The 72,089-nt window shown below is 37.2% G+C and overlaps 4 protein-coding genes across 5 annotated transcripts in view; 1 reads left to right on the top strand and 3 right to left on the bottom strand.

Annotated features, from left to right (window-relative positions):
- Positions 1–501: 501 nt before the first annotated feature.
- LOC121316586 lies at positions 502–7,938 on the top strand. The gene is made up of 19 exons (XM_041251632.1): positions 502–637; positions 1,386–1,463; positions 1,593–1,757; positions 1,943–2,039; positions 2,388–2,611; positions 3,129–3,282; positions 3,398–3,603; positions 4,058–4,175; positions 4,598–4,803; positions 4,885–5,002; positions 5,111–5,277; positions 5,371–5,468; positions 5,777–5,883; positions 5,974–6,021; positions 6,218–6,404; positions 6,725–6,839; positions 7,154–7,253; positions 7,363–7,470; positions 7,675–7,938. The coding sequence occupies exons 1-19, from the start codon at positions 575–577 to the stop codon at positions 7,749–7,751; spliced, it is 2,436 nt and encodes an 811-aa protein (XP_041107566.1). The 5' UTR covers positions 502–574; the 3' UTR covers positions 7,752–7,938.
- A 19,081-nt stretch (positions 7,939–27,019) lies between these two features.
- LOC121317450 (matrilin-3-like) lies at positions 27,020–42,976 on the bottom strand. 2 transcript variants are annotated; one of them, XM_041253402.1, is made up of 6 exons: positions 42,617–42,974; positions 37,336–37,905; positions 36,052–36,174; positions 31,526–31,648; positions 27,935–28,036; positions 27,020–27,604 (listed from the first exon to the last, which is right to left on the bottom strand). In XM_041253402.1, exons 1-6 carry the CDS (start codon positions 42,777–42,779, stop codon positions 27,549–27,551), a joined length of 1,137 nt encoding a protein of 378 aa, XP_041109336.1. In that variant the 5' UTR covers positions 42,780–42,974; the 3' UTR covers positions 27,020–27,548. The 2 variants fall into 2 exon arrangements, with proteins under 2 accessions (XP_041109336.1, XP_041109337.1); XM_041253403.1 differs by lacking the exon at positions 31,526–31,648 and having other exon boundaries at positions 42,617–42,976.
- Positions 42,977–45,112: 2,136 nt separating this feature from the next.
- Positions 45,113–65,994, bottom strand: LOC121317448 (lysosomal-associated transmembrane protein 4A). Its single transcript, XM_041253401.1, has 7 exons — positions 65,807–65,994; positions 53,898–54,030; positions 49,235–49,311; positions 48,038–48,160; positions 47,471–47,566; positions 46,299–46,397; positions 45,113–45,929 (listed from the first exon to the last, which is right to left on the bottom strand). The coding sequence occupies exons 1-7, from the start codon at positions 65,930–65,932 to the stop codon at positions 45,855–45,857; spliced, it is 729 nt and encodes a 242-aa protein (XP_041109335.1). The 5' UTR covers positions 65,933–65,994; the 3' UTR covers positions 45,113–45,854.
- Positions 65,995–69,745: 3,751 nt separating this feature from the next.
- The window catches only part of LOC121317447 (protein LYRIC-like), a 16,321-nt gene continuing 13,977 nt past the window's right edge, over positions 69,746–72,089 (bottom strand). Inside the window, exon 10 of the mRNA XM_041253400.1 lies at positions 69,746–71,505. Coding sequence (XP_041109334.1) covers positions 71,450–71,505 — 56 coding nt within the window. The 3' untranslated portion in view covers positions 69,746–71,449. The remainder of the gene's footprint in view (positions 71,506–72,089) is intronic.

Here is a 72,089-nt window from a genome sequence, read left to right as displayed (position 1 = left end):
AATTCATAGATTAGGGCCTAATGAGTTTATTTCAATTGACAGATTTCCTTATATTAACTAACTCAGTAAAATCTTTGACATTGTTGCGTTTTGTTTTGGTTCAGTGTAATTGTGCCTTGAGTGCCCCACAATGCATTGCGCACCAACCAAGGCAGGCTAGCCTCTTCACTGGGTCCTAGTGCCACCAACTGTACGGGATATATGAATAAATTGCTGAGAAATAATCAGTGGCATGTTTTCTCAAATTTAAATCAATACAAGGGTCGTAAAATGGACCCAGATCATGTTGCATAATTTAAACCTGATGGGTACCAGTGCTGACCTAATGTTCCATTGATATGGTCTTGCTGCATGACCTATTTGGAAACCCACTGCATGTCACTGAGGCCTACCATGCTGTTTACAGTGCTGAAGCCTAATCTGATTTTGAGCTGGAAGTGCCTTTTGAAAGGTTATAGCATAACTTTTGGGTGTTGTAAATTTTATTTGACTGTAGAGTGATGAGAAGTTTTCCTTGACTCTGGAAATAATCATCTCTGAAGTAACAACTGCATCCACAAGCTATATCCACAATATGTCTTGCCAATATCACCCCTGGCAACAAAGAGAAATCTTCTGTTCAACAAACTACATGGAGGTAATAACAGTAAAAGTATATGTACATGTCACACATTGGATTATCAGGTTTTAAGGACCATTTACTAATTGATTTAAATTGGTTTCAGACAATACATATCTATCTATATCTACATTTTATTTATGTATTTATTTATATATACATAAACAAATAGACTGGAGAGGAGGGATGTAATAGAAAATTATTGCCCTGAGGGAAGATTATTGTTACCAACAAGGCTGTAATGCCTGAAGCCACAGTCTGAGCATTAAGTCATTTTCTTGCTTTGAGGAATGGAAATGAAGGGCCTTGCTTTGAAAGGGTGGGTTTGACAGTGATGTGAACCAATCGCATGTTTGTGTGGAGACTATTGGCTGGTGGTGTAAGGATGTTAGGGCAATTGTTCAACCTATTTTTTTTTTCTTTCATATGATGAGGTTTTAGCCAATCATAAGCCATAATCTCCAACTAGTGATTTTTTTTTTTATAATATATATGTAATATACACACACAATTGCAAGTGTGACAGGCAGGTATGCAGTGCTTTCAGAGTTTATTTATATCTATTTCTCAAAGTATTGCCTATTGGAATTTGTGCGTTTAATGATGTACCTGCCTATGTCACACTTGCAGTAGGAGTAGTCCATGCAAATGATAATATATTTATTATGTTTTAATAAAGGTTAAATATAAAAATGTAACCTCAATTTAACAACACCAGAATGTGCATAATTGGCTTAAGTTGGTTTCATCTTGATTTGTCTGCCAGGTGTCTGTGGAAAGAGGAGCACCCGACATTGATGCCCAAGGAGATCAGTCTCATGACTGGTTTGATGCCTTTCCAGATGTAAGTTGCTGTATTTAAGATGTAGTGAGTTTTTGGAAAACTAAATACGTTACAGGTGCAGTAGTTTAGATTTGTTGCACGTCTGCTTTGTAATGTGTACTAATCCTGGATTTTTGCCTCTTCCACCAGACTATTACTGCTGCATCGGACATCTGGCAAGTGGTCTTTCACTCTCCTGTCAAGAAGAACATGACTGTTACTGAAGCTTTCCAGCTTGGCTATGGGCTTAATACAACTGAATCTCGGTTGTTGCTTAGAGCACCTTTTGAAACTGCTGAATCTGAGACATCTGTGGTAACTTTTTATATTTATGGTTTTGCTTGTTCACTGATATATAGTGGTGACTTGTTAAATCCTACAAGTAAATTGACCGATTTTAGTTCTCACTGCAAAACTTTTTTGCAATTTGTGGGAGCCATTTTTATTTTTCTGGCTTATGACTGGTGCTTGCAACTTTTAGTTCTTAATCCTTTTAACAGGTTGCAGGAATCCCAACAACTTATGTCAGATCAACTACCTTCTACAGGCAAAGTTGGATGCTCCTTATGGTAGATACTGCAGTAGCTTGTCCAACTGGTAGGATTTTTGTTTTGTTCCCTCAGTAATGTAAATCTACTGCATGCCCCCTTGGCTTCAATGCACCAGAAACCAAAAGCTCAACCTATGTTATGGTTGCTTGTTGAGTAAGCAAAGTGCTGCTTAGAAGGTCATGATAAACCAACATTTTTCCACTTTGCAGTATTTCTCATGAATTTACTTGCAGCCAAGGTGACAAACTAGTTGTGCTGTGGTTAGTTTTTGCATGGTGAAATGTTTCTTTCTAGAACACAACCATTGCAGTTGTAGAATGCAACTCCTATAAGAGTAAATACAACTGGGTCTTGCTAAAATGGTCAACCTAATTTTTTTTATTTCTGTTTTCAGGTGGCACAAGGGTTGCAGACCAATCCCTTTTATGGAGTGTTCCACTGCAGTATCCTGCTCTGGTTGCCTATCCAGATTCGTTTAAAACTGTATCTGTTACTATGGGAGCTAATGGAGTTTTGCTCGACCCAGAGACGTTATCAAGGAGTCCCTACAAATTGATCACTAATGAAACGCATATCACAATTCAAGTTCCTGTGGGAGCTGAAGGGGGCTACATAGAGGTAGGTTTTTGTCAAACCAAGGTGGTGTACAAATTAACCTTTGTGGCTGACAGGCTTCACGGACCCTGAAACACGTATATTGTTACTTTAGGTAAAGTAGGCCAAGATTGGTGCTTCTCTGACAACTAAAACAAGGTCTAAGTTGTCTGTTCATCCTTTTTAATTTGCTTTCCAGCAGGTCAGTCCCTGTTGGTTAACAAACTTCCTCTGTGGCCCTGATATGCCCAATTCATATTGGTTTAAATGAGTTTGGTACATATCAGAAGGTTAGGATGTACTGTGAAAAGCCATATGTAGGGGTATGTCATTTCTCAGTGAAACAAATGCTTTATTCACATGGATTAAATTTGTCTGATGCAGAAGTAGCTGTTTTGTGGCTAATTTATTTTAGTCAGAGTTGAGCTTTTGTAATTGGATCTAAACTGTTGACCGTATCTAAATAAGCCTTGCATTAATAAATTCAGAAGTACAAAAGACTGCTCTCCACTAATCTTTCAATTTGAAATTAACCTGTTAGAGTGAAGTTGAAGATGGAGAGTATGGCATAGTGTACACCATTGATCTTATGTTGGAACATGTGTGGAAAGATGATGCCTGGGACTTATCCAAGCACACAGTAATCCATCCTGTCTCTACACTGTTCTTTCCCTTGCCACTTATTGTAAAAATTGGTAAGTGAAGTGGGGGTGCTGTTTTGGGAGTGTGGTTGGTTGTGTTTGTATTGTGTGGTTATTCCCAGGGGGATATTTTTTGCCTTGTCTTTTGTGACGTTATTTTGAGTTTTAGAAACTGACGTGGAGACGGAGGCCTTTGTGGTAACAATTGGAAACATTTTTCCTGATGCATATTTGGAGTCTGTCTGCATTGGTACTTCAGAGTACCAAGTGGAGGATTTAATAAAACATGGAATGATTGGGAAGACAACCTATCCCAACAGAACAATAAGTTACACACTGACTATACCGTTTCATATCCCTGATGTCGCTAAAGAGGTGAGCTTCCAGTTTTTTGTTAAATGGGGGGGGGGGGGGGGGCTTTAGTTTTGTATAAAATGTCAGTGGTAGGCAGACAAATTCACTTGTACCTCCTTGGGCTCCTGTCACTAAATGATGTGTCAGTTGTGTTACATGTCCCTTTTTGAATGCAGTCAAATATCATCATATATCAACTTTCTGTAACACAATGCAGTAAATGGTTAATTACTTACATAAATGAACATTCTGTGTAGGTATGAACTCTGCAGGTAAGACAAACATCTGGTGTATTGTGAGGTATGGTCCCATCGTTGCCTTACTATTATAAAATGGCTTGCTTTTTAAAAAATATATATATAATATATTAGTTGGTTTTGTGGTGCCTTTTTGGAAGTTCTCCAATTCGTTCATTTTCTTAATGAAACCAGTATGCTCCAGTAATCACAAGCTGACCCATTCTCTTCATTTTTAGTCTTTGCGCACCCTTTCGACCACATACGTACTGGATGCTGTCTTCAACTTCTGTGTTGGACCAAAAAACAACCTATACAGTAAAGCTGTTGCAGTACGGTTTGATCTTAAAGATGTAGGTAAGTGTAGGTCTCAATTCATGTACATTTTATCCGGTACCTGCCTTCCCACTTTCCATTAGCAGAGGATCGATGAATTAGTTGCAAGTGTGTTTGTAGCTAGGGCTGCTTAATGGGTAAGAAACTACCACCCCCAGTTAAAGTGTATGCCCCATTTTCATAATGTGATTGTTCCCATCAGTCATGTGTGGTCCATTAGGCAATGGGTTTCCAACATGATCAACATCACTAATTGTGTGACATTTGATCTAGGTATGGCTTCAATTAACTAACTACTTTACAGGATGTAGCAACATAAACCAATTCATAAACTTCATACCAACAAGCAGATTTAACGTGATGGTCCATAGCTGATGTATTGAGGTGAGAAAAGTCTATTGATCTTGTTTAATTTTTTTTAGCTCTCTTTTTTATTCCCCCAGAACTACTACCTTCGGTTGGTTACTGTGATGAAAATAACTTAAATCTTGTAATCCCTAATGAGAAGATTGGCCAGTTATGGGTTCCTTTTGTGAATAACCTGCCATTAAATGATGACCTTGCATCTCAGCTTGGTATTCAAGAGATGAATAATGAAACACACTTCTGGGTTAAAGTGCCTTTGTCCAGCGCTGGTGCTATTTATGAGGTATTTGTCCAGTCTTGATCTATTGTGTGTCGTTCCCAGTATATAGTGCAGGCCACCAAAATAACCTTTTGTCTTGTCTAGGTGATCACTCTTGAAGGCATAACTGCGAAGTTCAGCATTACCGCAAAGAACCGCAAGACATTGGCAACCATGGGAAGTTTCTCTGTCTCCTGCAACTTCACCCTCCGAGATTTGATAGGTAACTTTTTTTTTTTTTTTTTTTTTTTTTTTTTTTTTTTTAAATGTATACCTTGACATTTTTGTGCAGTGCTAGAAGTTTAAGCATTTGATATTCATTTTTTTAAAGTTTGTATTCCAAATGGCAGCATCATTGTCACTGCCTCAGAGAATACCCTTCCAACAATAGATCTGGGAATGACTACCCTCAAGGATGAGGGTTGCACACCTATTGCGTACAATGAGAAATTTGCAATCTTCAACTTCCAGCTCGATAGCTGTGGTACAACAGGAAGGGTAGGTGACATACTTGTATTGCATGCTTTGTGGATACATTGTAATGTGTAAGTCTATTCTCCCCTATTTCCATAACCTTGTACCTTTCCTCAGTTTCAAGACCACTACATAATCTATGAAAATGAAATTCACAACAAGAAGAAAATACTAAGATCTGATGTTGCAGTTATAACCAGTGACCCACGTTATCGGTATGTGTTCACCATTATGGTGGCAATGGGAACGTTTTGTTGGTTGGGGGGGGGGGGGAAGACATCGTGGTAGAACTTGGTTGTGGTTGAGATCATATTTGGTAAAAATAACCACATGGTGTCAATTGGGAAGACTTGTCTGCCTTTTGAGCTGTACACTTGATTAGAGCCATTTGCAATAACCAAGCTAAAGTCTGGGCAATTTTTTCTGATGGTCATCTGTTCTGGCACAAGGGAGACCTCTTCTCATGGTGGTGGACTGAGCGAAGCAGTAGCTGGCCTGTCCTGCTTTAACAACTTTTGTTTAGGTTAACAGTGTTGTGCAAGTACCGCAGGAATTCAACAATTCAGCAGTACATGCCTGCATATGGCTCCATTGTGGCACCACATCTACCTTCCAACAGCGGCCCAAGAGGTAACAACCTATTTTGAGAAGGGGTGCCATTTTATTTCTCATATTAAAAACCTCTATGTAATGGAACATATCCAACACTTTTATTTTAAGCAAAACGATCCCGACAGATTTTGGATCTTCATGTCAGACTGTCGAGAGGTAAGTTTGTTTCCAGTAACCACTTTTAGTTCACCAAAAAAGATGGTTTTTGCTATGGTTTGAAATTGCCTCCTTGCAGGATTTATCTGTGTTGCCTGCTTGGAATATAGTCTAAAAACTAACCCATTCATGTGTGACTGCTGCACTAGGTTATGAATGCAATACGTGCAAGTTGAGACTTATTTTCCAATCCTAGATATGAAATACACAGACTTCTACAGAGATGAAGAGTATCCATTTGAAAAGAACCCGAAAGATCCTTTGTTTTTTGAGGTGGCGCTCAAACAGGAGAATACCAGTGTTGAATTGTCATTGGAGACCTGTTGGTTGTCTAATTCAACTGGGTTTGATAGCAAACATAAATGGAGCATTTATGAAAAAGGGTAAGTCTGAATATTTGCTAACAATTTCTCTAGTGGTGTTACTTCTCCACCGGTGTGACCTGAAGCTCAAAGGGAATGGAGAAAATACATATTAAACCAATAATGGAATACTTTTCTTTGCCTGGGGAAACTTGATCTGTTTTCCATTTTGAAGTTTGGCATGGCTGGCTAATGCAAGAGATGGTGTAAAGGCCACTCAGGAAGAGAGATTTTGGCCTCCTGCATGGTGGTTGCATGAAAAATCTAGCTCCTTGATTTCTTTCCCTTGTCTATCTTTTTAATGGCTTTTTTTTATTTGTTTTGTCTTTTTCCAAGAACAGATGTGAAGTCCAGAGTGCAGAGTATCTTACGATAGCTCATCCAGTGTCAACTGCTCAAGTGAAACGGTTTGAGGTCTTGCTATTCCCATCTGTAGACAGCACATTGAAAGGTCCTGTAAGTGTTCCTGTAGCTTGGAAGAACGTAGAATTGAACACTGCTTAACATCTGTTAATTGCTTTGTTTTAATTTTGCAAACCAGAAGTCTAATGTAAACTCTTTCCAATAGCAAGCAATTCTGAAGGTTAATTTAAGCACCTGAAAAGTTGTCATTTTGTTGTACAACCTGGTTCCATAAATGGCTTTTCCTTTTAAAGGCATGGCAGTTCCTTATGGCTACTATAGGAATGGTCATTGCAGTTGGTTTAAACTAATCTTGCAGAAGATATGGGTTGCTGTTGTGTACTCAGTATGACTTTGTGGTATTTTAGGTGTATCTTCACTGTATGGTTATGGTCTGTGATGCCAGTATATATAAAGATTCAAGTGACCTTTGCATGAAGCAGTGTGAGATGGGACATGAATTGGCAAGTGAGTATGTTTTAAAGATGGTTTAACTTGTATAGTGCTTCTATTACTATTTAAACAGTAACAACTGTCCTACTACAGTTGATGCTAATGGTTCTATTTTCTTTTGCAGGTTATGAATCCAAACAGTATTTTAACCTTCAGGGATATGTGTCATTAGGACCAGTATTGTTGGCCCAATCAACTGCATCGGCTCCTGAAAGAAGTGTAACAGAGCAAGGTAAAGACAAGCAGTGACTCTTGTTTTCATGATTTGGTCTGGTAGGACATATATACCTATCCTGCTCCATCTTGCCCCTTTTCACTCTATCCCTGCTATTGTTGACTAAGTAAAATAAACTGCTGCAGCTGGTAACCCTATTTTGCTCAAACCCCAATCCTTTTTTTTTCTCTTGCATTCAGATTTATTCTTTTTTTTTTTCAGGCAACGACTCCTATAGAATCTGGATGTGGTTGATAATGGGATCTGCTGTTGTACTCTTTGCAATTGCTGCTCGTTAAAGTGTACATCTGAATAAAACAAATTCACAATCAGTCTGTCTCAAATGCTTAAACTGGTTGGTAAACCTTTTCTATAAATTAGACTTCATGCTTCTACATATAGATGGATTTCCATTTGCAGGAGTCCAAAGGTTTTATTGGTCCCTGCTCTGTTTAGGCCAATGTGTAGCCATTTGGATCACCTTCCTCCCACCCCCACCCCCCCCTTAAACCCCCAAGGGGTTTAAGAACATTCTACTATTCCAGTTTGCAGAAGTAATAACTAGGGATAAAAAGGCTTGTTTTGAGTGGGTGAGACTACCATAGCTACTTTCCTTGAATAGTTTACACATTCAATTCTGGTAGATGGCAGTGTTGTAGAACACTTGTATTTAAGAAGGCACATGTGAAGCACTGTACCTTGCTATCTAGTGACTGATTGAAGTGTAAAGTTAGATGGAGGCATTTTTTTTTAATGTACAGTATTTTTTATGTTAAAGCTATATATCAATGGTCAAAGTGGCTTTAAACTACTTTAAAATCTCATGACCTCAAACCATCTATTATAAAAGGTAGAGCTATTAGATTTAGCTGTCTTCTGACATTTTTTGTTCTTTATGTGGTTTATAAAATTATGCACGGAACTGACAGCATAAACACAAGAGCATTGTGCATTTCAATGCTAAAACCACATTTACTTGATTAGAACTATAATGCTTAATCTACAAGTTTAAAAAATAAATAATAAACAATTTGCAACTAGTATGAAAATGAGCTGGTCAAAAATAAAACCTATTCTCTCCCCTCCTTGCAGGAAATTTAGTTACAATACCTGGTAAAACATGGTTTAAAGCGTGACGTTCCAACACAACAATGATTCAAAGCACACATTAAAATCTACCTCCATTCTTAACGAAGAATAAAATTAAGGGTCTGGAATGGCCTAGTCAAAGTCCTGATCTAAATCCGATTTGAGAAGCTGTGGTATGAGTTGAAGGCTGTGCACAAGAGAAGTCCTTGGAATTTGAATGAACTGGAACAATTTTGCATTGAAGAATGTTTGTTCAGAAATCACTAAAGAATCATGCCAAAAGCTGATTGACAAATAACCTAATCGTTTTAAGAGTTTTTATTGCTAAAGCCTCAACTAGCTATTCATTTCATTTTCCTTGTCAGGGTATGAATAATTCTGAATAAGCATTTTTGGAGTTTTGCAAAACATGCTGAAATAAATAATTGTAGACCTCTTTCTTGTAACTTTTTTCCCACAAAAGCAAAACTTTTGCTACAAAAGATTTTTCCTGTAATTATTTGTTTTCTAGAAATTATACATTTCCATTGTAGTATGTAAACTTTTGACCTTCAACTGTCCTGTATGTGTGTCTATTACGCTATTGTTAGGGATGTGACAAATACAGCGGTTCCTTGAATAATTTACCTTTAATGTCTCGCTGAACCAACACTTTTCAATTGAAAGCTGGTTAAACTTTTAAATCACACAATTAGGTTGTGCTTTTTGTATAATCTCCAAAGTGCTTTCAGTTAAAAAAAAAAAAAAATGGTGGCTTTTCAGCTGTAGACAGGTGAGTTTTGAGTGTCTGATGCAGATCCACATTATAAACACATAAGTATAACAATAGTGTGTAACATCTTCCTGTCTGCCCAGAGACTGTCAATGGAAATTAGCCTACTGGCTAAATTGAAAATGCAATCTTGTGTCATGTAAGTGACACTTATAATTATAATTATTTATCCCTGATAAATAAATAAAATCAATGTTGTGTTGTGTGTATGCCGTGGGCCCTGGAAATTCCCTTAAAATATTAAGTTCACCCCTTCTATCTGCAGCTTCAACCCCAGGATTTATGTTCCAAACAGTGCCATCATTACACCGTGTAACAAATTTGTTTTTTTTTGTTCCTGGGTAGTAAGTGTTATTTCCTAATTGCTTATGCCTCAAAAGTATAGAAAATGGCTATTATTCCCCACAAACTTTGCTTTTATGACCAGGACAGTGATATTTCAAAATATCACTATTTCCAATGGGAAAACGGGCAAATGTGTGTCTTTTCGTTCACATTAAGTCAGAAAAAAACAACATATGAATCCAAATTAACATGTATTTATACTAAAGTAATACAAAAATGACTACAAAAGATTTAGAAGTGAGTAGTTTTTCAAGATTTACAATTATACTGTAAATACTCTTCTATCCTGACAAGTGCCCCAGTCCCTGCAGATGAGAAACATGATGCAGCCCCCACTTTGCTTCACAGTAGGGGTGGTGTTCTTTGGGTGATGCGCTGTGTTGGGTTTACGCCAAACAATGCTTTGCATTTAGGCCAAAAAGTTCCATTTTAGTTTCATCAGACCACATAACTTTTTGCCACATGGCTACAGAAACTTCAAATGGGATTTGAGGTGGGCTTACTTGAGTAATTGCTTCCTTCTTGCCACCCTACCATACAGGCCACAATTGTGAAGTGCTTGAGATATTGTTGTCACATGCACACATTGACCGCTCTTTGCCATAAAAGCCTGTAGCTCTTGCAAAGTTGCCATTGGCCTCTTGGTAGCCTCTCTGATCAGTCTCCTTCTTGTTCGATCATCCAGTTTGGAGGGATGGCCTGATCTAGGCAGGGTCTTGGTGGTGCCATACTTCCTAATAATCATCTTGACCATGCAAGGGATATTCAAGGCCTTTGTTTTTTTTTTTTTTATACCCATCCCCTGATCTGTGCATTTCAACAACTTTGTCTTAGTTCTTTTGAAAGCACCTTGGTGTTCATGGTTGAGTCTTTGCTTTGAAATGCATTACCCAGCAGAGGGAACCTACAGGAACTCCTGAAATTATGTGAATCACTACAATTTAACACAGGTGGAGACCACTTAACTTGGTGTGTTATTTTGAAGGCGATTGGTTACACCTGAGCTAATTTAGGATTGCTATTACAAGGGGGGTGGACACTTATCCAACCAACTTATACAAATTTGTAGAATATTTTTTTTCACTTGGAAGTTGTAGGGTAGGACGTCTAGATAAATGAAAAAAAAAAACTATTTTAATGCATTTTAATTCCAGGCTATAAGGCAACACAAGGTGAACATTTTAAAAGGGGATGCATGCTTTCTGTAGGCACATTAATCTACCTCCTAAACTGTGTGGGACATTTTGGAATCCTCCAGTGGCACTGAACTATACGTTTTACTTATCTGAATACTTACTGTGTGGACCTTAAATTATAGTATCTCTGTGGAAAGCCATTGTTAATTTAGGGGGTCTAAGTGTTCTCGTTGACATTTTGGTGTAGAAATGTCTGGTGTAGACATTTTGGTTCTGTTAAATTTGTTGTTTGACATAATAAAGAACAACCATTTTATTTACCTGCCTGTGTGGTTCCTGTGCATTCCTGGGGTGGTCAGTCTGAGATCCAAACAACCTGTGGGGTATAGAAGAGAAGGCTATTAAAAAAATTCTTACCTGTAAAATCACACAAACATATCACTGACATAAACAGTTTTACTTCAGACACACCCTTAAAACAGTGGAGTACATAACTAACCTAAATATAGACCCATTATAAATTAGCCTTGCATGGAATCATTCCTGACTGGAACCAGCTAGTTATAAACAAAGTAGGACCATCCAAATGTTTGTTAGCCTCCCTGAAAAGATTTTTATCATAAATAATGTTTACATGTTTAATCATATATATATATATATATATATATATATATATATATATATATAGGTAATAGATTTTTTAAAAAAAATTAAAAATGGTGCTGTACAAAACTGTGTTAGACACAATCTGTCCATCAATTATAATACTTATAAATATTTATGTGGACCACCCTATGCTTATATACAGATTATAAGTTCATTACGGCACTCTACCTAGATCTATAGTTAATTAAGTGAACTCAGTGATTCATACATGATTAATTCATTATATATAATTAACAGTTATACATACATTATATATATATATATATATATATATATATATATATATATATATATATATATATATACAGACACACACACACATACACCAATAGTATAATGATCACATTTAAGATCAATGTTTAAGATCTAATTAATTAATTCTTAGTCAATTGAAAGGGTATAAATTAAATATCTTAATGACATACATCTATTAAGAATAAATCACTAAGCATATAAACAGATCATAATTAATTTTCAATTTATCACATTAGCTTCTCATTTTGATTTATCTTACAGAATAATTAAATCAATAGTGGAAGCAATGTAAGTATATTAATTGACAATTACAATTTCTTAGAATTAATAGTTACACATTATCAATTAAAGATAAGAACTCAAATCCAAACATTCATTGAGCCCATCTGGTTCCATAGTTCAGAGTGTGAATATCCAATAGGCTTCTCTTCTTAATAGTCATTTTACAATATTACCCCCTCTATCTGGCAATACAATTTTTTCAAGTGCTATAAATTTTAAAGAAGAAGCTGGCCCATGTTTCATTGCCTGATAGTGTCTAGTTATTGCATATTCTGCATTATTAATACGGATAGCAGGTTTGTGGTCTGCTGTTCTAATCTGAAGATTTCTTTTGGTTTGTCTGATATATACAAAGCCACATGGACATTTCAACATATAGATGACTTCAGTTGTATTACACTTAATAAACCCCTTGATTGTGTATTTTTGACCTGTATGTTAAATTCAGTTTACTTTCCATTGTAAATGTTAATTTAGGATTGGTATTATTTATATAATCTTTAAACAGGAGCAAATCAATTTCAGAGCCAGTCCAAACCAACAATACATCATCAATGTATCGCTTCCATAACAACACATTTTGTAGGAGAATATTAGAGGCCTTCTCAATAATGAATAAGCTTTCCCAATGGCCCATGTACAAATTAGCATAATTTGGGGAAAATGATGAACCCAGGGTGTCCTCGGCTCACCGCGCACCAGCAAGCCCTGTAGTCTGCCCGTGCGCTTGCAGGCTTGCCTGTAAGCTGCCCAGAGCTGCGTTGTCCTCCGACGCTGTAGCTGGGTTGGCTGCATGGTGGGTCTGCAGAGTGATAAGAAGCAGGACTAGAGGGGGGACTAGAGGTTTTATCATTTTTTTCTCTTAAAAGAAGAAAATATAATAATACAGTAAATATATAGAGTTCTGACAGACGCAGAGAAACACAGAACTTCCTGTCCAAAATTATGATGTCGCTAATGCAGTGTTTCACTTGGTTTTATGAACATGTATGCCTGCTTGTATTGTAATTCACAAAGTATAACTATCTATCACAGTTATACTTGTATTGAAATACTGTATTTGCTCAAAATAGCTCCCAGGTGCTTGTTTTCTCAAACTTCTCTTTACATTTTATGTTTTAATTAGGAAACTGCTGAGTTGAACACATTCAGTACAATATTAGAAAACATCTTCATCATTCCACGTTTATTGCAGGTGTTAGCTGATGACAGTAGTTTATACTGAAGTGAAGGTAGAGCACAGCAGTGTTAAGAAGCATTGGATTTCAAATGCTTAAAACCCTTTTTTCTAGGCTACCATAGTATTAAAGAGAGTCATTTCTTACTCACTAGTGTGGTTGTATAAACAAATTGTTATTGATATTTTTGTCATATACACCCCTGCTTAAGTCAAGTAAAAACACAGGGTTACACTTAAATAAGGAATATGCACAACACATGCATTCTGCTTTAAATTTAGATTTTGTTTCTCTCTTAATGGCTTGTAAAACACAACAGAGCAGTGTACTTTCTACTTTATTGTATGTAGTTACGTTTTATGTATCTGCGATGTGGGACTCTAGCTTAACTCTCTGTTTTGTTATTAATAGTGCTGTATGTGTGTGTACTATAAACACGTCCCTTTGAAATTTGTGTTTATTGCATCATTATGTATTTGTTATAATGCAGCACTGTAACATTTTGACATACCTTCCAGGTTTTTATGAATTTTCAATAAATGAGGTATTACACGGCATGATTAAAATGAAAGCTTGTCTGTGTGCTGCAAATGAAGTGGGGGAATAACAGAATTCATTAGAAAACTATTTTTGTAACAGACTGTCACGAAATAACTAATAGAGTTTGCTTAAACCTGTACATATGAGATCATCACACAATATATAAAGTGGAGATTGCTTAATTCACCAAACACTCTTTCTTTTGAGCCTAAGCTCTCTAGCACCTGTTGTTTTCACCATGAAACATGAAAGCTGAAACATGGACTTTTTTTACATACCATGAAAGACATGGTTACATGTGAGCTCAATTCACCATGGTAAAATACTTTTAAAATGTTATTTTATTAAAAAATAAACACTAAACTAAATATACATCAGTAATGCTGAATTGATTTAATTTTATACAATAAAAAATATAATTTTTACTTAGCTATTGAAAGAAAACGGGGGGATAGGTGCTTTGGAGAGTGCTTTTCAATGTGAATATGGGCAGACAGTCAAGACTGGGCGTTATATCGAGCATATACAGTCATTATTAGTGTCTCGCCTCAAAAGTATTGGATCCTGATTCCCCAGTTAGTGAAAATGTTAAAAAATCTGATTTAGGACTTGACACCAGCTGAAGTCATGAAAAGGCAACTAAATCAAATTGACCAAGTTTTAATCTACCCTGGCTTTTTCTGCCATGGTTTCTACCATCATGTTGCACTCAACACATGCCCTGTAGTACAGCTGTCAGGACATTAAAATAGCTGTAAAAAGTATAGATAGTATTTGTGATTGCAAGCGGATCTATGCTGTACATTTCACAATTCAAAGCTGCACAAATGGAATAGTGTTGCTGTTTGCAATTGGCTGTCTGGTACTATTTGTATGCAATGTTAGTGAATGTTTCACACAGAGAAGCTGAAGTTCATTGACGGATCAGAAGCACTTAACTTTGTGACCTTTGATCCACCTACAACCTATTATAATACATTTTTTGTTCCCAGAAATCCTTTATTTCCTGATGTTTCCACCCATCAAAGTTATGGGAAGTAGTTCAGTGGGAGATTTTTTTTATAAAGGTGTAGAATAGTATGACCTGACAATAATAAACATGAATGTACAACATTAAAACAAAACAATTTGACTAGTCCTGTCAAAGGCAACATGGGGCCTCACCTAATAAGGCTGTTTTTAAATAGAACAATCAAATTTATAACAAAATATACAGCTATGGCCAAATGTTTTATATCACCTTATATAATTAAGACATTTTGCTTCATAAAGGCAAATTAAACCTGTTGAATAATGATATATTAACATACTGAATTACATGCTTTGCAGTTTCCCATACGCTTAATGAAAACTGAAACATTTTAAATGTGGCATTTCGAAATCTAACATGAAATACTGTACTACTATTATGGCTTCCAGTAGACTTTTGCGATATAATTTTGTAGTTTCTTTGATTACATGATGTTAAATAAAATAACTAAATTCCAGTATATTTTTATTTTTACTATGTCCCACAGGTGATGCAAAACTTTGCCCATTGCTGTACAATTATTTAACTTAATATCAACATGTAAAATACTGGAACATAAATAATAACTAGAAAAATAACTTAAAGTCGTTACTTTTTAGTCAGAAAATTAAAAGTCTCTATTAACGGTTCTCTTTTTTTTCAATAATTTTATCTGCTGATCTTCTGAAAATGGCAAGTGTAAATATTTTTAAGTTGGTGTTGCTCATTTATTTTTGCCTCTCAGACAGTCTAGCCTTCTCTTGTGGCTTACATGGCACCAAAGGGATGTCTCAAGCAGAACCTGAAAGAGTCCCAAATTCCCCCTTCTGCTGTGAGAATTGACACAGGGAGTGCAAGTCCACGCAGGGGCTGCTTGCCCCCATCAATCATTTCAGCAGTTCCAAAACAAGGCAATACATTTCCTTGACACCAGCACAGACGGCGCTGAACAGCCCGTCCTGCTGTCAGTCTGGCTTCATTTGATCTTGCCCAAAAGGACTTACATTTTATTAGGTTTCCTTTCTTAAATATAAAATCACAGAGGTTTTGATATCATTCTTTTCTCATGAGTTTACGTATTAAATCACAGATGTAGTAAATTTTACCTGTATGTTTTATTACTGGAGTGGTAAAACAAACTTCCTACAAATTATATGAAATACAATCTCAAATTTACACCGAAATGTCAAGTCTGCCAATTGCAAAGTTCACATTAAAATGTGAAAAATTTGAACGTATAATTTTTTCACAAGCAATCTGCACGATTGTGACAGAAACATATAAGTGGTTAAGAGTGTGCTTCTCCTGAGAGTTACATGCAAATGAGCCAAATGGCTTTCTTAGGAAGTAAACTTACAAAGACCGTAATCAAGCAGATAGTTGTAATTTTTAAGTAAGTCTGTGTTTCACATGTTAAATCTCACCATGTTATGTAACCTTCTTCAATATCACCTTACGCATTTGAACCTGAATATTGTTAACTGTAATTGGCCTTTTAACTGCAAGTTAAAAGTAATTTACTCAATTGACAAAACCAGGTTCAATGAGTAGGCAAGATAATAGTACTCTTCTGCTGACAAACGACAATTTTATTCATGGTTTTCAATCAAGCTCTTGTCTCCTTGCCCTAAACAGACTACAGAGCAGGTCCAGAGGAATTTTTAAAGTATTTGATTTAAAGATGTCAGAGTCATTCAACAGACAAATTAATGGCTGCCTTAGAGAACTTGTATTTCTACTTGTGGATCTTAAATTTGTTTCAAGTAGATTTACTTTTAAATCTAGCCAACAGTATAGGGTTTAGAATTATAATAGCCAAACTCTTGGTTATCTTCAATAAACTGTGATACATCCTCAATTCCAACCTTCTCAATAAGTGCTCGACTTATCCGATCTCAAAATGTACATGTAGAATCTACACAAGCCACTCTACATTGATAAAGTTAAAAAATGCATATAGAATATAAATAAGTAAGATTTACAGAGAAAAACAGATTAATCTCAGTTGCATAAGTATTCAACCCCATTGCTACTGCAGCCCTAAATCAGCTCAGGTTCAAATGATTTGTTTGAAAGGTCACAAAATTAGTGAAATGGTTTCAGCCTGTGTGTAAAGTCAAAGTGGTTTAACTTGTAGATAATTTCCCTCAGGTATATAAAGACTTTCAAACTGCATCTCACATAGTGATCCAACAAAGCAACCACGTAGACCAAGGAGCCTTCGAAACAAGTCAGGGATAAAGTAGTAGAGAGGCACAGAGCAGAAGAAGGGTACAAGAACATTTCAAAGGTGCTGATTATCCCTCTCAGCACAACGAAGTCCATTATTAAGAAGTGGAAGATGCATCATACCACCCAGACATTACCCAGATCAGGTCGTCCTCCCAAACTGAGCAGCCGGGCAAGCAGGAAACTAGTTCGGGATGTCACTCTGAAGCCAACAATGACAGAGATCTGCAAAGTTCTGTTTCTGAGATAGGAATCAGTGTTCACACATCAACAACAAGCCGGTCCCTACACAAAGCTGGTCTCTATGGACAGGTGGCAAGAAAGAAGCCATTACTCAAAAAGCTTCATCCTAAAGCACGTATGGAGTTTGTGAAAAAGCATGTAGATGATACTGCAGACATGTGGAAAAAGGTTTTGTGGTCAGACGAGACAAAAATATAACTTTTTGGTCTAAATTCCAAGTATTACGCCTGGCGCAAGCCCAACACTGCACATCACCCAGTCAACACCATGCCAACTGACAAGCATCATTTTATGGGAAAGGAACTAGGAAGCTTGTCAGAATTGAGAGGAGAATGGATGGTGCAAACTACAGGCAAATCCTTGAGGGAAACCTGTTTAGGTCAGCCAAGAACTGGGGAGGAAATTCACATTTCAGCAGGACAATGACCCAAAGCACAAAGCCAAAGCCACACTGGAGTGGTTGAACAAGAAAATTAATTAATGTTCTTGAGTGGTCCAGTAAAAGTCCTGACTTGAATCCAATTGAAAATGTATGGTGAGACTTGAAGATTGCAGTCCATCGACGATCCCCAACAAACTTATCAGAACTGGAGAAACTTTCCCATGAAAAATGGACAAAAATGTCACCATCCTACTGTGCATAGCTATTAGAGACCTATCCAAAAAGACTCATAGCAGTAATTTCTGCAAAAGCTGCTTCTACCAAGTACTGACTTTACGGGCTGAATACTTACACAACCAGTAAATTTAATTTTGTACATTTTCTTTGCAAGTTTTGCTGACATTGAACCTCCTCCTCATATAACAGTGTTCAGTTTAACCACTACAGCTTTGAATAAAAAAAAAGTTGTTTGAAAAACTGTGTAATTCAACCACAATGTTGACATTATTGGTAGGGGTGAATACTATATATATATATATATATATATATATCATATTTAAGAAGAGAGAGAGAGAGAGAGAGACAACACACACACACACACAATTATTTGTACATTTATGCCATGCCGACTTATGAATGCGTTGTCACTTTTAATTATTAAAACATGTTAAAAGTACACGGTCAAAACCGACTTGTAACTTGAGGATATATATTGGCCCAGTAAATATATAAATTATTGCCTTATGTCGATAACTTACTTTTTTAGTTTTTATATACAATTATACTTTTTGAGCACGTAATATTACCTTAAGTTGTTTTCCACTCTTACTGCTCCATCTCCCAGAGAGAGACACACACACACACACACACACACTTGCAAGTTATTTAAAATATCTTACCTCAGGGTCCAAATTTCTAAAGACAAACATTCTGTTCTTCTCCATCATTGCAAATTGATCTGGATTATCATCTACTTCATATCCCAAACATCTTTGCATTCAAACTTCAGCAGATCACCAACTGACACACACAGCCACACACACACTCTCCTATCACTGTCTTGAAATTTCTTACCTCAGGGTCCAAATTTCTAAAGACAAACATTCTGTTCTTCTCCATCATTGCTCAATTGATCTGGATTATCATTGGCCCACTTCATATCCCAAACATGCTTTGCATTCAAACTTCAGCAGATCACCAAATAATGAATGCACTGAGCCAAGTTAGATACACATATACATACACTACCCACCAACAAGTACTGGACAAACAAATGTTGAATGATTAAGGATGCATGATTTACTGTCATTTGTCAAGCATCCCTGATATGCAGCAATTGTCAACTCTATAAAAATAAAAATGTGCTTTTCTCATATGCAAAACAGCAGACATTCAAGCTAGGTCACCCAAATAATAACATAGCGAAAAGTGAAGACCATGCCATTGAATACAACATCTTACTAAATATGATATTTAGAAGCTGATTCAAAACCTAACTCATGGTGACACATTTTTAACATGACTCACTGGGTTAATAGTTGTGCGACAGCACTCACAGTGAAGGCTTTTGTGAAGTCAAGCATTCCATCAGCAGCTCCATAGGGGTAACATCAATATGATAAACCCTGCAGGGAAATTAGGAGTGTGTCTGTTTAATTTTCACATTGAGAACAGCAAGTTTTTTAATGGGAAAGGGGACAGATATCTTTGGCAGAACAAATGGTTCTGAGCCAATTCAGTACCAGCATGTTCTTTATTTTTTTTTGAATGGTGTTTCAGTATAACACTTCACACAGATGTGACAGATAGAAAATGTCATCTTTCATGTTTATTAGTTTTGAGAAGAGCTGATAGCTCACTAAATAACTTAGTAGAACTGAAATGTTTTGTATTAGTTTTGTTTTAAGATCTAATAAGGTGAACTAAGTTCAGTGATTCCAGGGATTGTATGAATTTAGTCTTACTTCAGTACCTCAACAACTATAACCAGCCCAATACGAAGAATTGAGTCAGTCTAGCAATAAGCAATAGCAGAACTATTTCCTTTTTAAAAGCAAATATGTTAATAACCTTTCTCTGCCTTCTTTTGTTGTCTTTGAAACCTGATTGATCTCCATTGGTGTTAGTTCCTTTGCCACCTGGTACTGCCAAGGCTTCTTTGGAGGCCTCAATCACAAAAGCACACAACAAACTTAATGTTCTTAATGCTTGTGCAAACATAGTGGAGAAAAATATTCTCAGTGCTGTTAAAATACTCATGTCAAAGAATGCGTTTTCAAATTTAATTCACTGTTCTTTTCTATTATCAGACACTTTAGCATGCAAACTATGACATGATTTATACTTTTACTATGTATTTACAATTATTGTTTGTGATGAAGATATTTTAATCCAAATGACAAAGTAAAACAATTCACATCTCTAATCTACCATAGTTATGGCCAGATTAAACACTTTTGGGAAGTGATTTAGGAAGTTATATATTTATCATTCAAACTCATACAAATACACGTCTACAAGAGCACACAGGCTAGTCTTTGAAAAGTTCCATTAGAAGCCTTGAAATATATAGCAGAATTTCACTTCCAGCACTATGTAACGAGACACATCTGTCCTACAGCGTAGACACTGGTGTACCATAGTGAAAAGGAATTTTGCAGAATGTCTACAAAACAGAGTGATGTTCTGTCTTGGCTGTGTTTGCTATAGGGTGATGAAAGGTCTGATTGTTGTAATTTAGGCCAGGCAGACTGCAATGCTCATTTGGAGTCAGAGAATACAAACACTGCTAACCCTGATGGATTGCATTTCTATGATGGCAAAAGTATTCAATGTCTAGCTTTCCAAAGATAAATTATGATCTGCCTGCATTGGTGGGCATTACAGAAGATCACCTGTGCCTACAGGGAACAAAAACTAAATACTGCTTTGAAAAACTAGGAGAAAAAAAAAGCATAAAGCATATTAAAACTATATTAATTACTAAATTCAGTCCGGGGATATGCAATAGCCTCTTCAGTGTATCAAACCAAGTAAATCATGATTAATCACTAGGGCAACCTATATTAATGTTTTAAGTTTCTAAACTATGTATAAAAGAAGCTTTTACAATGTGGATACTAACAGGCTACCATGAGGAAAAGATTCCAAGCAAGTGTTTATATTAAATACTTATTATTATTATTATTATTATTATTATTATTATTATTATTATATTATTATTATTATTATTATTAAGGAATTTATTCTTGTCAGGTCATGAATAATACTTCTAAAATGTATTAACCATGACAGCTAACTTAAATTTCTAAATCACTTGTTAATTAATTATTTTTATAAACTTATTGTAATAAAATAAATGCTCATGGACAGGGGTAACACAAGTGTCAAACACTAAGAATACTATGAACAAAATCAACAACAGCCATTTTACAAAATTACTTACCAATATCAATGTATTTTGAGTCCCAATAGAATTATAGTCATAGTGGTGTTAGGACAATAAACTCACCACAGTATTCCTTTTATCAACCTCTCTAACCATGACCAAACCGGAAAACTAGCATGTTGGTCTTCTTATCTCTGCTCACATAGACCTAAACCATGCATGCATCATACATGTAAATGCTGTCACTTTGATCTGTGATTGCCATAGACTCAAGAGTACATAGGAGCATTTCAAATAAACATGTTAAGCATCCCATTGTGTGAGATTAGCACATGTCTAACTATTGATATAAACATGTTTTATTTTATTTTTACTTGCAGTGCAGTGTGTCAATTTGACTCTAACAATACCAGTACCATTACCAATAACACCGTGTTTTTTTTTAGAAGTTCTAGAAGCCAGTAGTTTTTCGAGATTTATGATTATACTGTAAATTTACATATGTTGTTTTTTTCTGACTTTATGTGAACGAAAAGACACAAAAGCACCCGTTTTCTCATTAGAAATAGTGATATTTTGAAATTTACCTGTCCTGGTCACAAAAGCAAAGTTTGTGGGGAATAATAGCCATTTTCTATACTTTTGAGGCATAAACAATTAGGAAATAACACTTACGACCCATGAACAAAAATTGTGTTACATAGTGTAATTAGAGACTTAGTACAAAAATAAATAAATAAATAAAAATATGGAAAATATCACAATAAACCAACCCCCAAAAAGTACCAGGGCTTTGAAAACAGGGTTTAAATTGATCACATAGCTGAATATGTCATGCAAAACAGATTTACGTTGTCCAGCAATATAAATCCTTGGACTTAATAGATTAATGTACAAGTCTTGAAACTTGTGTCATATATTTAGGTATTGTAAATTGGGGTACAACTAAAGGTTTTCACATGATTTAAGTCATAAAACATTGGGACACTTGAAAGAGGTTGTATGCATGATTCACAACATTTTGAATTTACTGTAACTAGGCAATTTCATAATTAATCCACAAGATGCATCACACATGTTTCCCTGAAATTTATTGTGCAGAAAATCTGCAGTAGACAATTTATTGATTGTATGAATAAAAGAGGTTACAGAAATATACAGAAGACTTTATTAAAAGCTACTGTAATAGGACAAAAAAGTAGACACAAGATGGCTCACCAACATGGATGCCCACTCTGCAGAATTTTTGCCTGTCCCAGATAAAAGAGAAGGCTTGTGTGTTAGCAGCCCTCTCATGTAAAAGCCAACCCTGCTACAAAAATGGTAACTAGAGAAATTGTACCCATTAATATACCAAACAGATCATGAAGGGCAAAGCATTTGAATCACATAACTGTTAAATTTATGATGCTAGCACTTAAAGAGTAAGTAGAGGGGTTCTAAAATAATATAGTGTTACAAGTCCCCACATGTTGTTACAACTGTTTAAATAACATATGTGTAATTTATCTTTTCATTCTTAACATCCTGACAGCTTTTTACACTTATAACTTTAAAGTCTGCTTCAAAGCTCTTTTCAGTACTGAACTTTTTTTTTTAAATAAAGGACAAGGATGACATACATATAAAAAGAAAAAAAAATGTATTTAGTAAATCGAATTTTTTTTATTAACTTGTTAGGGTTTTAAACCCCTATTTATAATCAGGAGATTGCCTGAGGAATGACACAGCAATTACTGAACAGTCTGTGTATGATGGAGTCTGAATTATTATTATTATTATTATTATTATTATTATTATTATTATTATTATTATTATTATTATTATTATTATTATTTATTAGCAGACACTCTTACCCTGACTTACAGTTGTAAACAAAAAATACATTTCAAGAATTACAGTACAATTAAGTGCAAGACACAAAATACAGTGATTCAGTGATTCCTAATAAGAGCAAATACAAAAAAGTATAATTTGATATCAGTGTAGTTCAAGAGCAGATAAGTGTTGATAGATACATCAGGGTTAGATAGGAGTGCAAGTGAAATACAAAGTACATCACGTTGGGTTAAGTGCAGGATTAAATACAGTACAATAGGGAGCATAAGTGCATTAAAGGCAGAGTGCTGTATTGTCCAGAGGGAGAGTTGAGTTTTACAGGTGTTGTTTGAATGGATGTGTCTTGAGGAGGCGCCGGAAGGTTGTTAGGGACTGGGTAGTCCTGACATCCATAGGAAGGTTGTTCCACCAGAGCATACTCTGGAGGCAGTGGAGCGTAGAGGAGGTACAGCCAGTCTTCTAGTACAGGCAGAGCACAGAGTTCGGGTGGGGGTGTAGGGAGAGATGAGGGTCTGGAGGTAACTGAGTGCAGTCTGGTCAAGGCATCGGTAGGTGAGCACAAGAGTCTTGAACTGGATGCAAGCGGCGATCAGGAGCCAGTGGAGTGAGCGGAGCAGAGGAGTAGCATGGGAGAAGCAAGGCATAGAGAACACCAGGTGAGCAGCGGAGTTCTGGATGAGCTGGAGCAGACAGTTGGCGGATGAAGGAGGGAGTTGCAGTAGTCTAGGCGGGAGAGTACCAGTTGCATGGATTAGTTGGTGAGGAAGGGTTGGATTCTTCATATGTTGCTCAGGAAGAAACAGCAGGTGTATGCTAGAGAGGAGATGTGCTGAGAGTAGGAGAATCATGGGTTCAGGGTTACTCTGAGGTTCCTCGCTGAGGAGGAGGGAGAGAGTGTGATAGATTCCAGAGCAATGGAGATAGAGAGATAAGAGGAGGAGGAAGATGAGGAGGGGAAGAAAAGGAGGTCAGATTTAGTGAGGTTGAGTTTGAGGTGATGTGAGTGCATCCAGGAGGAGATAGCAGACAGATAGGTAGAGATACGGAAGGGAATGGTGGGGTCAGAGGGGGGGAGGAGAGGAAGATCTAAACATCATCAGTATGGAAGTGGTATGAGAAACCATAGGATGCGATGATGGGGTCCAGGGAGTGGGTGTAGAAAAAGAACAAGAGAGGACCCAAGACTTATTCCTGGGGGACTCCTGTTGCGAGAAGGTGAGGTGTGGAGGTTGAACCGTGCCAGGTTACCTGGTAGGCTCGATCAGAGAGGTAAGAGGAGAACCAGGTCAGAGTAGTGCCGGAGATTGCCAGGTCAGCAAGAGAGAATAGGAGAATAGAGGGATCGACAATGTCAAAGGCAGCAGAGATTGATGAGAATTAGGCAGCACGGGCAGAGTTTAGCGAGTTAGTGACAGACAGGAGAGTAATTTCAGTGGAGTGAGCAGAGTGGAAACCAAATTGGAGAGGGTCAAGAGTGATTATACAGGAAAGCAGAGAGCTGGCAGCTGCTTGAGGATTTTAGAGAGGAAGGGTAAGAGGGAGACAGGACGGTAGTTCTGGAGGGAGGTGGGGTCGAGGGTAGGTTTTTTGAAGAAGGGGTGATAGAGTCTTGTTTGAAGGCAGAGGGAAAGAAGCCAGAGAGGAGAGAGGTGTTGAGAAGAGAGGAGATGAAGGGGAGTAATCAGATTACACTTTTAATCACAATGAAAAGACACAATTGAATACCTGACCTGTGACAGGCATATCCCAAAAGTATTGTTAGTGGTCGTCTTTGAATTGAAAGTGAACCACAAACTGGATCAGAGGCAATCCTGCTCTTCCTTTCGCTTCCTGTGTCACAGGCTGCATCTTGACAACTGACAGATCCAACGCAGGGTCTGGGAAAGGAATTTATTCTTTTTTTTTTTAATTGTTGTTTGAATATCATACCTAAATACATTAAATGACAGTGATTGCTAGAATAAAATGTATATGGTTTTTTTTTGGTTGTTTTTTTTTTGTATCATGAAGGCTGAAGTTAGACACTTGTGTGGCAAGTGGGGCAAAAGATAAATGACAGTATGTTAATATTATAATAGCCTTGGCAATTTAATTGTCAACACAGCCGTTGATGCATCTCGTCATCATAATTTATGAAAACAAAAATGTCAATAATTTTTCCCGTTATATTAACCATGATTTTGATGCACACAAAAAATGTTAAGGTTGGTTTATATTCCAACGTAATTTCTGGAGTCGAGGGTCTCCAACCCTGTCTGATAATTCGGAAATACGTCATCCACACTTTTGCGATGTGAGTCTTTTTTGGAAAGTCGTACAACCTTTTCTCATGTGTCTGCGACCTGAAATAGAATCAGATAATGTTGAAATTGTCAACATTTGCTGCATGGTCGGAGTGAAGCTGCACAGCGTTTGCAGCTGTTTGCGCCTGACATTTCAGATTCATCACAAGTATCAGATATGTCATAAGTATGAACCAGCCCTTGTAAGGCCATTGCACACTGGATAAAATGGTTAAAAATGACATTGATCAATGAAAAACGACTGGAAACATGGATTCTTACAGTTCCTGTTTATGTGTTCAATATGGCTCTGGAGAAGCTTATTCTCTGTGTAGCTAACCATGAAGAACTGCATAATAAAGCATATAAATAATACAAGGACACCGACACTACTGACTTTCTGAAATAAACTTGGAACCATTCATTGAAGTCAGCAAGAAAGTTGCAGAGGTTTAAGTTTGAGGCTGAGAAAATGTGATTAGTTTACTGTACCATAGAAAACATGTCCAAGAATACGCACCCATCTAATCAAATGATTCTTGGTTAATACATCATAATACATGATAGTAGATAGTACTAAATACAGTGGAAAATGCATAATGCATGAAATAGTAGCAGCAACAGCAGCTAATAGCAGACATCAGGTTTAAAGATCATGGAAAGCAAGAGAGAACAGGTGGGTCTTGAGGGTTGATTTAAAGCGGGCGACAGTGGGAGCATCATGCACCAAAGCTGGGAGAGAGTTTCAAAGAGTCAGAGCCATGAAGCTAAACAAGTGTTTTCCAAGTGTGGTGCACTTTTGCTTGGGGATAACAAGCAGATTAAAGTTAGAGGATCTCAGCTTGAGGGTAGGAACATAGTGGGTCATCAGGTTGAGGAGGTACTTGGGACCTGTGTGATGAAGAGCATTACAGGTGAGCAGGAGAGTGTTGAAATAATCCTGAACTTTACAGGTAGACAGTTTCTGAGGTCCAGGGCAGCTATATTTAGATTCTTAAGTTGAGTTTTAGATCCTACTAGATTTGTTAGTGTTCAGCTGAAGAAAATTAGCAGACACCCAGGCCTCGATGACTTGGATGCAAGCCTAGAGCCGGACCATGGTAGCGTCGAGTTTTAAGTAGAGATGGGTCAGCATAGGAGTGAAACATGAGGCTGTGTTGGCGGATGAGGTGACCCAAGAGAAGCATGTAGATATTGAAGAGAAGGGGCCCAAGAACAGATCCTTGGGGGACATTGCAAGTGACTGGGTTTGCAACGCCACTATGTCCAGCATAGAAAACTGGCTGGCTACAGCACTTTCGAGAGATTTTGAGAGAAAAGGGAGAATGGAGATGGGATGGAAATTACATAAGTCAGCCGGGTCGAGGGAGGGTTTTCTGAGTACTAGCGTAACTCGGGCAAGCTTAAGGGCAGCAGGAACCTAGTCCAGGGACAGGTTGAGAGTGTGCATAATGGAGCGTGCAAGATCAGAAGAACAGAGACGGACAGGGTTAGTCAGCCAGGGGACCAGGGGGCATGTGGCAGTAGTTGATTTCAACAGTAAGCCAGAAACATCAGCAATGGAGAGAGGAGAGGAGGAGAGGAAAGGAGGGGCAACGGCGGAGCGTCAAGGTGTCCAAGTAGTAAACTGGATTTGTCATGCTTGTGTGTTTTCAACTTTCAACCTGTTTATGTGGTACATTTTTTTTTAAAAAGTTGAGTTATTATTAAAATATAGTCAGCTTTCAGTCTGATAACAAGGAGTATACGGAATGAAGAGAGAGAGAGAGAAAGAGAGAGAGAGAGAGAGAGCGAGAAAGAGAGAGATAATGTTGCTGATAATCTTGAAATTTCACTGAAACAACAAGCAGAAAAAAAAACTTCAAATAACTGTTTATTGTCACATACATTTTTTTACAGTTATCCAAAATATTATTTAAATGTATACTGCACTTTAAATGTATATCTATCAACACTCTCATTTTACATTTAAATAAAAACTACTCAAAGCTTACAAATAAAATGCTTACCATATTGATACAAAAATATTACAAATTCATTACTTGTGCCAAATCTAAGAGTAATCCCCAGGTGAGCTTTGCACAGATGTGTGTACAATATATATGTACACAGAATGTCACATAGTGTCCTATGAATCTGATGTAGAATAGCAATAGCCTTTATTAAGCTTTATTCTAGTACGTTTAAACACCACCTGACTTGTTTGTATTGTTTTTGATTTCATATATCTAGTGTAATCAGTGGTACGCTTTTCAAACTTTTAGACAGCATGTTGCAATTGTAATGTTTACAGGTACTGTGAAGAATAAAATGGCATGGGTGTATTTGGATGGTTATAAATGGGTGCATCGCTAGCGACAGTTTCATGGAATCCGACCACAAAAGTATGAGGCAACTAAACTTTGCTCAATGAAACTGATCTTCCCGCTGATGCCTGGGAAAACACTTGGCTCTTCATGCTCTAGACGTGCGGCACCCTTTCTTCGTATTGTTGCACCCTTTTTGTCATTTCTTCTAGTGAAAGGCTGTTAAGGAAAACTATTATTCAAAATGGAAGAATGCTGGAGTAAAAGATTAGCTAAAGCTAAGATCAGAAAAAAATACAAAGGAGTGGTTACCATCCTGCTCCAACTTTCACGACACATTGGCAGACTTATAAACATCCAGGATTTCAACCACCAAACCTAGGGCATCTATAAACCCCTGTGCAGCAAAATTGGGTTGAAATTCCCCCTAATCCACATGGACCAACTAAATACAACTAAAAGGCTTTTCACAGTCTGTTATTGCCTGCTTACAGCATTTCTAGCTGGACTCATATTTATGAATAAATTATTGAAAGGATATGTCTGCTGGCCAGGGATTGTATGGTAGACTGAACCGTCTTCTGGAAATGCAAGAGTGACTCGCACTTGCATGGGTCAACAGTCACGACTGCCTTTACTTCTTCTGAAAAGACAAAAAATCCAATGAATGCCCTGGCATGCCAATATAAGAACATAAGAACATAAGAAAGTTTACAAACAAGAGGAAGATATTTGGCCTATCTTGCTCATTTGGTTGCTAGTAGCTTATTGACTCCAGAATCTCATCAAGCAGCTTTTTGAAGGATCCCAGGGTGTCAGCTTCAACAGCATTACTGGGGAGTTGGTTCCAGATTCCCAAGATTCTCTGTGTAAAAAAGTGCCTCCTATTTTCTATTCGGAATGTCCCTTTATCTAATCTCCACTTGTGACCCCTGGTTCTTTTTCTTTTTTCAGGTCGAAAAAGTCCTCTGGGTTGACATTGTCAGTACCTATTAGAATTTTAAATGCTTGGATCAAATTGCCATAGAGTCTCCTTTGTTCAAGACTGAATAGATTCAATTCTTTTAGCCTGTCTGTCTGTCTGCATATGACATGCCTTTTAAACCCAGAATAATTCTGGTCGCTCTTCTTTGCACTCTTTCTAGAGCAGCAATATCCTTTTTGTATAGAGGTGACCAGAACTGAACACAGGATTCTAGATGAGGTCTTACTAATGCGTTCTAAAGTTTTAACATTCTTCCCTTGATTTAAATTCAACACTTTTCATTATATATCCAAGCATCTTGTTGGCCTTTTTATAGCTTCTTCACATTTTTGAGTCAACATAAACACCTAGGTCTTTTTCATAGATTCCTTCTTCAATTTCAATATCTCCCATATGGTATTTATAATGCACATTTTTATTGCCTGTGTGCAGTACCTTACACTTTTCTTTATTAAATGTAATTTGCCATGTGTCTGCCCAGTTCTGAATGCTGTCTAGATCATTTTGAATGACCTTTGCTGCTGCAATGGTGTTTGCCACTCCTCCTATTTTTGTCCTGTCTACAAATTTACCAGAATCTAAGTCATTAATGTAGATTAGGAATAGCAGAGGACCTAATACTGATCCCTGTGGTACACCACTGGTTACCTTGCTCCATATGAGACAGCATCACAAGTTACTTAAACAGTTTTATACCCAAGCAAAGGTAGATCAGAACAATAAGTCCACTGCAGTCCATTAGTGTAGCACATTCAATCATGACAGAACAATGCCAGAAGTAAATCAATGAAAGTTGTGCGTCAAAAGATTAATTATGTGCAGCCGAATCAAGCTCATGTCAACAATAAATTCCAAATCATTTCATGTTCTTCTTATCTTATCACTATGAGGGTTTGGTCATCACGTCAATGTAAAGTATGTGAAAGAAACCCCATTGCCTGACAGTTAACAACAAGTGTTACCACTTGCTACTCTTATAGCGCCCCCCTTAATCCCACCCCTCCTGACCCAAACATCCTTTTACAGTGTCCCACCCCTGCAGGTCACTTCATGTTCAGTTCCATCACAGTCTTAGTTCAGTGTCCCTTGACTTTCCAGTAACCATACACTGCAGCAGGGAGTATGGTGATGTTAACATTACAGACAACGTTAAATAGCTCCCCCCCTTAAGTTCCCTCGCTGAATACTCGAGACTCAAAGTTACAGCCCTGGTCACTGTGGAGCTCCACTGGGACCCAGAACTGGATGAAGAAGCCCTCCAGCAGTACTTCAGCCATCAACTCTGCTTCCTGTTCAGGCAGGGCATTCATTTCTGGCCACTTGGTGAAATAGTCTACAGCTATCAGAACAATCCAGTTCACCCTGTCAGAGTGAGGGAAGGGCCCCAGAAAAATCTTTGTCATATATGGCGTAGTTTTGGTCACCCTGAAGTGCCCGCTCCATTTTCTTTTTCAGGACTGCCCATTTGTGTTAACAATGCAGTTTTCAAGTGAAATCGGTTTGCAGGCTACAAGTGCAAACCAAGAAAATGTGTAAATTTCCTGAGCATGCTTAATCCTTCCATTGCCTTCTGGGAATGAAGCAAAGAAGATCCCAGAGACTATAAAGTTTTAGAATTCCACAAAGTTGGGAGTTGATATAGAGACCAGATACATGACAGCTGTAAGTTACATCCTTTGAGCTTTTGAATAATTTTTTAATGTAGTCTTGTTGTATATGATTATATTACAAAACTAAAATAAATTTGTGGAATAACAGTGCTGTAATTCTCTGTAATTCTCTACTGATCGACAGAGTGTCGTAAGCTTCTACTACATCTAAAATTAGCAGCTGTGGCTGGTGGACTCCAAGTCCTAGTAGAACTGGAACCACCTGTAATGGGCCAGCCAGTCTTGGTGGAGGGCCACCTGTTATCCTCTGGGAGGTAACTCGGTAGACAACCTCCCTGATCTTCTCCAGGACCTGGCAAGGCCCAAGCCAGTGGCCACTCTTCCGCTGGGGGCTGTAGACCCACATAAGCTCCCCATCTTCAAAATGTCTCCCCTATGCCCGGGTGTCATAATTCCGCGTCTGCCGGGAATCTGCAGCTATCAGTTGGTCCCTGGCAAAAGCGTTATGTAGCTTTCTGGTTAACTCAGGACCTGGGGGCTCAACTGGAGCAGCAAGCAGCCATCAAAATGTTAATTCAGCTGGTGCAGGAGGTTGAATTTTGTACTACTGTCCGGCAATACGGTTAATTTCCCAAGTGGACTTTGTTGTTCAAACTTCATTTCAAATGTACCAGACAGTACCAACTGTGGACCAAACCCTCTAAATGGACCCAGTGTGAACACTAAGATTATCCTTTACAGAACGAAACAAACCAAAACATGTTGGAGCAATGGGTAATCAGTAGTGTGACAGGTTCTGTGGGACATGTTTAAACATTTCTTTTCAACTAGGATTCACAATTTAAATTCACATAAGGACACATGCATCAGTGTGAATGGGGCATTATGTAGAACACATCTATGCATATCCAAAAGTGGGTAAACGCCCTTTTGGTGGAGCTGAACAGATAGATTCAACAGAGATAGATTGAACATGAACGGATACATTGTTATTGTCCCTCAGCCAATCAGAGCTCCCACCACCCCCAAAGAGTCCATTCCCTCTCAGGTGTTGTTCAGACCCGACAGATCCTTTCATGGGCTAGGATGAAGGCTACTAGGAGGTCCACTGTGCCTAACAACATAACATTAACAGAACATAAACAACCAATCACAAAATACTCACACTCACACACACACACACACACACACACACACACACACACACACACAAACAGAACATGCAGTCCAGTGGCCACACCCCGTGCTCGCGCCACATTTCTAATTGAGAGCTCTCAGCTGTCAGTCTTGCACGTACAAAAACAGCACAGATGCTCACTGTTAAACTGTCTTGTCTTTAACCTAGTATGTGCATATCACAGGAGAGTAGAAATGAGTAAACTCTGTATCCCTTATATGAGAAGTGGGTAAATGTTATATTACCAAATTAAAATTGGGTAAATGCTGTTTACCTACGTATACCCTCGACTACACCACTGCCCCCCCCCCCCCCCCCCCCCCAGGTCATAGCAACCCTGTCAGCTGTTGGGTGTCTTACTTAAGCATGTTTTCTTGTCTTCATTCAAGATATACCCATCGTGACACTTGCAGTAATAGGAATCTGTGGTGCTCACGCAAATATGTTCACATCCATGGGTTTCAAGGGAGCAAATATCCAGACCTGTAACAAGCATGTTTAGAGAAATGCTTTTGCAGATTTGTTAAATTAATCCGCTGTAAAAGTAGCATATTAGTGAAATTCTAAATACATCAGTTACACGTCTTTACAGGTTCATGAGATATTTTACTCACCTATAACTGTGCTGCCGAGACTACTGTTGGAGTATTAGTTTAAATCGTTATAAATCTACTAAATATTTCATGCATAATAATTGAGTGTCATACAGTAAACCTGTTGCTGGATTAAATTTGGTTCTATATTTTCCTGGTACTGTGTAGTTATGTGTAAAATGTTAATTTATTTGTGTTGACTAAATAGCAAGCTTTATTAGATGTAAGGGTGCCAATATTAAACTCTATTGACTTGCTTGCCTGTCAGTATATCACTTGTTTCCAAGTGATGCATTTTCTTTTTATTGCAATTACATCAATTGCTTTTTGAATTATGACATACATAATGCTGCACATTCATTTAAGCGTCCTTGTGGAACTGGCAAGCATGCATACAAGATAAATTAATGGATTTGTAGCTGCATTGAAAGCATAATATTCAACAGAATACCAATTGCTAGACTCTTAATAAATGTCAGGCCAGCAGAACCAAAGGCAGTTGAGTGTCCCAGTCGTGCTGGTGACTGGCAGTGCTGATCACGAGTTGAACTGTGAGAGTGCATTTGAACCGCTCCAAGAGACTAACACTCTGGGTGGTGCGAGTCTTGTGACTGTTCAACTGCCAACACCAGGCACTTGAAATTGCTACCTTGGTTGCTGTGAAGCTCCTGGGGGACCTCAAACCAGCTGAAAACCCCTTCTAGCAGGGTATTGACCACAGTCTCAGCTTCTTGGTCAAAAAGGGGGTACACCACTGGTCACTTTGTGAAGTGCTCCATGGCTGCTAGCATGAACCGGTTTCCTCTGTCCAACCATGGGAATGGCCCCAGGATATCGACCTGACCCTCTCCATGGGCCCGCCAACAGGAGAGTGCTGGAAGGGGCGTGCGACCAGTCTGTGGGTCTCTTACGGGCCCCCAGTGGAGCATCTACCACAGGGTCTTGGTACCTGGAGCTTCATGGTATGCCCTCAGCACCGCTTCCTTCAGAGCTTGGGGGACCACCATCTGCCACATTGCTTCGCCAGTAGCTCCTTCCACTGGTGCTGCAGGACTCTGTCTCAAGGCACCACATCCTCCCAAGGCTGGGGGGGGGGGGTTGGACTGCTCAATCCAGCAGGTGACCTGTCCCTCTTGTTCTCTGAAAGTCAGGAGCCACTGGAGGACCACATGGTCTGTTCTCATAGTGAAGAGGAACTCACAGAGGTAGTGGCGGAAGTGATGGACTGCTGTGACCACTGACAGTAGCTCCTGCCCTGCTGAAATAGGTGATCACCTTCAGGCCAATCCCCTCATTGCTGCTGTCGGTGTCTAGGCAGATAGGCAGGCTGGGGTTGGGTGAAGAGAGCACTGGTGACTGGGTCAGTGCCTCCCGGAGGGCGTCAAATGCAGCTTGTTGCTCCTCCTTCCAAGTGAATGGTTAGTGGACTATTTCCAAACTGCAGTCACCTTATTGAGTTCTGTGCTGATCCCCACTCCTCTGACTTGGTGGTCCAGAAAGTTAACTTCTCGCTGCATGAACCAGCACTTTTGGGGTGGAGTTTCAGACCAGCTGCAGCCATGCATTCCAATACTCCCTTGAGTGCATCTAGGGCAGACTGAAAGGAGGCTCTGTGCACCAGAAGGCTATCCAGGTAGACCAGGCACTCTTGGGGTGGAACTTCGACCAAGACTTTCTTCATCAACCTCTCAAAGGTGGCAGGAGTGTTGCAGAGCCCAAACGGTATGACCCAGAACTGCTAGAGCCTCTTGCTGATTGAAAACACATTTTTTGGCTGTGCGTCGGGTGCCAGATCTATCAGCCAGTAGTCTTGTGATCCAGAGATCCGGCTACCAGATACAGTGACCAACATTGTGAGGGAGGGGGTACGAGTTCTTCTATGGTTACCTCGTTCAGCCACCTGTAGTCCACACAGAACCTCCACTCACTATTTTTCTTGGGTACCATCGCCACTGGTGTTGTCCAGAGGCTGTCTGAGGGCTCGATCAGATCGGCTTCTCTCATTTCCCTTCATATCATCTCTGCAGCCTCCTGGCATGCCACTAGCAGGTGGCCGTGACTAAGCTTGATAGGTGTGGCTTCCCAAGTATCGATGCGATGCTGTACCAGATGTGTCTGTCCAACTCCCTCCTCAGTGGCAGCAAAGTTGTCCTTGTACTTTAGCAGCAGTTCCTACAGCTGATCCGGTTGTTGTGGGCCAAACCCCTCACAGCTGCAGCGCCAGACAGCGGTCACTGCTGCATGGGCTAGTGAGGGTTAACTGGTGGTGGGAGGGGGGTATTATTGTTTGACACCAACCTGGAGCAGGGCTGAGTTCTCCAAGACGGCTGGCAGCGGCCTCTGTGGTGGAGGGTGCTGATCCCGGGAGAGAGCTGTATTCTCTGGGAATGGTTGTGTGAGGGGTGGAAACCTCCGGGCTGGAGTTTGCTGGCGCTGAGATAGGGGCATTGGCTGTTGTTCCAGCGTTGTCTGCGGGGTCCCATCACTGGCTGTTTGTGTGCGGTGGCCGAAGGAGTCCCGATCGCGGACCAGCTGTCCCAAGGAGGTAGGCTAAGGCCAGGGCCGGGCTCCCTTGTAAGTGTAATGTCTCACCAGTGTTTCGTTCAGGGCTTGGTAGCTTCCCAGGCAGGTGGGGGAGAGGTTCAGGAGGACAAGCTGCACCTCACCCCTCAGCACAGCTGTCAGCCGGCTGGCCTTATGGCTGTCAGTCCAGCCATGCAGCTATGCCAATATTGTAAGCTGCATAGCAAAGCCCTCCTCCCATCAAACCCCAGAATCGTCACATCACTGGGCTGTGTCAGTCTAGTCCTCTTTACAACCTCTTCACTTCCGCCTAGCTCTTCTACCCTCCCGCAATCGGAGCGGGGCCCATCTCGGGGCTTAACTACTGTAGCTGCCTAGATGCTGCACTGCAGTTAAGCTGCCCATAAAAATCTTGTTTGCATATGGGCGGCGCCATTATTGTTTACATTTCCCAGTCTTTCCACGCCTCATGCTGACGTCACAGCAGTGGTCGCCTTGCCCTGTTGTGCTGATGTTACCTTCTCTGGTTTCATCTGGTCTTGCGAATCACTGTCTCTCCTCCCCCTTGTACCATCTTGGGCCCTGGCTTTTACACATCGCTTGGTTGCCATTTCCAGCTCAGCCACAAGTTATTCCAGTCTCTGCCGCAGACAGTCTACACTCAGCAACTGCGAAATTCCCCCTTCTGCCTTCGCTCTCACTGGTGTGCGCTCCATAATCCCACTTCTGAACATTATATAGTCATTCCTTCAAAACAATAAACTTTACTGGTTAATGATGTCCCCTTTTTTAAATGTACTACTGGATTGAAAAAAATACTTTGGCTCCTCTCTCTCTAATGTACCAAACCCTTCTACGGTTTTTACCAGCCTACGTCCGTCCAGCTTTGTACAGTTACGGGGGAACTGGCGCCCATGAAGGTGAGGGGGACTGTGGCAATTCAAGTGGCGGACCAGACAGTACAGCACCCCATCTGGGTAGCAGCTGTTCAGGACCCCTGCATTCTTGGCCTGGACTTTCTGTCCTACACAAGCTGGATCTTCATACCAGTTGCCAGCTCAAGCACTTTGAATCTGGAGTGTTCATCTTCCCCGTACTGCTCAACACTCTCTCTGCATCCGAAAAGCAAAACAAGTTCTCTTAGAACAGCCTGCCAGGTCGTTACAATATGGTATACACATAATCAGAATGATTTAAACAAATACCCAACATAATTGTTTATTTTATTTTTGAATAACACTAACACAACCTTACTCTGCTATTTACCTGTAGAGCACACTGATGCAGGTTTGTAGTTTATACAAAAAAAAATACAATAGCAAAACCGGACGATTAACAATGTACCAACTGCAGACCAAACCCTCTAAACGGACCCAGTGTGAACACTAACATTATCCTTTACAGAACCAAACAAACTAAAACATGTTGGAGCAATGGGTAACCAATCGTGTGATTGGTTACCCATTACCCATCTGTGGGACATACCATGTACAAGTTTGTAAAGAAAACGTTGGCCTAAAATGTAGATTTCAGTGTGTTCCTGTTTACGTAATCAACACTTACCTCGTATACATCTTGTGTATACACGTATAGATATAACAACAATACCGATGATAATAAGATTATTTTAATTTAGTTGACTATTTGAAAAATTTATTAAGTAAACACTTACAAATAAGTGGGGGGAGGGGGAAAACAGTATAGCAACCATGTCATAGTGACCCCCCCCCCCCAGGTCATAGCAACCCTGACAGCTGTTGGGTGTCTTACTTGAGCACGTTTTCTTGTCTTCATTCAAGATATACCCATCCTTACACTTGCAGTAATAGGAATCTGTGGTGCTCACGCAAATATGTTCACATCCATGGGTTTCAAGGGAGCAAATATCCAGACCTGTAACAAGCATGTTTAGAGAAATGCTTTTGCAGATTTGTTAAATTAATCCGCTGTAAAAGTAGCATATTAGTGAAATTCTAAATACATCAGTTACACGTCTTTACAGGTTCATGAGATATTTTACTCACCTATAACTGTGCTGCCGAGACTACTGTTGGAGTATTAGTTTAAATCGTTATAAATCTACTAAATATTTCATGCATAATAATTGAGTGTCATACAGTAAACCTGTTGCTGGATTAAATTTGGTTCTATATTTTCCTGGTTACTCAGTTCTGTGTAAAATATTATTTGATTTGTGTTGACTAAATAACAAGCTTTATTGGATGTAAGTGTGCCGATATTAAACTCTGTTGACTTGCTTGCAGGTCAGTATATATGCATTTGTGTTGTATCAGTAGATCACTGATACAACACAAATGCATTTACTTTTTATTGCAATTACATCAATTGCTTTTTGAATGAAGACATACAGTGTATTTGGCTCGCCTACAATTTCACATTACACCCTCTATGCTGCACATTCATTTAAGCGTCCTTGTGGAACTGGCAAGCATACATGCAAGATAAATGAATGGATTTGTAGCTGCATTGAAAGCACAGTATTCAGCAGAATACCAATTGCTAGACTCTCTTTAATAGATGTCCAACTATTTATAGTTATGAGATTCCAAATTACAAAAACACATTTGTTTCCCTTGAATTGTGATTTAAACTTATTTAAAGGAATCAAGCAAACAGGAAACTATAGATAAATTAGAAACTTGTTCCCTATAGGATGACGATGCATTCCTTGTTACTACAAAATGCTGCTAATATTAAAAGACATAGATTTTAGAGAATAGAAAAATAGCACTGCATTTAATGTAAGATTTACAAAAGGAATTATCATACATAGGATGTTAATAAAATCCAGTGTAATTTCCCAGAACCATAAAATGCTCCCAAAATCAAACACAGTCTCATCCTATAGGTTGGTTAACGACCCTATAGTTTTACCATTAAAAGATTGCTGTTTGAATACTAGAACATTAATATCAATCAACTCTACTGGATACCTATGACTGGTATAGTGTAGCTGACCAATTGAAAAAGATCAACCAACAGAGGGCAGTAGCACCACAGTATTTTAGTGTCACCTTTCCGCAAGCATCTTACCGCATAGTGTCTCCCTAAATTGGGAGGTGAACCTCTCTATCACACCATAGGTCTCCACATAGAAGACATGCTCATCCAGAGGCGTGCTGGCCATCAGCCTCAGGGACTGCATATCGGCCCGGTCCACACCAATGGCATAGATCTCCATTCCAGAGGCCCTGGCCTGGGCTGACACCTCCTGGACCTTGTCCTGCGGCCGCCCATCTGTCACAATGACGGCCACCTTGGAGATATTCTGGGACCGCGGCCGTGCTCCAGCTTCCTCTGTGTAAGCCTCGTTCATGGCAGTCCGAATGGCCAAGCCACTCATGGTGCCTGTCGAAAGGGGCTTGATCCGGGACACAGCCTGCTTCATATCTACTTTGTTAAAGTAGGTCTTGAGGTGGAACTCAATTTTGACCGTGCTGGCATAGTTTATGACTGCCACTCTTGTGGCATACTGGCCAATGTCCAAGGTGTCGATCATGTCTGAAATGAAGATCTTAACTTTCTCGAACTCCCCTGGACGCACACTGCGGGAGCTGTCGATTATTAAGACCAGGTCCAAGGGGCGGCTCTTGCACTGTATCCCTGATAATGATGCAAAGAAAAGAAAATAATATTAGCAGTTATTAGGCAGCCTTGAATGCTTATTATGCAGCATTGGAAGCTGCTGTTTTCAACTTCATATTTACAGTCCAGGTAGATTTTTTTTTTTTTTTTTTAATGCACAGAAAATCCAATTGTTCGACTTATCAAAGGTAGTTTTTTGAAAACTGCTATTCGTAGTAAGCCCCAATTGTATTTTGTCTTTTTATTTCACATTATGTTACAAAATGTGATATTTTTACTAATTGAGGCACTGCAGAAAGGTATGCAAGCTTGTTTCAACATTCAGAGGAAAAATACAGGTATAAGAAATATTAAAACTCAATGAACCAGATCTACTAACCATTGCCCTTGTTTAGTAAATAGAATAAAACGTCTGTTTTCCTTAAAATATAGCTTTTCCTTTTGAAACATTAACATTTTGTTTTGAAAACAAATTGCACAAAGAAAGTATTCAGTACAATGGTTGTATACTGTAACATCCATTGCAATTACAATTACATAGTTTTAATTAATTCCGCATGAAATCCATACCAGGGGTGAGGGTGCTGGGACACAGGAGATACCAGGGTCAAGTTTTGTCTTCTCCAGACAATGCATTTAATTCTGATCCAAAAACACCCATTCAAACCTCCAGATACTGTACATCTACACAAATCTAATCATAATGCTAATTCACAATTTTAATTACCAAACAACTTTTAACTTAATCCTAACCTTAAACAGTCACAATATGATTGTTAATTGATATTCAGTCCCCTGACTGGACAAATATAATATAATTTTTCCATACATTAGAAATTAGATGATAATTATGGATTAGATGTTCCCAGAGAATTTAGCACCAGACACATTTCCAACCATATATATATATACACACACACACACACACACACACACACACACACACACACACACACACACACACACACACACACACACACACAGCTCTGGAAAAACTTAAGAGACCACTGCAAAATTATCAGTTTCTCTGGTTTTACTATTTATAGGTATGTGTTTGGGTAAAATGAACATTTTTGTTTTATTCTATAAACTACTGATAACATTTCTCCCAAATTCCAAATAAAAATATTGTCATTTAGAGCATTTATTTGCAGAAAATGACAACTGGTCAAAATAACAAAAAAAATGCAGTGTTGTCAGACCTCAAATAATGCAAAGACAATATGTTCATATTCATTTTTAAACAACACAATACTAATGTTTTAACTTAGGAAGAGTTCAGAAATCAATATTTGGTGGAATAACCCTGATTTTCAATCACAGCTTTCATGCATCTTGCCATGCTCCACCAGTCTTTCACATTGATGTTGGGTGACTTTATGCCACTCCTGGCGCAAAAATTCAAGCAGCTCGGCTTTGTTTGATGGCTTGTGACCATCCTTCCTCCTCTTGATCACTTTCCAAAGGTTTTCAATGGGGTTCAGGTCTGGAGATTGGGCTGGCCATGACAGGGACTTGATCTGGTGGTCCTCCATCCACACCTTGATTGACCTGGCTGTGTGGCATGGAGCATTGTCCTGCTGGAAAAACCAATCCTCAGAGTTTGAAAACATTGTCAGAGCAGAAGGAAGCAAGTTTTCTTCCAGGACAATCTTGTACTTGGCTTGATTCATGCGCCCTTCACAAAGGCAAATCTGCCCGATTCCAGCCTTTCTGAAGCACCCCCAGATGAGTCCAATTTTCAGCTTTGCCCAACACCTGGTTGTCTAATGGTTAGACGGAGACCTGGAGAGGCCTACAAGCCACTCTCGCACCCACTGTGAAATGTGGTGGAGGATCGGTGATGATCTGGGGGTGCTTCAGCAAGGCTGGAATCAGGCAGATTTGTCTTTGTGAAGGACGCATGAATCAAGCCAAGTACAAGGTTGTCCTGGAAGAAAACTTGCTTCCTTCTGCTCTGACAATGTTCCCCAACTCTGAGGATTGGTTATATATATATACACGTAATAGGTATAATAGGTTAAATTACATTATTGTCAAAAAATGTTCTAGCCCTGTGAGAATTATTGGCAACACAAATAAAAAATATCTTGTACTAAGAAATTGAAGACCAAAAATGATTCCCATATTCTTGTTGTAATAAACTATTTGCTGTTTAAGTTAAAAGCCAATAACTTGTCAGTGTTATTGTCAGTGTCCTGTAAACAAAGCAAGTTATTATTCCCAATAACACTGGAATGGAACAAAGCAAAACATTTTCAAGCTAGGCAATGGGAAGAAAAAGCAAAAAAAAAAAAAAAAAAAAAAAAAAAAACATGACTCATATTCCCACAATAGTATTTTATCACCTTGAAACAGAGTTAGTTTGACTGTATGTACAAACCTGACCTCAACAACTGTTTGACCAAGGAAAGGGGGGCATCTGAAAGTAGTGAAGACTCTTCAGAACCTGGGAGGATATGTTCTTACCAACAATAGCTGTGCTGCTGCTTAGCAAAGATGCATTGCTACAGAAAGTGAACTTTTGCTTGGGAAGTGATCTAACTGTATTTCTATTGGTGGCGTTGTTGTTGCTTTGGGTACTGAGCGGCTGCTCTGGTCAGATGATGGGTCTGGAGTGCCAGACTGGTGGATAAAGCTTCTATGGCTGCCGACAATGTTGACCATGAAACCTATAATTGTTGCTATGAACTTGAGCCACCAAGAGGGAGACACAGTAGAGCACTGGTTTAAATGCTGACCTTGTGAATGTGAATTATTGTATGCCCTTGTGAATGTGAATTATTGTATGCCATTAGTAGAAGCATTGATGAGGTCAATTTTAAAATGCAGTAATGTATTGTACAACTTTTATTTCACTTACTTTCAGAGATTTAGTATGTAATGCATAGCTAATTTAAACGTTATATTGTATACCAGGTTCTAACGTTCTTCCCCTTTATGCAATTTATATTTGACTGAAAGGAAACATATTGGTTTTACTTGCATTTTTTTTTTAAACTCACCCCCCTCCTATCTCTATAACTAGTAGTTCCACCGAGAAGTCTGTCTCATTATCCTTTTCCGTTTTACTTTTCATACCAAAATTGTATGTTGAGCAGAAGCAGAAATGACCTAGATGTTTATGTTTGATTTGCTGTTTTACAAAATAAAATGCAGCTTTAAACCAACTAAGTTACTGATAATGAAGGTCAGATACTGACAGTCGAGACAAAAGATCCACAGAAGATCAGCTGATTCTTTACATAAAGCTGGGAAGCACATGTAACAAAGTAGCAGAATATATTCACTATCAAATTGACAAAGAAAAAGGAAGCAGTGGCAATAGTACTGATGGTAGAGGTAGCAAAACCAGTTTGAAAAGGTTTAATTCTTGTTGATTTTAACATTGCCACCCCAGTTGGAATAGGATTTTAAACGACCACATGCTATGCATAGTGCTTTCTATATAGGGAGACAGGGGGTGGTTTTAGGGTACATTGGAATACAATTGCTTTTTGTTCTGTAAATTGGCAACACTAAAAATTCAAGTTCAGCACATAGAAATTACAAATAAGTTATTTTCTGCAAATGATCCTAAACTCACCTAATTTTATTGGTGAAACAGTTATCATTTTTAAATAATCAAACAACTAAAAGGCTCACTGTACTGCCAACCTAGCTTTACCTAGTTTAATTGTTGATTTGTTCTTGCAATAATATTCATGGGTGTCAAAAAATACATTGTTATTGGACGTGCAATTTCCAGATAGGGAACAGGTCTGTTGCAGGAAAATGTTTGTTTGGCAGACCCATGTGGTGCAAATCCATCATTGCATTTCATTCATTTAATTTAATGAGAATTAATCCAATAATGACATGTGCAATATATTCACTTAATGCAATACTTTCCATAACCATGGTTAATAATGAAGCGCTTCATCATTTTTTTGAAAGGCACGCTTTTGCCAGAAATTGCATTGCAAATTGCTAGTGCATTAGTTTATTTATGTATGCATTATTATTATTATTATTATTATTATTATTTATTATTATTAATAATAATAATAATAATAATAATAATAATAATAATAATGGTGTTTCTGTTATGTGAACAAAAAAAGATTAAACCTGGTTTAGCATCATTTGCTCTAGCTTATATACTTTTGTTTGGTATAATTTAATGGGGAAAAACAGCACTTGCTTCTAAAAAAATTCAAATAACAAAACAGATTATTGTAATTAATGTTCACAGTAGCAGAAATATATTTAGAACCACATATTTTGTAATATTTCCATAACAGCATGTAAACTTTGTAGTTATTATAAATAAGTTTTAATAAAATATGCATCTGGTATCCAATTCTTCCATTAAGACACAGAGGTGAATATATTATTTTAGCACAATAAGAAAAGCTGATTCATAAGTTACCTGATAAACCTCCTTGTAATTGTACACTACAGTAGAATTTTCTAGAACCAGGCAACACACCATTTAAAAAGAAAACCCAAATAAAAGCTATCCTATATTACAAATAAAAACTTCTAAAAATGTTATATATATATATATATATATATATATATATATATATATATATATATATATATACACACACACATATACACACTATCAATTTGATACTGTACACATTTCCAACAGAATTCTACAGAATACCATTATAGCTTAAATTGTAAACCTATATAACCTAATTTAGTCTAGATGCTTTCTGTAATAATGAAATAATTTTACCTGTTGCACTAATGGCATTCTGAGCTGCTTGGACAGGACTGGTGTACGGGATAGCTGCAGAAATCCTCTGTGGCTCATAGCCATAAAACCTGAAATTAGTTCCATGAACTTGAACCGCCAAGAGGGAGAAGCAGAAGAGGAGACCGCCAAATAAAGACTTCATTGTTGAAATCTTATTTTTCACTCCTTGCTATGTCTTCTTAACAGAGGTGTAAAAGACCAGACTGAGCACCAGCATTATTAGCCCACCAGCTTGGGCAAATTTAAAGACCCGAATACAAGACACGTGTAAGATCCTTAACCAATCCTGAACCAGAAGGAATGGTAAATTATGTATCCTGAATATATATATATGAGGGCTGCAAAGCACAAACTAAAAATCTGAGTTTTTGTGAAAGCAAAGCAAAGCATAATCCAAGGCGTATGTCATATCAGATCGAGTGGTTTGTAAATGCAAAGTAAAATGGAAATGTAAAAAACCCTGCATTGTTGCTCTATCCAGAGGCTAAACACAATGAAAAGTGAAAAGGTTTGTTTCTGCTGAAATCATCTGGAATGGAAATTTACTGAGAAAATAGGGAGTGATTTGCATCCCCAGTGTGGTCAGAGGTCAAAGACTTTCTGGATATTTCTCACAATATTTTTTTTGTTCTTAATTGCACAACCAATAATTAAACAGTTAGTGTATTGGATTTTATCAGAACCAGACAGGCATCTCGATTACTTTAATGCTTGAAGGCACTTACTGCTTTTATGAAGAAACTAAAAGATAAGGATAAGGGGTGCTTTGTAGCAAATTGTAAAGTCTGACCAGACGGCCCCCAGCTGTCTCAATAGGCTTGAGTCCATCAAGATTCCCTTTATAAACTAGCAACCAAAACACCTTTATATACCGACTCTGAACTTGTGATTTTGGAGGAAATGGTAGGATATCTGTTAATGTTTTCAGTGACTTAAAGATTATTGTAAGTTATTCTGTCTCTTATATTGGCAAATAGGGCACAAGAACCTTCAACTCTAATAACTAGTTAGAAACTTAAGGCTTTCCTTTTATTTAAAAAAGGAAGACATTAGAGATAGACAGATATAAAGAAACCCGCTTTCTATCATGATTGCCGTGTAGGCAGAATTCGTGATATAAAGCAGGTCATGATATAAACTGGGTTTCACGTTTTTTCTATGAAAGCACATTACGAGTGCGAGAAAAAAAAGAAATAAAACTAAAGGTGAATTAAAGAACATTTAGTCGTTCTTTACATTTAAAGAAATCCAGTTTACTACAGGACAAATACATTTTGTATCATTAACTGGAACAAAACAGTTTGTCATTGTCTCAAAAAGGCATCAATTGTCGACTGATAAGAGCTATCAATTAAGCGTTGCACTTTTTTTTTTTTTTTTTTTTTTTGTCGTGTGAGCGAATACTACCAGTCTGCTAAATACAAATTTGGTAACGTTGGTGTTTTGTAACTGAACTGTATCCCATTAAGACCACCCACTCAGCATTTGACATTAGTTGCGTTGGCAATTAATTCTATCCCGTGGTTGCTTAGTAAAGCCCAGCCACGCAGCATGTGCCAGGCTGCACAAAACATTACAATAAATGAGTTTGTGAGATAATATTAAGAGAGGTAATTTCTCAAAAAACCTATGGTGCATGATGATGGGTTTTTGAAAAATCATAATGAAACAGGACATGATATTAAGCAAGGCGATACAAAACTTGTTAAAATCTCTCTCAATTATAGGGTGATTAGAAAGTAAGTTTACCACATCAGTGATATGATGCGTTGATGTAGTAAACTTACTTTCTCATCACCCTGTGTGTGTGTGTCTGTATATAAGCATAAGCAAAGGCAGTTTGGCTAAATCATTAAGAACCAACTATTAGCAATTTCAATCAGTTAAGACAATAGCCCAGCTGTGACACTAAGACACCTTATTGATGTTACAAGACCTTGTTGAGTTTACAGTTTGTTTAGTTGCACACATACTTCTTACCTGGCAATAGAAAAAACTGACATCTAAAACCATTCAAGTTTAAATTCTTTATGGTCATACAATGATTTAATTTGGCAGTATTGAGTATACGAATGTTAATTACATTTTCTGCAGCTAAGATCCCACGCCTACCGCTACTGTTACATTGTCAGCAAAACAGCCAAAGTAAACAAAATAGTGCTGGTTCACAAACACCTCCATAACAAGAAATATAGTAATTCAAATACATTTAAAATTCTGAGAAGCAGCACCTCAATTCTGTTGCTGATACAAGGCTGATGGATAAACAGTGCCACCTAGTGGGTATCTTTCATTGTCATTTAGGTAGTTACAAGGGAGTTGTGTTGGTTACCACAGTATTTTACATGAACTGGTAATTAATTTAAGTTTGTTAATTTATTTAATACTTGACACAGACCGTGTAGCAGGTAAATGGGTACCTGTTTAGTTAGCTTTTCTTTGGAACCCAATAAAGACAAAACAAAACAAAAAAACAACAATTTTTTAAACATTTATTGAAGCAAGTTTGTTTCACAGGAAAAAGAACACGAAGAAAGAAGCATGCATCCACTGTTTTCCCAATCCTGGTTCATTTCTCCATGCACTTGTTTTGTAAATGACCTGCTTACTTTTAGTTTTTTTCAATTTATGCATCATTTAAATCAAATTCCATTCCCCCCAAAAAGGCATCAAACATGAAACAAAAGGCAACAAAGAACAAACATGTCATACACACAAAAAGGCTGAATACTTCTGATGAAAGTGCAAAAGATCCCTCACAGTACCATAATCTGAAAATATTAAAATACAAAATGAAAACCACAAAATGTGAAAAAAAGAAAGAAATTAAACAGTATTATTAAAATGTTAAAACACGGATTGTCTTAAGAATATTTTCATTATTAATACAAACGTCACTAGGAGAGGACATTTTCTTAAATACTTAATGATCAGCATTCAGGCAATGTTAATATTATACGATCATTTGCTAAGACATCAAAAATAGATTGAAAGAGGAACAAGGATCTTAGAAATATCTGCGCTTCCATTCTGGCTTTCTTGTTCACACAACTTTCACATTTTATTTCATTTTATAATTTGTATTATTAAGAAAACTCATCTCTATAAATGTTGGATTTCAAAGATTACAGAATATCCCTAGTCTCTAAAAAGATATTGCAAGGTTAAAACAAGAAGCTGGTTCAGACGGAGTATAATCTACAATGAGGCAGGCTCTTCAAGCAGGCATGTAGGGAGGTGGGGGCTCCTTCTCTGGCATCTTAACAGCCATCTCATAGGTGGGAAGAACATACTGTAAATCATAAAACAAAAATCAGGACATGCATTGAACAACGTATTAAGATACCAGCTGAGAGGATGTTTTTTTTTTTTTTCATTTAAGTATCTCACACTAAGCCTGAAGGTAAAGAATTTTTCAGGTTAACTTAAGTAGTATCAGGTCTACAAAGTTGTTAGTTACTTGATCTACAGATCTGGTAAGATTATGGGTATTGTGAGGATTTTAAAAAGGTAAGGGCATTTAACCAGGACATGTCACGTGACCACATTTACATACATTGCAAACTAGTGGATTTTCTAAGGCTATTCGGGGTAAATATCAAAAGTAGGCAATTATACTGTTGTACTGGCAACAAAACATATGATTTTACTATCGGTATACCTGAGGGGGAGCTTCAAACGCAGGGTAAACGGCAATCTCTGGCAAGTTCCTGTTGTTGATGTACTTATAGCAGTTCCAAACACAGTTAATCAGGTAGGCCTGCAAGATATGACATAAACAGGCTTTAATGACTAACCAAACTGGTTACTCAATATGTTGAGATGGGATCACAAACAATACAGAGCAATAATTTCCCATGAATTACAGTGCTGCTTGAAAGTATGTGAACTACTTGGGGTGGTCTTTCTTCTCATATATTTTAGACAAAAAACCTTATAAATCCTTCATCTAAATCTAAATTTCTGATGCGGATAACCTGAACAGACACACACAAAAATTAAGATATGTTTTCATTATCTATTTAACAAACCATGTTTATGTAACAAACTCAAAAGTCCTTGTGTGCAGAAGTAAGTGAACCTTTTAATTCAAATCATTTGTGGCACCTCCTTTAGCAGCGATGACTTCAACCAAATGTTTCCTGTAGTTACTAATCACTCTCTCATATCTTCCATGAGGAATTTTTGCCCATTCCTCATTACAAAACTGCTGCAGCTGCTTCAGATTTGAGGGCTTTCTTGAATGAACAGACCGCTTCAGGTCTTGCCACAACAGTTCTATTTGGTTGAGGTCTGGACTTTGACTTGGCCAATCCAAAACTTTTTTCCCTCTTAATCCATATTTTTTTGATTTGCTGGAATGCTTAGGATCGTTGCCTTGCTGCAATACCCATTTTCGGCACAACTTCAACTGACGGATGGATGGCCTGACGTTCTCCTCCAGAATGTTTTGTTATAACTCTGAATTCATGTTCCCTCAATGATGGTAAGTCGTCCAGGGCCACAGGCAGAAAAGCAGCCCCAAACCATGACACTCCCACCACCATGTTTGACAGTTGGGATAATGTTATTTTGGTGGTGGGCAGGTTTGGTTTTCGCTAATTAGGATTGCTAATCATTGTTGTAAAATGTGAATATTTTTTCTATAAAATCAGCATTACAGGAGAGGCCTTGGACTCAATGGGATCTTATTTGATAAAATATTATGGGGAAAAGCTTGCAAGTAAACATGCCAGGCACATGTTAACGAGAATTGTCTTTTAAAAGCCCTTTACAAAAAAATGTAGCACAACTGCAGTATCTTGAAGCATACATTTCTTTTTAAACCACTACCTTTAGGATGATGAGAAAAGCAAACAACACCAAGACGAAAAGCAGCAGGCAGCTGGAGTCCAGAGAGAGCATGTTATCCTTGTAAGGGAAGTCAGGCTATAATACAAACAAAGACATTCATTAACTAAGGTAGGTGTCAAATGCAATGCCTGTTTTTTATTATTATTATTATTATTATTATTATTATTATTATTATTATTATTATTATTAGGGTCAAACTTTATTTTGCGTCTTATGTAGATTCCCAAGCAGATGCACTAAACATGTGCCCAGTGTAGTCTCAGGGAACAATTGCAAGAGTCATTTGGCCCGTTTTAATGATCTAAATAGCAACTGATATGAATACTGCTGCCTTAAAATGTATAAACTTGGTTTTAATAAGTGGGCCAATAAATTACACATTGGTAACACCTTCAGAATTAAAATAAATTAAGAGTTAAAGGACTGTTTACATGATCAAAGTATACACTATTTATATAACCATGCATATATGAAGTCTGCAGCTTAAATGGTTTCAGAACTTCTACCAACTACTGTTTCACAGAAATGATGAACAGGTTCACATACCAGCTGGTCTAGGTAGTCCTTAATCCTAGGAAGGTAGGTAAGGGAGCTAATGGCCACAAGACAACTGAGGGCAAAATCAAACAACTGGTAGCAGAAGAAAGGAATCAACCATCCGTCATGATGCTGAGGGGAAAAAAAAAACACATTACAATAACTGACTTATGAGGGTATAACAAATTATTAAACCAATTGATCACTGAAAGAGTAGTTTGTTTGGTAACACTTTATTCCAATTGGCTTGTACAAATGACCAAGAACCCTTCTTCTAACTATATTCAACTCAACAAATAAATATGAAGCAATAAAAAGGGAGAAAATGTAAAGTTTAGAAACGACCTCGGTCAGACTTTCTGCTGATCACAGAAAAACAAGAGGAAGAAAAAAATGATATTCCAACACTATGAAGAGACCAGATCCCTATCATAAATCAAAGCAGATGATTAATTTACTGTGTGTGGCTATTTCCACAAGCAATCTTAAAAAAAAAAAAAAAAAAAAAAAAAAGCTAACGCTGCATTTTAAATGTAAGCACAGGCATGAAGTGATTGATGATGCTTGCAACTTGACGTTCATGTGTATAATCCTGTATTTTCACTGTTTTGTACTTCTATGCAGTACTGTATTATTTTCTTAACAAGCATTATCTCATTTCCAATTTTGTTTGATAAAAATAAACAAAATTCCCCAAATGCTCCTTTATTACATGTATTGCTTTTTATTTGCAAATGTATTGCCTCATGTATGTATTGCCTTATTTTTTCAGGTTCCTCAGTCCTAAATAAAATACACAGAAATGATAGTATGGTTCAAGATTAAGACATGTATTCAAATATTAGTTAATTTGCAAAACCTTAACCTGTCATGAATATATGCAACATTGTATAAAGTAGAAAAGCACCCCAGAAGTAAGAATATGTTGTACCTTACTTTACCCCAGTGGATTAATTACAAAACAAAACTGTAATGCAGTAATTACAGTTAAAACAAACAAACAAAACAAAAATCTTGTCATGTCTTAGCAATAAACAAAGTGGCCAGACACATTTTCGTTAAGCAATACTTTAATTAGCACTTCAAAAAAACCTTTTGTGAAAAAGGGGGTGTTGTACAATAAAAAAAAAAAAGAACTTATGTTATTACATGCCACATAATAAAACCTGGATATAGAAAATGTATAAACAAATAGAGATCACTCACAGTAATGGCTCCATACACCATCATGGCACTGATGGTGAACATCAGCAAAGAAATTGCAAACCCAACACAGGCATTTTCTACAAAAAAAAAAAAAAAAAAAAAAAAAAACTAACTAAATTAAATTCAACACAAAAAGACAAAAACAGCAATTAATGTATTTAAAACATTTCTGTGACATCATCCTTTCATTGATTCATTCTACAAATCTAACTAAAAGTGGCTTTTTAAATCGGGCAGATTTATTGTTGATTAACAAAGACAGTCAGTGCTACGAATCCAGAGAAAACTGGATTCGTTAATGTAACCACAGTGAGTCTGAACAATTCAACAGAAAAGCAAATACTATTTTACTATGCAACAATCACTTCAACAATTAGTTCATTAGCAGAACAGATTCAAAAATTAACACTTAGAAAAGGGCTTACGATTTCAGTTTACCACTTAATATTGTTTGTTAACAATAGGGTAATTATACATTAAACAAAGTAAACATTTTTTTCATAATTGTGAAAGCTTTTTTAAATTTACAGTATAACTGATCACATATTCAGGTCTATACACAGTTCTTAAACTTCCCACAGACAGCTATTGTCTTTGAAACCTGTCCCTTTATACCTGCCTGGCTTGATAAATTATGAACAGGTGTATTAGTTTAACTAACTGCCAGTCAATCAGTGTTGTCTTAGATAACTATGGCATTCTGGGAAATGTAGTTTTTCATTCCTCTAAAACAGCAATTTTTTTTTTTTTTTTTTAAAAAGGAACAAAAGCAATTTCAGCATCACTTTGTAAACCTCCACTAGTTACACAGACATTCATTCCTGGCTTTAACCACTGTTCAAGCTTACAGCCCACTTATGTATGTCTTGAAAATCGATTGCTTGCTATGAAATTTAGGTCTGCATCTGTTTAGGTTCAGCAAAACGATCAATAACTTTACTCTCCGTTCCTGGTTCAATTGCCTTAGTTTTTTGCATTTTTATTTCCGCTTTCATGTTCTACATCTAAAACATAGTCTCACTACAGTACTATCTTCACTTAGACACTTGTCAGTGTAAGTGGGATTTCAAACTTAAAAAAACTAAGAGGAACTCATGCAATGTGAGAGACAAACATTAACTGTTTGAACTAAGCGTAACAAAGGAGCGAAAACCAAATCAATTACCAAATTAATAATCAACTGAATCTTGTTATGGAACAAGTACCAATTAGGTAAAATGTTTTAAGTGGGATAGACAACTCAAAGTGTTGAATGGGTTGATTCAACAATTATCATTTATCCCATACTGAATGCATTGAAACACAGAATAAACACTAGATTTTTTTTTTATTATTTTAAAATGAGTGAATATTCTACTGAAGTAGAAACTACAATACAATTATTTAAATGGATGAGGTTCAGATATATTATATAGCTACATTATATTCGAGGGCTAAAGGGTAAGTGATTTGTGAACTGCACCCAGATTGAATTGCACATGGTGTACACAAGACTTAACCTTTTAAGTGCCACTGATGGCTAATTATTATATATATATATATATATATATATATATATATATATATATATATATATATATATATATATATATATATATTATTTATATATTATATAATATATATAGTTATATATATTCAATCATTAAATTAAGTTGTAAAATTCTACTGTACAATGCAAAAATATATACAGAGCAAGACATTTGGGACAAAAGCAATTATCTTGATAAGATTGTTAAAAATCTAACACATCCAACAGGATCTAAAAGCTACCATGATTTACACAACAGGTTTATAAAGTTATGAAAATCCAACAGTGGTGAGTTTGTAATGTACCTTTGTCTGTAAACAAACAAACGACCAATTTTAATATAAAACAGCTGTAGTATTTTACTAATTTACTGTAGAACAACTCAATGACAACCCCACAATTAATTGTTATCAGTCTAGCCTAGTCTATAAAGGTTACTTTTTTTTTTTATTCCAAATAATATTTTGTTTAGTGTAATGCTGAATCAGAAGTACTTGGATTACCTTTCACTGCTAGGGCTTTTGGAACCCTCTGTCTCTAAAGAAAACATACAAAAACTATACTTTTTTTTTTTTTTTTTTCAGTACAATCTGGGTATATCTGGTTAACAAACTAAATTTTCTATGGAAATACCTGGAAAAGTTATTTCTTAACATGGTAAGACAAATTGTATGTGTATCAAATTACCAATAAGTGGACTATATATGAAGAAAAAAAGTTAACAGTTCTGTTTCTGTCACGGCTGCTTAAACTATTATTATTATTATTATTATTATGGGCATTTAAAAATGATATATTTTCTAAAACTAGATAACTAGATAAATACAAAATTCAAACTAAATGACATTATTGTGAGCACAGGCATGTGGTCCCAGACTGTCTCTTTGCTGCTGTAGGAACCGGGCAGCATACCTGTTGGTCATGGTGACCATCTGCTCAAACAGGTTAACAGTGAGGAAAAGCTGGAAATACTGCAGAGAGGTGAAGCCAGCAGTATCCTCCTTCGGACCTGGAGTACCATGTTAGTTTTGATCACATGACGTACCTTTAAACTATTTTGAGCCAATTCTGCTTCCTAATTAAACTCATTAAAAGCTGTATCTTGATTGAGCCAGAATCGACTTATTTTTATTTCATACAGAGGTGACAAACTACGTTAATTGCTCATCCCTGATCATAATTACATTTCATTCTTGCAGTCACCTAGTCTTTCATTGTGCTTTTGTTATTTACCCTCGTTTAACAGAGTTGTCCCGACAGATTTTCGTTTCAGCATGAAATACCCAATACGGAGCACACACCAATAGCATGTCCATCATTTAAAATCTCCTTGATTTGTAGCAAAAAAAAAAAAAATGAAACCCAGTTTGTCATGAATAGTTTTCTCTTTATTAGAATGCAAAGACAGCATAACTACTACTAATTAAAATTAAAAGCGGGGTAAACATCTGGAATTTAAAAAATGAAAAGTTCAAGCCCTAATTAAAAATAACTTTAAAAAAGTAAATGGTATTTAAAAAAAGGAAAATATTTCAAACATTTTTCTTTTGGTGTTTTAAAGTCCCCATCACAATTTAATGGAATATTTATAAGTCTGACAGTTCAACTAAAAGTTAAATTGTGTGCATGTTATCTTTTACTCTGGTGCATTGGGTTGGTTTATGGATGCTGTTTGAACATCAAAACTATAATGCAGCACTCTGCTCTGGCAAAGTAAACCCATTCTCAGCCTCAGAACCTTGAGGACTGGGTGGAGGTTTCACAAGTTGGCACTGATCTTGTTACCCCAACGTATTATATAATATAATTTAAAAAAATCTACTTGCATGTCTAGCTAATAATCTCCATTATAATGACCTTAATGAAATATACTGGAAAAAATGATTATACGAAAGGGCTCTTTAAAATAATACTTGAAACAAAATATTACACAATAGTGTTATATCAGTGCTTGTATTGCTTGTTAAACGGGACGCGTTCTTGCAGAGCTCCACACATCACTATGATCTCGATACAGCACGGTAATCCAATGGACCCTTTTTGATAAACCAAGAAATTATGGCAAAAAACTACAGTTTACTGCAAAGTTTGTTCTGCTTAGTAAAGAAAACTAGGGTGTTTGGATGTAAAGAGATATATAATGACTAATGTTCAAAATGGTAAGCAAGAAACTAAACATTACAGCATATCCGAGTAAAGGTGAAATGTGCACAAAACCAAGGTATGCAAAACAAACATTTTCATACCCCATCAACATTTACTTTATCATGCAATGATTTGCCTGATCTGTGCAATCTTGGCTGTGTATAGTTGTATTCTGATCTCACCGTTGTAGGTATGCGTTAAAATATTTAAATTTGAAAACAGCAGTTTTATGGTGGTTGAGCAATAACTTATGAACTTATCAGCTATTGTGTGTTCTAGTTTCATTTAGAGTTTAAAAGGTAGTAAAGTGTCAAACCTTTTTAAATTTTGCTTAATTGTTTAAACGTTGTCAAAAATGTGCAGTTCAAATATTAACAAGAGGGTGCCTGCAAATAATGGCTGCTCAGAAGTTTTTTTCCTTGTCTATTTCCAACCATTGTTACATGGCATCATTGTCACTGGATATTATGAAAAGATAACACTGTTAATTACTGAGATGATTGCAACTGACATGCAACCAATTTCAATTGTGGAGGATACCAGGATTCAACAAGTTAATGTCTTTTGGGGATCCAGATTACAGAATGGCGTGCTGATCTTTGTTTTTGTTGTTTTTTTTAGTTTGCACCCTATACCAAGGGAGAAGCCAGTTTAGTTTGCAACTGCTATTCTGGGACTGAGACTCAAGTAATATTTAACAGGTTTTTTTTTTGTTGTTTTTTTTAAAAGGAGAGAAGACTGCATCCATTTTATATAATTTTTTTTTGTCTTCTTTTTTTCCCCTAATATGTTTAGCTTTTATTTTTGGAAAATATGTCCACCCTAGCTAAATACGCCGATGTAGGATAAGTTAATTCTGCAAGACAAATAATGTGCCTAGCAAAGCTGTACCCCATTACATATGTTCTGGCCTTTCACTACTGATGGCCATTGGTGGCCAAACACTGCTGTAATATACATTCATTTACACACATTTTAAATGTCACCTACCTGCCATCCTATCTGCCATCCTATCGGAGACAAAGTAATGTTCAATGACTTCATACTGCAGGTCAACAGTAGGTACATTATCGGGATGAGTCACTGCCACTGTCAGGATAATGCCCATCAACAGGTTTACCACCTGTAAAGAAACAGTCACTTGTATTACAATGACAAAAACACACTGTAAACATGTTAAATCGGTATAGATTTTTAGGAATTTTTTTTTTGATTGTCCCATCGACAAATGTAAGGCAGACCACAACAAAAAAACAAAACCAATTGTCTGCAACACAAGATTATGTATGATTGTGAGCTTTTAGTTCTCTTTTAAATGTCCAACTGACCATATAAAAGACTGATGAATACACAGTGAATCAGGTTAGCCAATAGAGGGTGTATTTATTTATTGACACAAAAAAAAATGTTTGAAAACTTGAAAATAAAAGGCTAACACCTCATTCAGAACACACTCAAGGGGAATAGAACTGTATACCATGAACAATCATTCAGTAAGTTCTGTTTATACTACAAGTGTATATTTAAAATAAACAGCAATAAAATGTGTACTTTATATTAAATCAATTAATGCAGGGATTATTTTACTTGGCAGATCTTTACTTTCATTGTCAACAGACTATGCTTCAACGCAGATTCATTTCAAACCCTGTTTATGCCTTCTTCGCAACAGTCTTTAGTAGAACATGAGCGCAGCCTGTCAATTTACATCCTCTCTGCGGTTTCCTACCGTTATCGATATTAATGACAGGGCTACAGACTGTTTGGATTCGTCAGACGCAGGCAGACAGGTAACTGGCATTTCTTGAAATCTGAGTCCAAATCAAAACAATAGAAATTTGAAATGATTTCAGATATTTTTTTGTTTTAAAAACATGTAAAGGTGGCAGTATTGTTTGAACTACCGACACGCAGCTCTGTCCTGAATTTCAGCAGCACACCACTGGATTGGAATGCAATTGGAAAGACACATTCAAAACTAGTCCCGGTAACCATGTTATCACACTCCAGTGAGATAACAAAAATATATCCCATGCTAGATATACCACTCTTGAGGTATAAACACACATACAGTATACACACAACGGTACAGAATATATATGCAAATGTGAAGTAGTACACTACAGACATGTAGCACTTAGGTTTCTTCCTAAAGAACAGCACTGTAAACCACACTGCTTGCATGGCTCAAGGCGACAGGCACTTTTAACAAGGGATGCACAGCTTGTGTTTTTTGAGGTGGATTCCGATTACCAATATTCCATATCAGTAAATGGCAGATAATAATACAATTGTAAACTATCACTTAAATTTGTAAATTGACCATTTACTTAAGCTTTAAAATCAGAAAACATCACAAACTCTACATTTTGACAGATGTGAACTTTGCAAAACACTGCTCAATCAATGCATAATACACATGCACTAATAGGTGGTATGATAGTGGTATTTGGGGTTGCACTAGACTAAAACCTGCATTTTATAAATCTGCAAATGGTATTCCACTATTCATGGCAGACACTTTTATCCAGTCAGCTTACAACAACGTCTCACCCTGAGCACAAGGAGCTTAAACAACTTGCTCAAGGTCACACAGTGAGCGAGCTGGGATTTGAACCGGGAATTAAAGAAAGTTTTCTTTAACCACTGGACCACACAGCCTCTGGCATTAAAAAGCTTGTTTAATACTGATAATAAAAAAAAGACAAGCACTCATATGTTTATTTTGAAATATTTTGGCACAATGTGCATTAAACATATTCATGTCCAACACCCAAAGATCCTTGTGTAGATTTTTTTTTAAAACTGCAGTTAAAAATGTAAAATCTTGTAGAGTATTACTACATTGCATGTATGAAGGCCTATTTATTATTTACAAAAATCCAAGAAACACAGATGAAGAACTAGGGCCTATATGAAAAAAAAACTGGAAAGTCCCAATCATACAAACTGTGATTATCAGAACATTTACTATTACCCAGTGTTAACATGGCTAAATGTTTGCAACACAAAACAAGTTAGAAATAAAATTGCACTTTCTACCGCAAGCCGTCACACCCCCTCGACAGTTTGCTCTGACCAATGCGAGTTTGCTTGATTGATGGGGACACCTACAGTCACAGGATGGCAATTTGCAGAGCATGGATTGGATTAAAAATTTGACCCTGATGTTGAACTTTAAAGTATAACAATGATTTGAGACTGAGCTTCCATGGGCAGATGACAATAATAACAAGAACAACAATAATAATGTGAAACTGATTGCAGATTATGGTATTTTATTAATAAATCAGCTCCAATTCCAATCTGATGATCGGCACATCTCTAGTTTCAGCTGTGGGTTTGTGCTGCACATTGTCTACTTGAAAAGGAAAACGAAACTCGTACAGTAAATATTTTTATTCATGTCACTTGATTTGAATTTCAGGAAAGCCAAACACATATACAACATGCTGAACTATTACCATTCATCCCACAACAAAATAACCCCCCTGCTTGGATGTGCAGTCGCCTGCGGAATGCACATCTTCATCCCAGTACTGCACTCAGCAGACTGAAACTGCAATTTGAGTGGCAAGACACAAGAGGTATGTTGCTACAGTTCACTAGTTCCCAGCATCTCCAAAGATCTTTAGCTACTACCCCTGCATAGATGCCAGCACACACGAATAAAGGAAGCATCAGCTTTGATCATACAAAATACTGTTAAAATACATTTACCGATATGAAGCAGTTGTCCTACAGACAGCTAAGTTGGAAGAACACATTTTTACTTTCCCGGGCAATCAGACAAGCCTTAAATCCAACCCTGTAAAATAGATAGTCTACATGCCAATCAACGAAGGCTCTACCATCTAGTATTTGTCTGCAATGGAAGCTATGCATTCCAAGTCCAAAGGCGAAGACACAAAAGTCAAGTTCAACCTGCAGGAGGCAGAGCCTTCATCAATGGAGTACTAGGATTTTAAAATTTTTATGTGGCTGTAAAACAGATTGCCTGGAGTGTGACTTAATTATTGAAGAAAACTAATGAAATTAAGCATTGCTATGATTTCAGAAAAAAATAGATACTAGAGCCAGGGAATCGTTCAAGTACAAGCATTTTATAGATTGTGTGACTGTGCACAGGCTCTGCACATGGGGCTGCACGTGTGTGTGGGTGCGTATGTGAGTTGAGGTTTACATGGTGGTGGCATTCTGCGATTCTATAAATGTGAGAGTGACTGGTTGATTGAGTAAGTGGGCGAAGCAGGCGACTGGCGATTTTACCTCTATAGAGAGTGCTGCTCGATGCTGCTCATGAACTTTATAGTTTTAACTCACTGTATAATTGAATACTAAAATCAATGAAGGACAATCTTACTACATCACTTAGAAGTACAAATGCTCCGGTAAACATAAATAAAAATCACAATACTCACACGCTGACTTTTTTAGTTTTATTTCCCTTTTAAAAAATGACCATTTCAGAAATCATCTCACACGTTTTGAAACTGGTAAAAATGTAATCTGCACATTAGTAGAAAATACACATTTGGTGTAACTGAAGATGACATACCATGTCCATTATTTCTGTAAAAGGGAGCTAAAAGAAATTGGATTATCTATACGAGGAATGTGCGATAGTTTTGCTGTAATTCACATGATCATGTATGAGTCAATACCATTAAATATCATAAAGGAATCGTAAACACGTTTCAATGCTACCTGCCTTTAATGAAGCTATAATTAGCCATTTTAAATGAAGGCCCTTTCTTAATTGAATTATATTTTCTGACAACGAAGAAAAGAGCTCAGAACTAATTTACTAGCTATACAATCCTAAAGGAAATTGATCACTGTGCTGTGTAAAGGATGTAGTCACTACACTACACACCCTTAGTTTCATAAAGACATTCTATCTGTACACACGCCTTTTTAAATCTTGCAACTAACACTGCAGAAGTAGAAAATAAACAACTGAGAGGATTAATTACGTGTTTACATTAAAAGGGATGCTATTTAAATTACAAATCAGGTAACAGCAGTGAACTGGTTTTAGAGTAACGAGTCAGTCAACAAGCCTTTATCAGTGTTTCATATTTTATCCTGGTTATTACAATGCCAATAAAACGCTAAACTTAATTTGTGGATTATTCTCAAATGACATTGCTGGACTTACTGAACTGTTTCATATTTTGTATTGTTATTGTATATGCCAGCAATAAGCGAAACAGGCCTTTTCAAAACATCTTTATTTGTAGACAACTACTGTGTTAGTGGAAGACTAAATATGATTCTCACAACTGTGCTGGACATTGTTTTTCAAACTGTTGTAATAATGCTTAGGTTTTCCTGCTTATTTTAATGTCAGCAATGACCCAAGTGACGTCTATAAACATTTACAGACTGCTTTACTTGCTATTATAGCAACAAGTCAAACTGAAAAAAAAAAAAAAAAAAAAATTAGTGGTAATGTTTATTAAATTTACTTATTTTAACTACCAACATTATATTTATGTTCAAATAACATATTTAATTATTAATAAGTGGTAATAAATGGAATTGGCCATTTTTGAAAAATGGAATTTGGTATTCCCAAGAATGGAACAATTAGTAGCCCAAAAGATGGTTACAATTGAAGGCAGTGCAGATGCCAGTGTTTTATGCAGTAGTATCAAGCAATTTTATGCAGACCACCAGTTAAGCATGTAGTCTATATCGATGATAACATCCAACAGTGCTGCATAGGATCAGAGGATGATTAAAAATCAGAGGCAGAGACACAATAAATGTCTTGTTTAAATTTCAAGTAAATTGCAAAATTGTTGAGACACTTGTGTTGGAATATTGTTTCAAAATTGTATGATGCAACAAAAAATATATTAAAAGGGTCAATGCGTGGCCGAAGGTTTCTCACTGATAAGTGGGAAATGGAGAGTCAGTTTGTGCCGTCCAAAGAGTCATAGATTTTGCCAATCTCCCTTGCGACAAGGCAAAAATTTTAGTTATTAAATAATAAAATTTACTAATAGCAATAGTTTGTATGTCTGACTGGCAGCAGTAGGGAAAAAAGAAGACCAAAAAATAAACAAAATGGAAGCAATCAAAAAATCAGCCGTAACAAAAACTGTTGTATGCTTACATGCTAGGGCTTGTGCTGATTTGTCCCGAGACGCACCAAAAATCTTTTGCGATCCACGTATTGGCCACTACTAATCTAGGTATTGGCCACTACTAATCTAGCGCGAAGGATGAAATAGAAATGGTGGAAATGACAAATGACTGCTTCCTAACACAATTTGTGAAGGCACCCACTAGAGGGGAGGCATGCCTTGATTTAGTCTTTTCAAATAACGAAGATAGAATAACTAAAACAGAGGTCAGAGAACCACTGGCAAACTCAGACCACAACATGGTCTCATTTGAAGTGTTTTTTAAAACCCAAAAGTAATGACTAAAGCTAAGGTTTACAATTTTAGAAAAGCAAACTATGAAGGTATGAAACAGAGACTAACAGAAGTAGATTGGAGTAAAATAGAGAAAACACCCACAGAAGAAGGATGGTTGTTCTTCAAAAACGTAGTACTAGAGGCGCAAAACAATTATATCCCTAAAGTAGACAAATCTAAATGTAAAACTAAATTGCCAAAATGGTTTAATAGATCAATTAAAAAAAATATTCAGCGAAAAAAGGCACTTTACAGAGCATTAAAAAAGGACCAAAAAGAAAGTACACAGAAAGAGTACACAGAACTGCAAACGCAAGTCAAAAAGGAAGTTAGAAAGGCCAAGAGAGAAATAGAAATGAACATTGCTAAGGGAGCTAAAACCAATTCCAAAATGTTTTTCCAATATTACAACAGCAAGAGAACATTCAAAGAGGAGATTAAATGTTTAAGAGATACAAATGGCAAAATCGTAGATGAAGAAAAAAAAATAGCAAATATGTTAAATGATTACTTTTCACAAGTTTTTACAAAGGAAGATACTGACAACATGCCCCACATGTCATCCAGTTCCTATCCAGTTTTAAATAACTTTAGCATAACTGAGGCAGAAGTGTTAAAGGGACTAGGAGCTCTTAAAATAAACAAATCCCCTGGGCCGGATGAGATCCTCCCAGTAGTACTCAAAGAAATGAAAGAAGTAATTTACAAACCGCTAACCAAGATCATGCAGCAGTCTCTTGACACAGGAGTGGTACCGACAGACTGGAAAATTGCAAACGTAATACCGATCCACAAAAAGGGAAACAAAACTGAACCAGGTAACTACAGACCAGTAAGCCTGACTTCTATTATATGCAAACTTATGGAAACTATAATAAGATCCAAAATGGAAAATTACCTATATGGTAACAGGGTCCTGGGAGACAGTCAACATGGTTTTAGGAAAGGGAGATCGTGTCTAACTAACTTGCTTGATTTTTTTTGAGGATGCAACATCGATAATGGATAATTGCAAAGCATATGACATGGTTTATTTAGATTTCCAGAAAGCTTTTGACAAAGTCCCGCACAAAAGATTAATTCTCAAACTGAACGCAGTTGGGATTCAAGGAAACACATGTACATGGATTAGGGAGTGGTTAACATGTAGAAAACAGAAAGTACTGATTAGAGGAAAAACCTCAGAATGGAGTGTGGTAACCAGCGGTGTACCACAGGGATCAGTATTAGGTCCTCTGCTATTCCTAATCTACATTAATGATTTAGATTCTGGTATAGTAAGCAAACTTGTTAAATTTGCAGATGACACAAAAATAGGAGGAGTGGCAAACACTGTTGCAGCAGCAAAGGTCATTCAAAATGATCTAGACAAGATTCAGAACTGGGCAGACAAATTGGCAAATGACATTTAATAGAGAAAAGTGTAAGGTACTGCACGCAGGAAATAAAAATGTACATTATAAATATCATATGGGAGATATTGAAATTGGAGAAGGAATCTATGAAAAAGACCTAGGAGTTTTTGTTGACTCAGAAATGTCTTCATCTAGGCAATGTGGGGAAGCTATAAAAAAGGCTAACAAGATACTCGGATACATTGTGAAAAGTGTTGAATTTAAATCAAGGGAAGTAATGTTAAAACTGTACAATGCACTTGTAAGACCTCATCTTGAATATTGTGTGCAGTTCTGGTCACCTCGCTATAAAAAAGATATTGCTGCTCTAGAAAGAGTGCAAAGAAGAGCGACCAGAATTATTCCGGGCTTAAAAGGCATGTCATATGCAGACAGGCTAAAAGAATTGAATCTGTTCAGTCTTGAACAAAGAAGACTACGTGGCGACCTAATTCAAGCATTCAAAATTCTAAAAGGTATTGACAGTGTCGACGCAAGGGACTTTTTCAGCCTGAAAAAAGAAACAAGGACCAGGGGTCACAAATGGAGTTTAGAAAAAGGGGCATTCAGAACAGAAAATAGGAGACACTTTTTTACACAGAGAATTGTGAGGGTCTGGAATCAACTCCCCAGTAATGTTGTTGAAGCTGACACCCTGGGATCCTTCAAGAAGCTGCTTGATGAGATTTTGGGATCAATAAGCTACTAACAACCAAACGAGCAAGATGGGCCGAATGGCCTCCTCTCGTTTGTAAACTTTCTTATGTTCTTATGTTCTTACACTGATGCCAGCTCAGAACCTGATCGACTGAGGCCTGTGTGTGATATCACTGTTGTAACGCGTTTGATTTGCTTTGTTTCTTTTTGCATTTTTGATTCCTGAATATACTCTTATTGAATATTTGAAGACGACTGGTTGATTATTTTAAGAAGAAATTGAACCTTACACGTGTGTATTTAAACTTAACACATAAGAGAAATCTACTAGCTTCCCCATAAACTCAAATACCTGGCTTGGTTTTTATTTAGACAACAATTGCTACTGTACAATGTGACCTTCTCTGAACTCAGATTGCTACAGTACAACTCTGGAATGAGTCAGCTGTTGTTCAGCAGATTCCTACAAGAAAGGCTGAATCCACAATCATGCAAGTTGACATTCACAGATTGCCAAAGCTTTTGTATGCCCTAGTGCGGTCATAACATCAACTTTTCTTACCACCTCTTCCTCAAGAATCACTTTTTTTTTTTTTTTTTTTTTTTTTTTTTACTATCCTGGTGAAACCTTCAAAATCTTGTTTTACAGTCACAGCGTTCACATTTGGGAAGTGTTAGATATTGGAATATTTTAAATCTCCTTGGAAAGCTGGAATCAGGTTAAAAGAAAACTGAAAACAAGATATTCCAGGAATCACATGCTACAATTGTTTAAAAAATACACATTAAACTAGACTGAAATTCTTGTTGTGTAAACTTTAAGAAATAACTTTTTGGCAGGTGAACTGTAATTACACAAAGGTGAACTTGAGATAGTAAATAAGCAAAAAAACAAAGTAAACCATAAACTTGCAGAAATGACACAGCGCTAAACATTTGACTAATACACGTGACATGATCCACATTGCAAGTTTAACATATTTCATTAACACGCTACTTGATCTATTGAAATCTCGATCTGTTTTGCACTATGGCTATGCAGTACTTATGTTCCACCGCAGACGCTATTTTCGGTGATCTTAACGAGGTTGGATAACACGGTTAACGACTTAGGAATGAAAATGGATATGAGAATGGAGATTACGTCACAAAAGACTAGTTCAAGATCAGTAGTTAGCAAAGACATGGAACTCCAGGTTTTTGTCTGCACCTGGAGAAAGGCAACAATGGTCAGGGGTTTGAAGATTCATCAAGGGAGAATGAAATGCTTGAGGGAAAAGGGACAATGGCTTTGCACTGATCAGTACTTATAGGAAGTCAGTCAAGTCAGTCAAATGAAATCCAGCGACAGGAAGCAAACCACAGTTTCGCAGGATATCAGTACCCCTGTCATAGACATGAGGAGGACTTGCGTGGATACAACTAGTGATGAACCTAATGATCCTTGCGAACCCGGCCAGATGAACCAGCGTAAGAGAGAAAAGAACCTCAACGGGCACAAGCCTGGAGTTAAATGGCCAAAAGCTTGTGAGAAAACTGTGTGGGACACAGTAAACACAGATCTCTGTTTTACTTTGGAAAGGTTAAATGGAAACATTGAAAAGAAGCTGGATAAATTTGGGGACATCATCTACGTATATGGAAACGAGAGGTTTGGAATTGAAAAAAGGAAGGAAAAAGTATAAATTATTCCTGGAAAGTCTAGATGGCAGCAGGAGTCAGAGAAAGGAGGCAGTTGTGGAAGCAAAGGAGAAAAGCAGAACTAAGAAGGAGGGACTCAATCTGTTATAAAGGGTCATAAAATACAAGCTTGCAACATTGCACAGAGCTGAGAGCCTTCAGAAACGCTACAAAAAGAAAGAGCGTGTAAGAACTAACTTTTATAACGATCCATTCAAATTTGTAATATTCACCAGTGAGAAAAGTGGCACACTAAAATCATCTAAGTTTGAGCTGAAGAGATATTTGGAGGAAACACATACCGATTCAAAAAGGCAGGAGCCTATGTCAAAGGAGTTTAAGTGTGCCAAAGTCCAACTGGAAATGATATTAGTAGATTCATTCACAAAAGCACAAGGGAAGAAAATGGGCGGCAAAGAAAGCTGTGGAAGATGCTAAGGCTGCCCTTCGAATCGGAGATATTATGGGGCAAGTTCAACATGGAAAAGGAGGTCTTGGTCTCAGTTCAGCTCCTCCTACATGGCACATGGCAATCCCAGCTCAATGGAGGAAGCTGGTAGTCAATGAGGTGCAAAAACAGGAGGAGAAGATCAGGTGTGTAAAGGCCGTTTCCCAGGCCATGCAGGGAGAATGGACGAGATGGCAAAGTGAAGAACAACGCAAGATCGGCTGGCAAGACCTAAGGACAATGGAACAGGCAGTATCAGTTTCCTCATCAGATCAACAAATGATGTTCTCTCACCACTGAACCTAAACCTCTGGGTGGGAGAGGATCCCTCATGTCCTTTCTGTTCACCACCTGCAACATTAAGGCACATTTTGACAGGAGACCTAGGAGTTTTTGTTGACTCAGAAATGTCTTCATCAAGACAATGTGGGGAAGCTATAAAAAAGGCTAACAAGATGCTCGGATACATTGTGAAAAGTGTTGAATTTAAATCAAGGGAAGTAATATTAAAACTGTACAATTCACTAGTAAGACCTCATCTTGAATATTGTGTGCAGTTCTGGTCACCTCGCTATAAAAAAGATATTGCTGCTCTAGAAAGAGTGCAAAGAAGAGCAACCAGAATTATTCCGGGCTTAAAAGGTATGTCATATGCAGACAGGCTAAAAGAATTGAATCTGTTCAGTCTTGAACAAAGAAGACTACGTGGCGACCTAATTCAAGCATTCAAAATTCTAAAAGGTATTGACAGTGTTGACCCAAGGGACTTTTTCAGCCTGAAAAAAGAAACAAGGACGAGGGGTCACAAATGGAGATTAGACAAAGGGGCATTCAGAACAGAAAATAGGAGGCACTTTTTTACACAGAGAATTGTGAGGGTCTGGAATCAACTCCCCAGTAATGTTGTTGAAGCTGACACCCTGGGATCCTTCAAGAAGCTGCTTGATGAGATTTTGGGATCAATAAGCTACTATTGGCCTCCTCGTGTTTGTAAACTTTCTTATGTTCTTAGGATGTATGGTGGGTCTTAGCCAAGGACGGTTTATTTGGCACCATGACCAGGTGCTGCGATGTTTGGCCTTAGCATTGGAAGACAAGCATAACCCGACCAATAAGTTGCCAGCAGTTCCATCAAAGCATTACACACAAAAGACAATATTCCTCCGTCCAGGAGAGCAATCACCAAGAAAAGGTGTTAAAACTAAGCCTCGCCCAGGACAACTGGAAGCTGCTAGAGACTGGAAGATCCCCGGAGCCAGCATCGCAGCCATTGTGTGTGCTGATGCGCTGGGGAGGCAAAATAAGCTGATCCTTAGAACCAGCATTACACTTCAGACAGAAGGATATCTATATCATCAGATGTAAAGCAAAGCAAATGGATGGAGCTGCAGGTGGATCACATTAGTTTACTGTAAATCTACATCTTGATTGGTGCTTATCTTGGTGAGAGCAGAGTTCAAATCTACATGAAGTTTAACATTTACTCTCATGTAATGGAAATAATTAATCTTTAATACATTTGAGCACGTTTTTGCGGTGATAAATATTTTAGGAGATCCTAATAAAAGCGCATGAAAAGATAACAAGACCACAATAAAAGCGTTTTCTTCCTGAGAGAAGTGTAAATTTAAGGCAGAGAATTCCTAACACACACTTTAAAAATACAGGGTGATTAGAAAGTAAGTTTGCCACATCAACGCACCATATCCCATATGGTAAACTTACTTTCTAAATCAACCTGTACCTTCAAAACAGGTCAAACATTTCGTTACTATAAGTTTAGTAGTAAAAAGGTAAAACCAAATTACTCCATAACTCTAGTGAAGGCTATTCTCACGTTAGTGTAATTATAAGCAAATTATTTAAAAGCATATCAGGCATCGTCTAAACATCGTCTAAAAAAAAAAAAAAAAAAAAAAAAAAAAATCAAATCAATATCAATATATGTACACCTTGCCGTACAGGCTATTTACCGGTGGTTACAATGCTGCTCATAATATTAACCGTATAAGGGTTAGACAATCGGTAGCGAGCATCGCTCGTGTGCGCATACGCATACGCTATATATATATATATATATATATATATATATATATATATATATATATATATATATTATTTGTACAATTGAAACGTACATTGTTCCTCCTAATCATTCTTAACTGATGTTAATGTTATTATTTTTCATTGTATTTGCTCATGCGCGTAACTAAAAAAAAAAAAAGCGACAGTGAGATCTCGTCAGTAGATCACAGGATACAGACAGAAGAAAACAGCGAAATCACTCACCATGCACCAGGTCCCTAGGATAATGGTTCCAGTCCTGACATGACAGCAACCACAGCACCGTGTACTGTAGAACCTGTCGCGACTCGACTTGAAAGGCATGTCATCCTCTGTTTCGTGGAAATACATTGGAAAATAATGGTTCGTCTTTCTACCTCCTAGCGTTCTGGCAACAACGCCCACGTAAACGACGTATGAACGTAATTCTAACAATAACCCAATGGCATCAGTCGCTAGAGAGGCGGGTACTGCTACATGATTGGCAGACAGCGAGACGAGTGACAGATTGAGAGACGGAACAGAATCTGGTCGTTTCTGTAGTTTTCCCTTCTGATTGGACTGTCAGAGACGAGTGGGCGTATGCATTCAACCGACAGGACGAACTGACAACACGAGCAGCAAATTGAATTCCTACAGTACAGGCCCAAGTTGCAAATAATTTTCTGGGGTAGTAGAGGGTTTAGCTGTGTGAAGTAGATTTAATTAAATGACTGAGCGCACATTTGCAGTATGACCTGAGGCTTCAGAGGTTCTCAAAATGTTTTACTGCAGTGAAAACAAAAGTTGTGTATGTAATTATATACTGTACTGTATATGATACTACAGGTTGTTATATGAAAGAGAAGTTTCCAGAATTTATTTTGCAACCTTACCAGACAGTCATGACACCAATCTGAGAACCACTGACCTAAGGCATACCCTCCAACATTTGAGAGAAGAAAAAAGGTAGACTTGTGTGGCATTAAGATTAGAGACCGAGTGGCTCATAGGGTGGTAGTGAGCAGCCTGCTTCTACAGGGGTCTGGCGACATGCCCCTCTCAGAGAGTATTTGAAATGTTAACTTTAAAATATGCAATTTCCTGCAACCTAGAAAGCACATTTTTACAGTTAGATACAACACAAATCTGTATAGGTTTCATTATGCATCACAAAACCTCACTAACAAAACCCCATCATGCTGAGAGCCTTCCCTGTCTTCTTAACCCTGTGCTCACTTGCCCTGTCCTGGCCCACACTTGATTGTTTTTAAATCAGGTGGAATAAACTAACTAACTCCAAAAGTATCCTTTTTTTATTTTATGAACTTATATCTCTTATCAAAGTGCACAAATACTCTAGCAGGAATACACGTCTGTGCCTGCATGATACAGTATAATGTATAATACGCAGTATAATACGCATTTGTATATTCTTATCAAAATACATACTGAACAGAGAATTAATGGCAGATACCATTATATATATACAAATTTGTACTATAGCTCCTTAATCTGTAGAGTTGGCATGTGATGTGAATTTCACTTAGTATAACCAGAGAATAGGAACACCATTTGGCTATAGTTAAAATAACTAAACTTTTAGTATGTAAATGTATGTATTTGTATACAGACATTGTTTGTATCTGTTCTATGATGTATAATGCATCAAAGAAAAGCCTAAAACTTCTTTTGGAACATATTCTAAAACATCAAGCATTCTATTAATTGAAAATCTGTGGGCTTAAAAAAACAAGAATTAATTATTACTTTAAAACTGTATAACTCAGATAATTGTGAATCTAAATGAGTGAGGAAGACAATGAACAGCTAAACTGCCTTAAAATAAATACATTTAAATTAAAATAGTATTACTATAAGCGGGTGTTCCCTAAGGGATAAGGGATAAATGAGATGGGTTCAGATTAAGAAATCTAAAGGTTTCAATATCTGGCACTAGCAAGAATTTGAACCTCACACCCTATAAATGCTGTAGCCTGTCGGCAAGGCAGAAGAAGCACTTTTATTGATGTCACTCACTGGCAGATTCAGAGTCCACAGCTCTGACAACTACTGTTTCCAGGAACAAAGGAGACCCAAACTGGCAGGTCCAGACCCTTTTTATTCCCTCGGTCCCGCCCCCTTATATGCAAATGCAATTAGCCCTACCCTTGAGCCTGACCCAATCAGAACAAACATTTTAACAGCCAATCACATCAAAGCAAGCCACAGCAACAGTACAACTGGGTGAATGTTACAATATTTTTCTTAAAATCTCAATTCAGTTTTTAATCTCCAGCACCCAACGTGTAATAATGTTAAGAATTCTTACATTACATATTTATCCGTGCAGTAATGGAACAAGCCTTGAACGTGGTTCTGGGTGCTACTGCTCCAGCTTGGAAATGAGCCAAACAAATTCTATAATATCTTTGAATGGACTGTCTCTACTAATATCTTTGCTGTCTACTAATTATCTGTCTAGCAGGTAGTACCGTGGGGATGTGACGCCAGCACCGCATGCCTCTAGTGGCCTAGCAGGACCGTGCAGGGGAAAAAAAAAAGGCTTCAGATGAAGCTCAAAATTTGGTAAACACAATCAATTTGTGGGGATTTGGTAGCAAATTTAGTGTATTGACTGAAGTTATTTGAAAGAACTAAGATGATTAAGTGGAGTGAAGGTACCCATGACTATAGACAACAGTTACTTTACCTATAGGCTTTGATAGTGCCACAAAATTTATCTAAAAAATGTTAATCGCAAAAATTAACTGTTAAATTTTAGAGCTTTTACTACATTTCATCTCATGGACAGGACAGAATCTGCAACAGCAGTGTATCACACACTATCCGTTATACTCCTCTCCTGCTTTAACCTTGGCGATTGGCTTCAGCCAATCTATGAGATCTCGGGTTTCAGCTCCAATGTAACAGTGTGAAGGCTGGGCTTCACTCATTAATACTAAAGTTAATGAGTTAATAATAATAATAATAATAATAATAATAATAATAATAATATAATAACAATAATAATAATAATAATAATAACAAGTTTCAACCAGCATTAGAAAAGGATATTAAGCATAAAGAAAAGCACTTTGAAGTACCTATATTAAAAGTTCAATCTTTGTGCCAAAGAGAAGGAGAGTAGCCACATTCATTCATACTCGCTCTAAACATTGCTTCCTTACTGAGTTCATCAAACCTCTAAGGGTCTGTTCATAGGCATTTAGGTATTGCTGCTTGAGGGATACATAAAGTTTATAACTTTTCTAAAATAATAAAGAAAATAAAATATAACAATATTTGTAATACAATGTAGACGGTAATATTTAGCTATGTGAGGGTATTTATATATAAAAAAAAAGCAAAATCTGAATGCTTTCAATGAAAAATTTACTCCAAGCTGTAATTAAATATAAAGTGTATGACTGTAAAATTATACCAAATAGAAAACATGCAATAGCAGTATAACAAATAGCACAACATATATATATATATATAAAAATCTGGAACATGTCCTTTCTCTTCTGTAGTACTGCTTTTTTTATCTTGCTCAAATACAGAGCAAAGTGGGAACATTACAAGCCTGTGATCTTTTTTTTTGCATTTGCATTTGCAGTACACAGTATTGCACTAAGCAATTCCAATCATCTCAGAGCACAGTCACATATTGAAGCCATTGATTCTTGAAGCGATTACAGAGGTGACACTTGCTACTCAATCATTTCACTACAGTTGATTGTAGTAATGCACACGTAGGTGGCACAGCAAAGCTCATGGCTCAGTTTCAGACACCTGGACCCCCAGATTCATCTGCTCAAAAAAACCAAAAAACTAAATACATTTAATGACAAATGTTTCAACAAGGTTTGTTTTTTTCATAAAACATTAAGAATTCTAGTCAAACGTTTGTCACTGAATGTATTTAGTCTTATGTAATATTTATTTTAAAAAAGTTAGAAACAATGATTTTGTATACAGACAAACGTTTAATCTATGAATATTATAGATACTTATACGTCATACTGATATATATATATAATATATATATATATATATATATATATATATATATATATATATATATATATATATATATATATATTATATAATACACACACACACACACACACACACACACACACAACATTGCTTTTTTTATTTCTGTATTAATTTCTCCTAGTTTCCCAAACAACTGGTCATTTAGTTTGGTATATTTTCTCAAGGGAGCATGTGTTTGAAAACAAAACAGTGAAGGTATTACTGGTACATTTCTTACTAAAGGAAGCTACCCACCAGACGTGAAATAAATAGGATTGAATCATTTTTTTTTTGCAAATTGATGCTTGTCAACTACTAGGGCATTGAGCACGTGGTCCAGCTGGGTGAAGCAGTATCCAAAATGACAGAGGAAACAATAATACTTGCCGTTGAAAAATACCCAGAGCTTTATGACAAACGGCATCACAATTATAAACAAACAGATTTGAAAGATACTACATTGGAGTCCATTTCGAAGGAACTGTATAAGCCTGGTGTGTATGATTTGAAATACCATCGGAGAAGACACTCGTAATTTCTACATCATGTTGACGAATATGCACCAGTCTTGATAATAGTTTTGTCAATAGCAATTTCAAACAGTTGTATAGATCTGTCAGTTTTTAAACTTGTCTCATCGCTGCTGTGTCGCTTGTGGTGTGGATGATCATGTCGGTGTAAAAGTGTCTCACCACCAATTTAAAAAAATTGCATCACGTCTGGTGCGTGGGAGACTTTAAGTCAGAATTCTGAGAAAGATGCATTTTTAATTTTTTTATGGTAAGCTTCCATACTGTATTAGTAGCATGATCGCATAGCAACTGTTTTTTTTTTTCCTTAAATTTGAGGGGTAGTGAATCTGTCCTCCCAAACAATTTAACAAACAGTTACTCTCAGTATAGAGATTACAAAAGAGCAGTGATAAACGAGGGATTCGCCTCATTTATATTTCACACATCACACTGAAAAGCTATCTTTGGAAACTAAAAGAGAATTAATTTCTTCAACAGAATAAAAAGCTGCAGTACGTATTTGAACAAAGGTCATATTTAAACTGATTTAATAGGGACTGTATTAAATATCAAAAATGCGGAGAAAAAAAAAACCACAAAGATCTTTACACTATTACACAATTTTTTCCATGAAAGAACAGGCATACTGTTTCCCATCATTGCCATGCATATCTTAAACAAACAGAAGGGAGTGCATTTTAATGATATAAAATCAATGGCAGACTATACTACAAAAATAGAAAAGTTGCAGTGGTGTTTTTCCTGATGAACTAATTATTAATTAAGATCCCTATAAACACACATTAATACAGTAACTAATGGAAGAGGTGAAACAGATGATAAAAATCAACTAAACAAACAAGCTATTATTGAAACAGGGCAATCTGCTGCCATGAAAATGGACATGAAAACAAATATTCTGAAATGTATTTCTTTGCTTTTAACATATTTCTCACTATGACAAAATGGGACAAATGTATCTGGTTACTTACAGTAACTCCACTTTAACATAAACACAAAGGTTTTACTATCATGACAAACATGGTGACTCCTACAATACAGGAAGACACTACTGTTACCTTTGAACCAGTTTATTAGAAAACAAAATCCCAGCTGAATCTCTTGAGTTAATAAGCTCTGAGCAGTTGTATCTTCACACCTAGAAGCGCCAGTCTGATCTTTACTTCCTTACACTCTCTCACTTTCAAGTGTGTCTATGGCGTCCTGCGTGTTGGGCTGGGCAAAGTGCAGCACTTTTTTAAGCAGAGCCATTGCAGATAATTTAGCAACCACACACTGACTTTGATCCCTTGCGCTGTGCTGGAAAACTATATCAGGTTTCTTTCTTTGTTTTCTTTTTCTTCTTTCTTTCCTTCTTGGTGTCTTGACCTACGGAAACACAATAAAGAAAACTTGTCCTTAATTAATCTGATTAATGAGAAATACATATTTTGCTTCACTTTGCTTTTTATATTTATTTTTTATTAAAACAGAATTGTTTGGTGAAAAATGTAGTTAATTACCAGCCACTGAAAGAGTAATCATGCCTGCTCATGCAAATAAAGTCAAGAATATGTGAAGTATTTGCTCTAAGCATCTGCACTAACTAGGGGATATGTATCTTAAGAAAAAGAAACATTTTACAGGTAGGCTTGCTGAGCCTCATTTTTCCAAGCTTTAGCACTAGACATGAAATGTGGAATTTTACAATCTTTGCACTGTCATTTATTAACAATCATGGGGTTTCCATGCGGGTCGATTTGCACATTGTATTTTATGGTGGTACAGTTCTGAAAGAAAATACAAGATAAACTACGTACATAACAGCAGTCCTTCTGAAGTTCTTACAGGTGGTTTTGTTGTTTTGTTTTTAGTTCAATTGTAATTCCCGAACAAATAAAAACAATGTGCTTCCTATCTATGAGAAGATTTTGTTTTGGTTTCTCTTGCAAGAGAAATTACAAACAAGCAAG

Source organism: Polyodon spathula, chromosome 6 (assembly GCF_017654505.1).
Source record: "Polyodon spathula isolate WHYD16114869_AA chromosome 6, ASM1765450v1, whole genome shotgun sequence".
NCBI lineage: Eukaryota > Metazoa > Chordata > Actinopteri > Acipenseriformes > Polyodontidae > Polyodon > Polyodon spathula.
Note: the sequence above shows the minus strand (reverse complement) of the source record. Positions and strands in the feature narration are given on the sequence as shown.

Excerpts from the sequence above, each read along its gene's own strand:
- LOC121317450 (XM_041253402.1), bottom strand. The coding sequence starts at position 42,779 with ATGAAGTCTTTATTTGGCGGTCTCCTCTTCTGCTTCTCCCTCTTGGCG. Across the intron at positions 31,649-36,051 it reads AGACAAGAAAACGTGCTCAA|GTCTGGATATTTGCTCCCTT; the intron begins GTAAGACACCCA and ends TGCTTGTTACAG. Across the intron at positions 28,037-31,525 it reads AGACAAGAAAACATGCTTAA|AAGAAGTAAAGGCAGTCGTG; the intron begins GTAAGACACCCA and ends TTGTCTTTTCAG.
- LOC121317448 (XM_041253401.1), bottom strand. The coding sequence starts at position 65,932 with ATGTATTTCCACGAAACAGAGGATGACATGCCTTTCAAGTCGAGTCGC. Across the intron at positions 47,567-48,037 it reads AGGACTACCTAGACCAGCTG|CCTGACTTCCCTTACAAGGA; the intron begins GTATGTGAACCT and ends TTTGTATTATAG. Across the intron at positions 45,930-46,298 it reads CGTTTGAAGCTCCCCCTCAG|TATGTTCTTCCCACCTATGA; the intron begins GTATACCGATAG and ends TATGATTTACAG.
- LOC121316586 (XM_041251632.1), top strand. The coding sequence starts at position 575 with ATGTCTTGCCAATATCACCCCTGGCAACAAAGAGAAATCTTCTGTTCA. Across the intron at positions 638-1,385 it reads GTTCAACAAACTACATGGAG|GTGTCTGTGGAAAGAGGAGC; the intron begins GTAATAACAGTA and ends TTTGTCTGCCAG. Across the intron at positions 3,604-4,057 it reads TCCCTGATGTCGCTAAAGAG|TCTTTGCGCACCCTTTCGAC; the intron begins GTGAGCTTCCAG and ends CTTCATTTTTAG.